General features: G+C 45.1%; 2 protein-coding genes and 1 pseudogene across 2 annotated transcripts; 1 reads left to right on the top strand and 2 right to left on the bottom strand.

The window, feature by feature from the left end:
* Positions 1-21,403: 21,403 nt before the first annotated feature.
* On the bottom strand, positions 21,404-28,104 carry LOC100448423 (PRAME family member 15). Its single transcript, XM_009235545.3, has 4 exons — positions 28,058-28,104; positions 24,958-25,266; positions 23,711-24,292; positions 21,404-21,965 (listed from the first exon to the last, which is right to left on the bottom strand). Exons 2-4 carry the CDS (start codon positions 25,248-25,250, stop codon positions 21,404-21,406), a joined length of 1,437 nt encoding a protein of 478 aa, XP_009233820.3. The 5' UTR covers positions 25,251-25,266; positions 28,058-28,104.
* Positions 28,105-42,217: 14,113 nt separating this feature from the next.
* LOC100459390 (PRAME family member 1-like) lies at positions 42,218-44,972 on the top strand (annotated as a pseudogene).
* A 17,438-nt stretch (positions 44,973-62,410) lies between these two features.
* Positions 62,411-66,256, bottom strand: LOC112129065 (PRAME family member 15). Its single transcript, XM_024232613.1, has 3 exons — positions 65,955-66,256; positions 64,717-65,295; positions 62,411-62,972 (listed from the first exon to the last, which is right to left on the bottom strand). The coding sequence occupies exons 1-3, from the start codon at positions 66,245-66,247 to the stop codon at positions 62,411-62,413; spliced, it is 1,434 nt and encodes a 477-aa protein (XP_024088381.1). The 5' UTR covers positions 66,248-66,256.
* Between the last annotated feature and the right edge of the window lie 4,738 nt (positions 66,257-70,994).

Raw genomic sequence — 70,994 nt, 5'->3', positions numbered from 1 at the left:
ACCCCTTTAAAATAGTTGCAAAACAACAACAAAAACTGACAATAACAAAAACAACCTAGGAATACACTTAACCATTAGGTACAGGATCTCTACAAGGAGAACTACAAGACACTGCTGAAAAAAATCATAGATGACAAAATAGAAGGAAAACATCCCATGCTGATGGATTGACAGACACAATATCGTGAAAATGACCACACTGCCCAAAGCAATCTAAAAATTGCAAACATGAAACATCAATCTAAAGACATCAATCTAAAAATTGCATACACCAAAATACAAACATCATTTCCACAGGATTACTAAAAGAATCCTAAAATTCATATGGAGCCAAAAAAGAGGCTGAAGAGCCAAAGCAATCCTAAGCAAAATGAACAAATATGGAGGCATCACATTACCTGACTTCAATTTATACAATAAGGCAACAGTAAGCAAGACTGCATGGTGCCAGTATGAAGGTCAAGACATAGACCAATGGAACAGAATAGAGAACCCAGAAATAAAGCCACATGCTTACAACCCAGCGGTAGGACTGCTGCTTCTCAGTTTGTGCTGAGTGATGCCCTTTGGGGATATGGGGCCAAAGTTACTGGATTTTTCCCCCAAGAAAAACCAGAGTGAATTGTGATATCCTGTGTGATTTTTAGACTCTGACTATTGCCATAGTGATTAGGTCATCTCCAGGTACCCAGAGACTCAGTCACCAACCAGTGTCCACATTCTTGTCATCGGTGCAAGAAAGAGTTTAGGAAGTAGGCAGAATGAAGCAAAAGGTAAGAAGTGTCTATTGCAAAGCAAAGGTAGATACTCAAGAGAGGGCTTATTCAGAAGAGTGAGTTGTGTACAGGGGAGTTTGGGTTTCTAATTTTGTAGGATCTCTAAGGAGAGGTTCAAATAATCATTAGGATTTAAAGAAAAAATGGTGATGTTTTCTCAGAACTGAGGTGTCACCTATTATTTATTTATTTATTTATTTATTTATTTATGTTTTGAGATGGAGTTTCACTCTTGTTGCCCAGGCTGGAGAGCAATGATCTTGGCTTACTGCAACCTCTGCATCCTGGGTTCAACCAGTTCTCCTGCCTTAGCCTCTGGAGTAACTGGGATTACAGACATGTGCCACCACACTCGGCTAATTTTGTATTTCTAGTAGAGATGAGATTTCTCCATGTTGGTCAGGATGGTCTCAAACTCCCGACCTCAGGTGATCCACCTGCCTTGGGCTCCCAAATTGTTGGGATTACAAGCATGAGCCACTGGGCCTGGCTAGGTGTCACCTATTTTTATACTAAATATGGGCATACTCAGAACTGTCCTGGTGTTGGTGTGTGATTTACTGTCATAATGGGTGTATAATTAGGCCTGGGGTAGGGCAAGGGTCAAACCCAGTGCCATGTGTGACCAGTTCAGTGTCAGCCAGCTTAGCCCCGTCCTGCTTGTTTGGGTTTTATTGTTCCAGGCTTATCCTTATTCTTGTAGCTAATATTACAAGCTCTTTTCTTGCTGCTGTATGAAATCACTGCTTGATATTTTCATGCTTCCCCTGTGACCAGCCAGCTTTCCTACTTTATGGATATTTCTTTTCTTTTCCCTTCCCTTCCCTTCTCTTCCCTTCGCTTCCCCTCCCCTCCTCTCCCCTGTCTTGTATTTTCTTTTCTTCTTTCTTTCCTTTCTTTCTTTCTTTTTCTTTCTTTCTTTCTTTCTTTCTTTCTTTCTTTGTTTCTTTCTCTTTCTTTCTTTTTCTTTCTTTGTTTCTTTCTTTCTTTCCACTTTAAGTTCTGGGATACACGTGCAGAATGTGCAGTTTTGTTACATACGTATACACATGCCATGGTGGTTTGCTGCATCCATCAACCCGTCATCTACATTAGGTATTTCTCCTAATGCTACTCCTCTCCTAGCGCTCCACACCCTGAGAGGCCCTGATGTGTAATGTTCCCCTGCCTGTATCCATGAGTTCTCATTGTTCAACTCCCACTTATGAGTGAGAACATGAGGTGTTTTGTTTCACTGTTCCTGTGTTAGTTTGCTGAGAATGATGGTTTCTAGCTTCATCCATGTCCCTGCAAAGGAAATGAACTTCTTTTCTTATGGCTGCATAGTATTCCATGATGTATATGTGCCACATTTTCTTTATCCAGTCTATCATTGATGGGCATTTGGGTTGGTTCCAAGTCTTTGCTGTTGTGAATAGTGCTGCAATAAACATACATGTGCATATGTCTTTATAGTAGAATGATTTCTAATCCTTTGGATATATACCTAGTAATGGGATTGCTGGATCAAATGGTATTTCTGGTTCTAGATCCTTGAGGAATTGCCACACTGTCTTCCACAATGGTTGAACTAATTTACACCCCCATCAACAGTGTCAAAGCTTTCCTATTTCTCCACATCCTTTCCAGCATATGTTGTTTCCTGACTTTTTAATGATCACCATTCTAACTGGCATGAGATGGTATCTCACTGTGGTTTTGATTTGCATTAGAGAAATGCAAATCAAATGACCAGTGATGATGAGCATTTTTTCATGTTTGTTGGCCGGATAAATGTTTTTTTTTTTTTTTGAGAATTGTCTGTTAGTATCCATCACCCACTTTTTGACGGGGTTGTTTGTTTTTTCCTTGTAAATTTGTTTAAGTTTCTTGTAGATTCTGGATATTAGCCATTTGTCTGATGGATAGATTGCAAAAACTTTTTCCCATTCTATAGGTTGCCTGTTGACTCTGATGATAGTTTCTTTTGCTGTGCAAAAGCTCTTTATTTTAGTTAGATCCCATTTGTCAATTTTGGCTTTTGTTGCCATTGGTTTTGATGTTTCAGCCATGAAGTCTTTGCCCATGCCTATGTCCTGAATGGTATTGCCTACATTTGCTTCTAGGGTTTTTATGGCTTTAGATCTTACATTTAAGTCTTTAATCCATCTTGAGTTAATTTTTGTAGAAGGTGAAAGGAAGGGGTTCAGTTTCAGTTTCCTGCATATGGCTATCCAGTTTTCCCAACACCATTTATTAAATAGGGAATCCTTTCCCCATTGGTTGTTTTTGTCAGGTTTGTCAAAACAGGTTGTAGATGTGTGGCATTATTTCTGAGGCCTCTCTTCTGTTCCATTGGTCTACATATCTGTTTTGATAACTGTACCTTGTTGTTTTGGTTACTGTAGCCTTGTCTTATAGTCTGAAGTCAGGTAGCGTGATGCCTCCAGCTTTGTTCTTTTTGCTTAGGATTGTGTTGTGTATTCGCGTTCTTTTTTGCTTCCATATGAACTTTAAAGTAGTTTTTTCTAATTCTGTGAAGAAACTCAATTACAGCTTGATGGGGATAGCATTGAATCTATAAATAACTTTGGGCAGTATGGCCATTTTCATGATATTGATTCTTCAGACCAATGAGCATGGAATGTTTTTCCATTTGTTTATGTCCTCTCTTATTTCCTTAAGCAGTGGTTTGTAGTTCTCCTTGAAGAGGTCCTTCACATCCCTTGTAAGTTGTATTCCTAGGTATTTTATTTTATTTTATTTTATTTTAGCAATTGTGAATGGGAGTTCACTCATGATTGGCTCTCCGTTTGTCTATTGTTGGTGTATAAGAATGCTTGTGATTTTTGCACATTGATTTTGCATCCTGAGACTTTATTGAAATTGCTTATCAGCTTTAGGAGATTTTGGGCTGAGACGATGGGGTTTTCTAAATATACAATCATGTCATCTGCAAACAGAGACAATTTGACTTCCTCTCTTCCTATTTGAATACTCTTTATTTCTTTCTCTTGCCTGATTGCCCTGGCCAGAACTTCCAATACTATGTTGAATAGGAGAGGTGAAAGAGGGCATCCATGCATTGTGCTGGTTTTCAAAGGGAATGCGTCTAGCTTTTGCCCATTCAGTATGGTATTGGCTGTGGCTTTGTCATAAATGGCTCTTATTATTTTCAGATACATTCCATCAATACCTAGTTTATCTAGTTTTTAGCCAGAAAGGGTGTTGAATTTTATCGAAGGCCTTTTCTGCACATATTGAAATAATCATGTGTTTTCTGTCATTGGTTCTGTTTATGTGATGGATTACATTTATTGATTTGTGTAAGTGGAAACATCCTTGCATGCCAGGGATGAAGCCAAGTTGACCATGGCGGATAAGCTTTTTGAGGTACTGCTGGATTCACTTTGCCAGAATTTTATTGAGGATTTTTGCATTGATGTTCATCTGGGATATTGTCCGGAAATTTCCTTTTTTTTGTTGTGTCTCTGCCAGGTTTTGGCATCAGGATGATGCTGGTCTCATAAAAATGAGTTAGGGTGGAGACCCTCTTTTTCTATTGTTTGGAATAGTTTCAAAGGAATGGGAGAATTCGGCTGTGAATTCTTCTGGCCCTGGACTTTGTTTTGTTGGTAGGCTATTAATTATTGCCTCAATTTCAGAACTTGTTATTGGTCTAGTCAGGTATTTGACTTCTTCCTGTTTTAGTCTTGGGAGGGTCTATGTGTCCAGGAATTTATCCATTTCTTCTAGATTTTCTAACTTATTTGCATAGTGGTGTTTATAGATTCTCAGATGGTAGTTTGTATTTCTCTGGGATCAGTGGTGATATCCTCTTTACCATTTTTTATTGTGTCTATTTGATACACAGCTTTAGTCGTGTCCCAGTGATTCTGCTACATTGTGTGTTTGCTCTCATTATTTTCAAATAACTTATTTATTTCTGCCTTAATTTTGATATTTGCCCAGTTGTCATTCAGAATCAGGTTGTTCAGATTTCCTGTAGTTGTGCAGTTTTGAGTAAGTTTCTTAATCCTGAGTACTAATTTGATTGCACTTTGGTCTGAGATACCGTTTGTTATGGTTTCCATTATTTCACATTTGTTGAGGAGTGTTTTACTTCCAATTATGTGGTCAATTTTAGAATAAGTGTGATGTGGTGCTGAGAAAAATGTATATTCTGTTGATTTGGGGTGGAAAGTTCTGTAGATGTGTGTTAGATCTGTTTGGTCCAGAGCTGCATTCAAGTCCCAAATAACGTTGTTAATTTTCTGTCTCGTCGATCTGTCTAATATTGACAGGGTTGTTTCTTTAATTAGCAGGTAGAAGAGTCATTAGATATTCCAGGAAAGGAGAGTATTTCAGAGACTGGAAATTACCACCCCTTTCTTCCTTCTCTGGGTTTCTTTGGAAGCATCTTGGACAAGTCACTCTGACTGGGACTTTTGCCGCTTTCTGGCTCTTATATTGAGTTTTGTTTTACCTTGTATTCTATTGTGAGTTCTTATTTTATCTTTGTTTGCGGTTTTCCATCTTCCTGAGACCAATCACTGCTATTCCTATGTCATGTCCATAAAGTTTTTTTCTTCTCGTTTATAAACATTTTGTTAATAAAAATTGTATCCATTCATGGGGTACAGTATGATGTTTTGATGTATTCATACCCTACAACGTGGAATAGTGAAATCAAGTTAATTGGCATTGCTACCACTTCACATTTTTACTTTTTTTATGGGAGACGTTTAAAATTTACTGTCTCAGTATTTTCAATTATACAATATATTATTACTAACTAGAGTCACCTTACTGTGCTATAGATATCCAACTTACTCCTCCTTTCTAACTGAAACTCTATTTTTTAAAATATTATGCCAACACATGTCTGGACACATTTGGCTTTTGGGATCCCACCCTCTCCTCTGAGATGGGAGAACAGTGCAGCGTGCCCTGTGGCCAGACCCATAATGATCCTGATGGAATTAGGATAGAAACTGCACCTCTTTTCTCTTCCAGATCTGAGGTTGACCATAGTTGAAGTCTGGGATTTGAAAACTGCTGGGATTGGAATCCTGGCTCTCACCTCACTCTCACCTACAGCAGCAGGATATATAGTCCATGGAAAGCATCTGGGAACAGCTATCACGTGAGTCCTAAGAATGAATAAATTGTATACACCTTTACAATTTTATTGAACAGGGTTATTTCATGAGTGTTATATTGTTCTTGGGTTGTTTTCTCTCAATAACATAAATGCCTTAAATTTAAATGTCCTGCAAAGACCTTGAGTCGTTGCCTTCATGCTGGCTCCTCACTTACTCTTCCCAACTTTGCTCAGTCAAGACCAAGCTCTAGGAGGTGCCGTCAACCCATAGGTTTTCCTCAGGCCTCACACCCACTACTGAAACCATAAGAGCAAGTCACATTGACTCTACCTCCAGGATGTCCCCAGGCTGTCTGCAGCCACTCCAGGTGATGCCAAGACCTCCTGCCTGGGCATTGCAGTGGACACCTTATGGTTGTCCCTGCCTCCTTGTTACCTCTCTCAGGGATCAGAGTCCTCCTGGTCATAATGGGGAACTGGAAAACAGGCCTCAGGTGGCCTCACCACACTAGTCCAAAACTGCCAATGGCTCCTGGGCCACCGCTGCCACTGGCTGCACATCTCCAGCCTCATCTGCCTGTGCCACTTCATGACATGCCACTTTCAACCCTGGTCTTCTCATTCTCTCTGTTCCCCCTAAGTCCATGAGTAAGAAGCTGTGTTCATTTATGTGCATTCTGAGTCAGTTTCCACCCTAGAAAAAAATGCTGGGTGAACGGGGCTGGGTGCGGCTGATGTCTCTAGGCCCCAGGTGAGTAGAAGGGAGGCTTTTATCAACTGGGTTCTGTGAGAGAACCCCTGGCCCAGAGGGCATCTCTGCAATGACTTCATGGTATGTACATATAAGTGTGTGTGGTGTGAAAACTTAGAAAGTCACAACCCTCCAGGATGGAGCTGGCCTCATACAGATTAAGGTCGTTTTGCACTTGGCAGATAAATGTAAAATACCTCATGTCCCTGTCTGGGCAAATCCCCCAGGAGTCCAGCAAGAAGACACAGGACCTGTGGACAGGAGGCCACTGTGTGAAAATTCTCATTTGAGGATCATTTTAAAAGTTACACTTGAGACCGCGAGTGCCTAATGTCCTTCCCACTCACCAAATAACCCAGCTGAGCCAGCCCTGACTCCAGACACAAGAGCCCAGGGAGGAGCTGGGAGAGAGGGACACCCACTGTGACCTCAGGGCATGGAAGGAACTCTGACCATTCTGTTGATGATGCCTTCCCACTCCCAAGTGCGTGAGGCCCTCAAGCTTCCAGGAACTCCTGCGTTCCATCCATGCCCTCCTCTGCTCCCTCCAACCCTGATTCTTCTTAAGTCCCATGCATTTGTCTCCATGTGAGTGCCCCAGTCTCAGGCTCTGGCAGTGGCTAAGAGGCTGGGGGTTCCTGTGCCTGTCTGGAGGCAGCCTCACTCTATGTGGACCCACGTGGGTTCTTGGATTTCTTTCTTCACCGGGTCCCCTGAAAGTGTAGAGTAGCTGCATCATCTCTAGAAGAGCCAGTGGTGATGGGTGAAGACCCAGAACCCTCTCAGGCATGCACATGGAAAGAGAGAGCAGTCCCTGGAAGCACAGGCCTGGGGGTAGTTCCTGGGCACTTCTGTCTCCTCTAATAAAAGAGGCCAGTGACTTTGGCCACAGAATACACACCCACTTCCCATGGGTTCACGTCCAAAGAACAAATTCCTTCAGACTCACTGGTCCATGCACTCAAGATCCCCAGGGTACCTTGAGTTATTATGTCAAAAGAAGTGAGAAACCAGCTAACACTAGCCTTAATACTTATACAAATACCAAGAGGGATGTTTTGTTCTTGCTCTTCCAGGGAATGTGCTGAGTTAGCAACTTTTTTCTTTTTATTGGAGCTGCTGTGGCAGGGAAGACAGTGGTGAGGGGCTTCCTTTGAGTAAAAAGCAGGTAAATTCAGCCCCTGCTTGCTCCACTGTCTGCCCCTCCAGGGCCTCTGTGTCCTGATGTAGAGTCCAGCCTGTTCTTCCCAGGCTCACATTCCTTTTGCAAGAGACCCACCAGAAAAGAAAGTCCCAAAAAACAGGAAGGGACGCCACCAGCAAGAGACCTCACAGTCACGGGCCTCAGAGATATTTGTGGCCTGAGGAGCACAAAGGAGAGTGTGTAGGGAGGGGATCCCCACTTAGAAAGAAGCAGGACAGTGCCCCAAGGCCTGGAAGATGCTGGCTGCCTCCTCTGTGCTGTGCTGTGGGGAAGGCCGTCACAATTTTAAGCACTCTTGGTGAGTTTTTCCAAGGAAATAAAGAGCTTGAATTCTTAGTGTTTTGAATTATGGTGCACTTAATAAATATTAACTTTCTTTGTTTTATTTTGAGATGGAGTCTGACTGTGTCACCCAGGCTGGAGTGCAAAGGCACAATCTCGGCTGACTGCCTCCTCTGGCTCCCTGGTTTAAGCGATTCTTCTACCTCAGCCTCCTGAGTAGCTGGGATTACAGCCACCCGCCACCATGCCAACTTAATTTTTCTACTTTTGCAGAGATGGGGTTTCACTATGTTGGTCAGGTTGGTATGAATTCCTGACATCAGGTGATCTGCCCTCCTTGGCCTCCCAAGTGCTGGGATTATGGGCTGAGCCACCGCACCTGGACAATATTAACTTTTTTCTTTCATTCTCCTCCACATTTCTAATTGGCAGTGGGAGAGTAGTGAATGTTCTGACAAAGAGTGATGAAAGGATTTGGGATAACCATCATTTTCTACATGGATTATGAAGATGGCTTTGCAGGACATGGGGCTCCCACCTGTAATCTCAGCTCTTTGGGAGCCCAAATTGGGAGGATGACTTGAGTACAGGAGTTCAAGACCAGCCTGGGCAACAGTGAGACCTCGTCTCTACAAAAGATAAGCAAAATGAGCCAGGCATGGTGGCACACACCTGTATTTCCAGCAAATTGAGAGGCCGACATGGGAGGATTGCTTCAGCCTGAGAGGCTGAGCCTGCAGTGAGCTGAGATTGCACCACTGCACACCAGTCTTAGAAACAGAGTGAGGCCCTGTCTTTAAAAAGAAGAAGAAACAAGGAAAAAAAAAAAAAGAAAAGAAAAGAAAAGATGGCTCTTCGTGTTGTATCCTGCACAGGCATTTTTCTTCTGATCTGCATGGCAGTTCCAAGCCAGGTATATTCTGCTGAGCTCATTTTCCAGCTGCCTTGCTTCTTGTTTATGTTTCTCAGCAGCACCCAGAATAGCAGTGGCACATCCCAGGCACTCAGTGGAAATTTTATTGTTGTTGTTTCTTGAGGTAGAGTTTCACTCTTGTTGCCCACCCAGCCTGGAGTGAAATGGCACTAGCTCAGCTCCCCACAACTTCTGCTTCCCAGGTTCAAGTGATTATCCTGCCACCACGCCTGACTAATAGGAAGGGGAGGCACTGGGCGTTGAGAGTGTGAAATGTACCAAAATCTTCTCTGTGGGTTTTCCCCAGAGTCTCCCCCTTCAGCGCCACCTGAAAATCCTCAGCCCTGGACAATGTGGGATTTTTTCAACCGAGGATAACTGTGCTTCTTCCGGATACACCAGAAACTGCCAGTTAGCCTGATAGGCCCGGGTTTGACTTACATCTAGGAAGCCCTTCATCTGGTTTGCAGGAGTAGATGGGGGTCACTTGGATGACAGGGACTTCAGTCCAGACCCCATTCTTCCTCATTCCCTCCTGCAAAGTTCAATCCTCAGAGTCCTGTGAGGCTGTGACAAATGCAGAAACAGAACAGCACCATATCCAAAGTGCCTCCCTTCCCCTGGCCTCATGCTAAGGTTTCCTCCCTCTGACCTGTCCCTTTTTTTTGCATCCAGTGTGTATGTTTGCCACTGACCCTCTCTCCCCAGGTCTCCCTGCTAGAGTGACTATCTGCCCCTGGGGTTGGGTGGGGCAGCCAATGGAACCTCATGTAGACCACGGCAAAATCAAAGGGCCTTAGAAAGCCACAGCCCCACATCCAGGCCCCAGTCCTTTCAGGGTCTCAGATCCAAGTCTCCATTTTATCAGGGATGTGGCTCTGTGAAAGCCAGAGAAACCGGTCCCCAACGCTGCTGCCATCTCTCTCCTCCTCATTTACTCTGGCCCCTATCAGCTCCTCTGGGCCCCTCCCCTTCTGGAGTACCCCTGGCTCCATCTCGTGGCAGTGAGTTCCCAGATCTCCCCGACCCCAGGCTGCTACAGGCACCTCCCTCAACATCCACTGTCTGCTCTCAGAGTGACCTTCTCCTCATATCTTTATTGGAGGAAAAAAGAGGGGCAGCCTCTGGTCTTGGAAAGATAGTTATACATGCGATCTGGAATGAAACCCTCTTTAGGACTACAGGAGGCCAGCAGATCCTGACCAGAGATTTTTGACTGTTAGAAATGCACAGAGGGCAAACACCACAGGAAAAGCGCTGACTCAGAAACAGACTCACTGCATTGCAGGTGCAGCCTCGTCAGCTCTAAGGCTGGGCCAGCGGAGCCTGGGAAGGGATGGCCCCCACACTGGACCATCCCAGGCTCTGCCAACAGCCTGGCACTTCTAGGAGAACCAGAGGAATCAGCTCTTCCTGTGCAAGGTAGACAAGGTTCCCCTCCATTGGTCCCGGCTGCCTCTTTAGGTCCAGAGCAGCAGTTGAGGAGCTCCCTGTTTTATGACTTGCTGTGGGCACTGAAATAGCTCAGTACAATTTGGGAAGAATTTATTAATCACTGCTGATTCCAGGGTGACTGTCTCTTAGCATTGTTTGTGGCCATACTCCTGGGTGCAGGAGAGATCAGCTGACATTTCCAGGAAGCAGAGGACTCACCTTCTCTGACAGCTAGGCTGGGGGAGGAAAATGGATGTTCAGAAATATTTTAGAGACCCTGACAAAATGCCTGGAGAAGCTTTGGAATCCCAGGAGAAATTCAGTGAGTGGAATTGAGGTCAGGCCGTCCCTTCAGATGGACTCTGAAGGCTGCTCTGACCTGGATAGCAGAGGAACACCTTCAGAAGCACAGGCAACCAGAACATGGTAGAAAGACCCCCCAAACTGCAGAATTCTCGCTGGGGTCCAGAGGATGATGCAGGATTCCCCCAAGGGGTTCATTTCTCTCCTAAATTCTACGGATACACAGCTTCCACCATTCATGCTTCCCAATTCAAAAGTCTCCCTCTTTAGCTCTGATCATACTCCTCCTCTCTGGGCTGTGCCCCAGCTCACTCACTCAGATTCACTCTTCCCAAGCTGGTATTCTGAGGAAAGACCATCATGTTTGTGAGTAATGATGCTTCACCTTCAAGTAGGAGCCAAGAATGTATCTGCCCTCTCTGCCCTCAAAGACCCTGTGATGCTTTAAGAGTCTGCGTTATCTCTTTTGTAATTATGTTTTTTTAAATTTTTAAACTCAATCTAGAAGGAAGCCTTTCAATCCTTTTGTCTAAATGCCCACAAAATACCTCCCATGTTTTATATAGTCTTGCTTCCCTCCCAGGGTCCCATTAAGACATTCAGTCCTGTCCAGACCAGCCCCCACCTCACTTTGTAATTTAGGCCTGATTTCTTTCAGAGAATCCTTGACCTTAACCTTGAGATAAATTACACCCTCAGTATTTACTGTCTTCCACCCGAATGGGCATATGATCTACCATGTTAGGTAGCACAAAACCCAGGAGACCAGTGGATACACCGAGATTTTTATTGTGTTTTTAAGGGATGACATCACTGTCTTCTTAAAGTTGTTTCAACTCTGAAACATTTTGATGCTTTTGATGTGGCCAAAGGTTCTCTAACAAAGATACCATATATATATATATATATATATATATATATACATTTTTCTAGTGTCAGAAACTAAATAAACCTTTCCCTGTATCACTATGAAAGTCACATAGTGACTTTACCAGTGTTTATGGAATAAGTGAATAAATGAATTTTAGACCTTCACCCCGTTATTAATTCTTTCACTTTTATGAATCTATATCTAATTTAATCACTTAATAAGAAGAAAGTTGAGAACTCAATCAGGGTTAAGTGGATGGAAGTTCAGGATCTAGTTGGATGTCATTTTCAGATTGGAAGTTGGTAATTGAGAAGGGGGTCGTGGTGAGAAAGGTCAATAAAAGCTCCTGAAGATGCACAGAAGAGACCCAAAGCCCTGGGTCCTGGAGCTACTGCTTGATTCCCGCAGAGGTCCCAGCACCCTGCAAAGTGAGTCCAGATCTGGCAAGTCACCACTTATTAGGATTGGGAATGTGCCCGTTCGATCTGATCTTCTATATAGCACATCATACAAAAAAGTCTGGAAGACACTAGCACACACACTGTGAAGAGAAGTCACAGATAAGGGGAAAATTATAGAAGATGTTTGCTCTGTGTTTTTGGAATGTTTTGCATTGAGAATTCTGTCCAGAGAAGGGAAAAAGGATGAAAAACAAACGAAGCTCACCCACATGTACCTCTATGTACCTCTTACCATGCTGGACTTTCTTTTGTTTTGTTTTCTTTTCTCTCTCTTTTTTTTTTTTTTCTGTTAGGGCATCTCACTCTTTTGCCCAGGCTGGAGTGCAGTGGCATGATCTTCAATCACTGCAACCTCCACCACCTGGGTTCAAGCAATTTTCCTCCCTCAGCCTCCCCAGTAGCTGGGACTACAGGTGCATGCCACCATGCCTCGTTAATTTTTTTTTATTGCACTTTAAGTTTTAGGGTACATGTGCACAATGTGCAGGTTAGTTATGTATGTATACATGTGCCATGTTGGTGTGCTGCACCCAGTAACTCGTCATTTAACATTAGGTATATCTCCAAATGCTATCCCTCCCCCATCCCCCCACCGCACAACAGGCCCCTGTGTGTGATGTTCCCTTTACTGTGTCCATGTGTTCTCATTGCTCAATTCCGACCTATGAGTGAGAACATGTGGTGTTCGGTTTTTTGTCCTTGCGATACTTTGCTGAGAATGATGGTTTCCAGCTTCATCCATGTCCCTACAAAGGACATGAACTCATCCTTTTTTATGGCTGCATAGAATTCCATGGTGTATATGTGCCACATTTTCTTAATCCAGTCTATCATTGTTGGACATTTGGGTTGGTTCTAAGTCTTTGCTATCATGAATAGTGCCGCAATAAACATACGTGTGCGTGTGTCTTTATAGTAGCATGATTTATAATCCTTTGGGTGTATACCGAGTAATGGGATGGCTTGGTCAAATGGTATTTCTACTTCTAGATCCCTGAGGAATTGCCACCCTGACTTCCACAATGGTTGAACTAGTTTACAGTCCCACCAATAGTGTAAAAGTGTTCCTATTTCTCCACATCCTCTCCAGCAACTATTCTTTCCTGACTTTTTAATGATCACCATTCTAACTGCTGTGAGGTGGTATCTCATTGTGGTTTTGATTTGCATTTCTCTGATGGCCAGTGATGATGTGCATTTTTTCATGTGATGATGAGCATTTTTTCATGTGTCTTTTGGCTGCATAAATGTCTTCTTTTGAGAAGTGTCTGTTCATATCTTTCACCCACTTTTGCATGGGGTTGTTTGTTGTTTTCTTGTAAATTTGTTGGAGTCGATTATAGTTTCTAGGTATTAGCCTTTTGTCAGATGAGTGGATTGCAAAAATTTTCTCCCATTCTGTAGGTTGCCTGTTCACTCTGATGGTAGTTTCTTTTGCACCCAGTAACTCATCATTTAGCGTTAGGTATATCTCCTAATGCTATCCTATGCAGCCATAAAAAATGATGAGTTCATGTCCTTTGTAGGGACATGGATGAAGCTGGAAACCATCATTCTCAGCAAACTATCACAAGGACAAAAAACCAAACACCACATGTTCTCACTCGTAGGTGGGAATTGAACAATGAGAACACATGGACACAGGAAAGGGAACATCACACACTGAATGAGTTTCTTAATCCTGAGCTCTAGTTTGATTACACTGTGGTCTGAGAGATAGTTTGTTATAATTTCTGTTCTTTTACATTTGCTGAGTGCTTTACTTCCAAGTATGTGGTAATTTTTGGAATAAGTGTGGTGTGGTGCTGAGAAGAATGTATATTCTGTTGATTGTGGATGGAGACTTCTGTAGATATCTATTAGGTACGCTTGGTGCAGAGCTGAGTTCAATTCCTGGATATCCTTGTTAACTTTCTGTCTCATTGATCTGTCTAATGTCAACAGGGGGTGTTGAAGTCTGCCATTATTATTGTGTGGGAGTCTAAGTCTCTTTGCAGGTCTCTCAGGACTTGCTTTATGAATCTGGGTGCTCCTGTAGTGGGTGCATATATATTTAGGATAGTTAGCTCTTCTTGTTGAATTGATCCCTTTACCATTATGTAATGGCCTTCTTTGTCTCTTTTGATCTTTGTTGGTTTAAAGTCTGTTTTATCAGAGACTAGGATTGCAACCCCTGCCTTTTTTTGTTTTCCATTTGCTTGGTAGACCTTCCTCCATCCCTTTATTTTGAGCCTATATGTGTCTGTGCACCTGAGATAGGTTTCCTGAATACAGCACACTGATGGGTCTTGATTCTTTATCCAATTTGCCAGTCTGTGTCTTTTAATTGGAGCATTTAGCCCATTTGCATTTAAGGTTAATATTGTTATGTGTGAATTTGATTCTGTCATTATGACACTAGCTGGTTATTTTGCCCATTAGCTGATGCAGCTTCTTCCTAGCATCAATGGTCTTTACAATTTGGCATGTTTTTGCAGTGGCTGGTACTGGTTTTTCCTTTCCATATTTAGTGATTCCTTCAGGAGCTCTTGAAAGGCAGGCCTAGTGGTGACAAAATCTCTCAGCATTTGCTTGTCTGTAAAGGAATTTATTTCTCTTTCATTTATGAAGCTTAGTTTGGCTGGATATGAAATTCTGGGTTGAAAATTCTTTTCTTTAAGAATGTTGAATAATGGTCCCCACTCTCTTCTGGCTTGTAGAGTTTCTGCCAAGAGATCAGCTGTTAGTCTGATGGGCTTCCCTTTGTGGGTAACCCGACCTTTCTCTCTGGCTGCCCTTAACATTTTTTCCTTCATTTCAACTTTGGTGAATCTGATAATTATGTGTCTTGGAGTTGCTCTTCTCAAGGAGTATCCTTGTGGCATTCTCTGTATTTCCTGAATTTGAACATTGGCCTGCCTTGCTAGATTGGGGAAGTTCTCCTGGATAATATCCTGCAGAGTGTTTTCCAGCTTGGTTCCATTCTCCCCATTACTTTCAGGTACACCAATCAGATGTAGATTTGTTCTTTTCACATAGTCCCATATTTCTTGGAGTCTTTGTTCATTTCTTTTTATTCTTTTTTCTCTAAACTTCTCTTCTCACTTCATTTCATTCATTCGATCTTCCATCACTGATACCCTTTCTTCCAGTTGATCGAATCAGCTACTGAGGCTTGTGCATTTGTCATGTAGTTCTCGTGCCATGGTTTTCAGCTCCATCAGGTCCTTTAAGGACTTCTCTGCATTGGTTATTCTAGTTAGCCATTCGTCTAATTTTTTTCAAGGTTTTTGACTTCTTTGCCATTGGTTCGAACTTCCTCCTTTAGCTCAGAGTAGTTTGACCATCTGAAGCCTTCTTCTGTCAACTCATCAAAGTCATTCTCCATCCAGCTTTGTTCCATTGCTGGTGAGGAGCTGTGTCCTTTTGGAGGAGGAGAGGCACTCTGGTTTTTAGAGTTTCCCATTTTTCTGCTCTGTTTTTTCCCCATCTTTGTGGTTTTATCTACTTTTGGTCTTTGATGATGCTGATGTACAGATGGGGTTTTGGTGTGGATGTCCTTTCTGTTTGTTAGTTTTCCTTCCAACAGTCAGGACCCTCAGCTGCAGGTCTGTTGGAGTTCACTGGAGGTCCACTCCAGAACCTGTTTGCCTGGGTATCAGCAGCAGAGGCTGCAGAGCAGCGGATATTGGTGAACAGCAAATGTTGGTGCCTGATCGTTCCTCTGGAAGTTTTGTCTCAGAGGAGTACCTGGCCATGTGAGGTGTCAGTCTGCCCCTACTAGTGGATGCCTCCCAGTTAGGCTACTTGGGGGTCAGGGACCCACTTGACGAGGCAGTCTGTCCGTTCTCAGGTCTCCAGCTGCATGCTGGGAGAACCACTACTCTCTTCAAAGCTGTCAGACAGGGACATTTAAGTCTGCAGAGGATTCTGCTGCATTTTGTTTGGCAATGCCCTGCCCCCAGAAATGGAGTCTACAAAGGCAGGTAGGCCTCTTCGAGCTGCAGTGGGCTCCACCCAGTTCCAGCTTCCTGGCTGCTTTGTTTACTTATTCAAGCCTCCGCAATGGTGGGCACTCCTCCCCCAAGCCTTGCTGCCGCCTTGCAGCTTGATCTCAGATTGCTGTGCTAGCAATGAGCGAGGCTCCGTGGGCATAGGACACTCTGAGCCAGGCATGGGATATAATCTCCTGGTGCAGCATTTGCTAAGACCATTGGAAAAGTGCAGTGTTAGGGTGGGAGTGACCCAATTTTCCAGGTGCCGTCTGTCACCCATTTCTTTGACTAGGATAGGGAATTCCCTGACCCCTTGCACTTCCCAGGTGAGGCAATGCCTCACCCTGCTTTGGCTCATGCTCGGTGCACTGCACCCACTGTCCTGCACCCACTTTCTGCCACTCCCCAGTGAGATGAACCTGGTACCTCAGTTGGAAATGCAGAAATCACCCATCTTCTGCGCCGCTCATGCTGGGAGCTGTAGACTGGAGCTGTTCCTATTCGGCCATCTTGGCTCAATCCCCTAGTTAATTTTTGTATTTTTAATAGAGACAGGGTTTCATCATGTTGGCCAGACTGGTCTCGAACTTCTGACTGAGGTGATCCACCCACCTCAGTCTCTGAAAGTGCTGGGATTACAGATGTGAGCCACTGTGCCCGGTCAATTGCTGGACTTTCATGATACACATGGAGTATCCACAGTATCACAGGGGCCATTTTTTTTTCATAATCCAATGTATTTCTATTATTGGTAGCGAGCTAATGTTGATGTCCCCAAGGTAGCAATTTAGTGAGTATACCGATGATAAACATTTCCATGCATCATCTGGTCAACAGCATTTGGTATCAAGTGCCACATTCCAGGCTCAGCAGTGGGAACACAGGATGATTGAGACAAAGTTCCTGATCTTTAGCAGCAATATCGAACAAGTGAGATTGTCAGGGAAGAAGAAATCCTTGTAAAACATGCCATAACCCTACAATTCCGTAATCGTGCTCCTGGATATTTAATGAAATGAGTAAACCCACACCTCGATGTTTATAGCAGCTTATTCATAATCGCCAAAACTTGGAATCTAGCAAGTTGCCCTTCACTCAGTGACTGGATAAACAAACTGATCCATCCAGTCAGTGAACTATTATGAAGCCATAAAAAGACATGAAAGATTCCTAAATGCACGTTATTGTACAAGTGAAAGAAGGCAATGTGAAAAGACTCATCCTGTTAGGCATTCCGGAAAAAGCTTTTGCCTTTTTCTATGGAGACAGTAGAAAGCCCAGTGGTTGCGAGGAGTTGGGAGTACAATGGGATGAATGGGAAGAAGACACAGCACTTTTAGGGAAACAAAACTACTCTCCATGATGCTCTAATGGTGGATACATGTCATTATCCCTTTGTTAAAATCCATAGACTGTACAAAAACAGCAATGATCCCTCATGTGAACTATGGACATTGGCAGATAATGATGTGTCCATGTGGCTCATTGATTGTGACAAATTCTCTGTGTTGGTGTGGGTGTTGATCCTGAGGGGGTGCTGTGTATTGAAGGAGGAAGGAAGCAGATGAGAACTCTGGACTTTCTGCTTAGTTTTTCTGTGAATCTAAAACTGCTATAAAGAAAAAAATAGGCTGGGAGTGGTGGCTCACGTCTGTAGTCCTAGCATTTTGGGAAGCTGAGGCAGGTGGCTTGAGGTCAGGGGTTTGAGACCAGCCTGGCTAAAATGACAAAACCGTGTTTCTACTAAAAAACAGTAATACTAATACAAAAATTATCCAGGTGTGGTGGTGCATGCCTGTAATCCCAGCTACTCTGGAGGCTGAGACAGGAGAATTGCTTGAACCCTGGAGGCAGAGGTTGCAGTGAACTGAGATCGTACCACTGCACTCCAGCCTGGGTGACAGAGTGAGACTCCATCTCCAAAGTAAATAAATAAATAAACTCAAGGCTGGGTGGGGTGGCTCATGCCTATAAGGGCTCACTCCCAGCAATTTGGGAGGCTGAGGCAGGTGGATCGCTTGAGCCCAGAAGTTCAAGACAAGTCTGGGCCATATGGTGAAACCTGGTCTTCACTAAAAATACAAAAATAAGCCAGGCATGATGGTGCATGCCTGTTGTTACAGCTACAGGGGGGACTGAGGCAGGGAGATCACCTGAGCCTGGGAGGTTGAGGCTGCAGTGAGCCATGATCCTGCCACTGCACTCCAATCTGGACGATAGAGTGAGACCTTGTCTCAAAATAAAATAAAATAAAATAAAACAAAATAAAATAAATAAAATAAACTCAATATTTTTTAAAACTGTAATGTTTCCTTTCAAAGCTCAAATTGTATTATTCTAAATATATTTTAAAGAAGAAATGATTATTTTTCAGTGTCTTTAAAATTGGTTTTTAAAATCTCATTCGTTTTGACTTTTCAAACCAAGTTAAGTATTCTTTTTCTCACCCTCCTTGACATGGAGTCTTCCTTTTTCACCCAGGCTGGAGTGCAGTGGTGGATTCTCGGCTCACTGCAACCTTTGCCTCCCAGGTTCAAGTGATTCTTTTGCCTCACCCTCCTGACTATCTGAGATTACAGGCACCCATCACCACGCCAGGCTAATTTTTTGTATTTTTAGTAGAGACGGGGTTTCACCATGTTGGCGAGGCTGGTCTCAAAATCCTGAGGCTGCCTTGGCCCCCCAAAGTGCTGGGATTACAAGTGTGAGACGACATGCCCGGCCACAAAAATAAATTTTATTTTATTATTTTTTTTTGAGACGGAGTTTTGCTACTGTTGCCCAGGCTGGAGCACAATGGCTGAGTCTGAGTTCATTGCAACCTCCACCTCCCAGGTTCAAATGATTCTCCTGCCTCAGCCTCCTGAGTAGCTGCAATTACAGACATGTGCCACCACGCCTGCCTAATTTTTTGTATTTTAAGTAGAGAAGGGATTTCTTCATCTTGGTCAGGCTGGTCTCAAACTCCCGACCTCAGTTGATGCACCTGCCTCAGCCTCCCAAAGTGCTGGAATTACAGACATGAGCCACTGCACCTGGCTCATAATAGTAAATTTTTAAAAATGCCATAAAATATAATCCTTGCAACACTCAATTACACCATCTGGTCTGATCTATCAGCAGATGGCACCTGAGACCTATGGATTGGAAATTTTGATCTCATACTCATTATGAATGAATCCAGTCCAGAAATGCCCACCCTTCACCCTGCTGGCTCCTGGGGCTCTGCTCTTTGGGGGAATCATGATGAAATTGTGGCAGAGAGCAGAAGTTGAGCCCCATTGCATGCCCTGAGTTCTTGTTGCCTCTCTATTATCAGGAATAGGAAGTGAGATTGAAAGACGAAAAATGCTGGGACTTCTGCTGAGAAGAGAAAAAACAACAAGATGTATTGATCTTACTGTATGCCAGGCCCCATGCCAAGCCCTAAACATGAACCATCTGATTGGATCCTACCAGGGTCCTATAAGCCGTTGGACATCATCATCCTCATTTTACAGGAACCTGAGGCTCTTGGCTAAGATCCCTGACAGCAACACCAGCCTGTGAGACCTCAGCAGGATCGTTCACTTGGGTGCTCGTTATGCAGGCTTCCTCAGCACAGGGAAGGTCACTCATCACCCACAGGCACTTGATCGTTATCCACCCTTTGATGACGTGAGACTCCAGAACATGCTGCAGTAGTCTCTTCCTTGATAGGGAGAGAGGGGAGGTCCTATGAGAAAATCTCTCATCCATCTGACTTAGCTCCCAAGTAAGATGTAACTTTTTAAATATCAGATGGAAATATTTAAAAAGTGTTACACACCTGCATAGTTTTAGTATTTTAGTTAAAGGGAAAGTGGCTGTCTTTTCTGGCTACAACCAGTTTAATTCAAGAAGGGCTGCTAGTCATCAGTGGAACAAGCAAGGGTTGGTGCTGCCCAGAGACTCCAGCTAATACACAATATGGACATCCCCTTCCAGGGCAGTGGAAAGAGAGTGGCTCCTTGTGCAGTGAAGCTGACATCCACTAACTAAGGCTTCTGGAACCATGTGGAGACTCACAAGGAGTGGGCAGGATCTCAGCATCTGGCTAGCAGAGAAAGACCCTGAGAAGAAGGTGCTTTCCATGTAGATTGGCTCACTGTTCTTGCCCAGTAATGTTCCAGGCCCTTGGTGTCCACGTGGGGTGTATTAACCCATTGAACAGCCACAGAAACTAACAAGGAATTAACAGACATCTAAAGAAGTGAAGAACTGGAGGAGGCCAAGTCAAGTGTGGTGGCTCACACCTATACTCCCTGCATTTTGGGAGGCCAAGACAGGAGAATCACAAGCTCAGGAGTTGCAGATCAGCCTAGGCAAGACAGCGAGGGCTTGTCTCTACTAAAAAAAAGTATCCAGGTGTGGTGGCTCACACAGCTGTAGTCCTAGCTACTCAGGAGGCTGAGATGGGAGGATCGCTTGAACCCAGGGAATAGAGGCTGCAGCGAGCTATGATTGTGCCACTGCACTCCAGCCTGGGTGACAGAAAGAGACCTTTAAAAAACAAATAAATAAAAAGCCTAACACAGTGGCTCGCACCTGTAATTCCAGCACTTTGGTAGGCCTACTTGCGTGAATCACCCAAACTCAGGAGTTTGAGACCAGCCTGACCAACTTAGTGAGGAAACCCAGTCTCTACTAAACATACAAAAATTAGCTGGGCATGGTGGTGCATGCCTGTAATCCCAGTTACTTGGGTGGCTGAGGCAGGAGAATCATTTAAAGCCCAGGTGGTGGTTGCAGTCAGCCGAGATGGCACGATTGCACTCCAAACTCCAGCATGGGCAACAAGAGTGAAACTCTGTCTCAAATAAAAGAATGGGAGGAAACTGATTAAAATAACCAAATTTTATTTCAATGCCTTGATTTTCTTGGGCTGCATCTTATTGATTGGACAACTCAGTGCCTTTTGTTTTTCCATCAATAACTGAAGATTCCTGAGGCTTAAAGTGGAAAACAGGTTACTTAATAATAGAGGGCACCAGACAGTTTCCGCTCAGTTTTCCTTTATTTCTGATTGTTTCTTTACAACCATCCATGCAAGAGTAACTCCCTCATGTATTCTCAAGCCTGAATTCCACTCTAGATATTCACATTCCCATTTCTGACTCTACAGGACACGGGTCCCCAAAGTCCCATCAAATCCATGGCAACAATTCCCCCAAGTCCGGCCCCTGCTTGATCACCTTTCCTTTCCCACTTTCAGAGCCCATGTCTGAAGCGATGGGTTCTGTGCTCCCTTTAGGATGTACCTAAGACCTAGGTTTTAGTTTCCAAGTGTCCAGAAGAAAATGTTTGCCATATCCATCCAAATAGGCAGGCATTCAACAGCAGCACTGATCTGCCTCCAAGTCATAAAATGACCTGTTGCCACAGTCAGGGCAGTAGTCAGTACAGAACAAGATCCTCTTGGGGTGCCTTAAATCCCTCACTCTCCCCATCAGGTCAGACCTAAGTTGGGCAAATCTGCTCCAGCAGAGAGTACCATCAGCATCATAACTCTCCCGTGGGGCAGGATACAGCTCCAAGCATATGTTGTTGAGTCTGATTGTGTGACACAGCAGGTTCTCCAGGGTGGCCGTGGAGATGGGATTTCCACAGAAGCTGAAGGTGGTGAGCTCAAAGCAGCGGCTCAGGGCAGGCAGGATGACGTTGACTTGGGAGTCTATGATACCACAGTCATCTAATTCCAGGTACTCAAGAGTGGCTGCAACTTTTTCTAGCAGAACTTGGAGAGGCACAAGACTGAAATTGGCCAGTCTGACGCCACTCAGGTCCAGGGTCTTTAGTTGACTGATGCTCGGGCACTGGGATAGATGCTTCAAGTCTGATTCCAAAAGCACACAGTTAGTTATTGCGAGGATCTTTAACGAGGTCTTCAGACAGCTGGGGAGAGAGAGCAAGAAGTTAATTCTGGGGAATCATAGGTGTGAGTGGAGGGTGGAGGGGGATGGCTTCCAGGTAGTGGATGGAGACCATTTTGCCCAAGCCCAGGGTCATTCTGATGGCCTGATGATCAACACTTAGGATGATGCGTGATGAAGAGCTTTGCCACTGACGTCATTTCCACTTTAGGCCTGGCGCAGTAACTCACACCTGTAATCCTAGAACTTTGGGAGGCTGACACTGGTGGATTAGTTGAGATCAGCAGTTTGAGACCAGCCTGGCGATCATGGCAAAACCTCCTCTCTACCAAAAATACAAAAATTAGTCAGGTGCAGTGGAGGGCGCCTGCAATTCCAGCTACTTGGGAGGCTAAGGCAGGAGAATCGCTTGAACACAGGAGGTGTAGGTTGCAGTGAGCAGAGATCATGCCACTATACTCCAGCCTGGGTGACAGAGCGAGACTCTGCAATAAAAAAAAGAGAGAGAAAAATAATTCCATTTGAGGCTGAGTCATTTCTCCACCATTTATAGGAATGGATCAAGTTCACAGAATCCTGAAAGCTGCCTTTCCTCATCTGTCAGGCAGAAAACCACATCTCTGGGCCACAGGAGCTCATTGGAGATTCAGAGATAAAGGACAAACCCAGGTAGGATCCTGCAACATGAGCTGGGGTGAGTGGGGTGCAGGCATCCCTGACACACCTGTATCATCAGCAAAACATCTGTCACTTTCACCATTCTTTGTGCCTCCTCCCCAATCCTCTGTTTCAGAATCATGCATTTCCTAGGTAATTAATTTACCTGGAGCTCAAAACAACATTTTACAACAGGGAATTAGAGATGGGATCATTCATGTTCACCAAACTGTGGGGCACAAAGCTTATATTCTGAAACGTGCAGGTTTGCTGACCATTCCCCTCTTCAGTGCCCGCTGCATTTCCCTACTTCACATCATCTTCTTAAAAATTAGCTTGTTGGCTGGGCGTGGTAGTTCTCACCTATAATCCCACACTTTGGAAGTCCAAGGTGGGTGGATCACCTGAAGTCAGGAGTTCGAGAATAACCTGGCCAACATGGTGAAACCCTGTCTCTACTTCAAATATAAAAATTAGCCAGGTGTGGTGGCCCACGCCTGTAATCCCAGGTACTCAGGAGGCTGAGGCAGGAGAATCGCTTGAACCTGGGAGGCAGAGGTTGCAGCGAGCTGAAATGGCAGAACTGCACTCTAGCCTGGACGATCAAAGTGAAAATCCATCTCGGAAAAAAAAATTTAACTTGTTTGTTTTTACTTTTATTTATTCATTTCTGACAGGGGTCTTGGGATGTTACCCAGACTGGTCTTAAACTCGTAGGCTCAAGCTAGCCTCTTGCCTCAGACTCCCAAAGTGCTAGGATTACAGGCATGAGCCACCATCCCTGGCCTAGTTTTCATCATCTTAACTTAGACAGACGTCCTCAGGAAGAATTCAGAAAGGCACCCTCACTAGATCTGAACCGTCCAGTAGCTAGCTTCCTAGCAAGGCAGCCTCTCTATAGCATCTCCCTTAGCTGATCCCTCTGCCTCTATTGGGATGGTTGCATGATACCCATTTCAGGACAGGGCCACCAACAGGACAATGCATGGACATTCTAGTGTCCCCTTCACTATTACATCCTCATAGGCTGGCTCACAGTAGATGCCAACTAGTGTTTACTGTAACAGGCTCTGCTGTGGTCTGCAGAGAAAGCTCAGCACCCTCCCTCACCTGAGCAGCTGGTCCAGGTGGCCTTCAAGGAAAGAAACAGAGTTCATATAAAGCATTTGGAGGTGGTTCAGCTTGAGGAACTGAGTGGTGAACTGCGCAACAATCTCCTTCTTCTGCTCTGGGGAAACGTAGCGAGAGACATCCATGTGGGAGAGAACGAGCTTCTGAAGATTCCTCATCTGGCCCAGGTATGGGGTAAACTGTGTGAGGATGGGAAGTATCCGCTTGCAATTCACTTCCACCTCCTGGATACAGTCTAGGTTCACCATTTTCAGGATGCTTCTGATATTGCGGAAGGGCATTCCCAAAATTTTCAGCTTCTTACAGCACAGGTGTAGTACATCTTTCCTGTTCTTGACCCACAGAAGGATGCAGGTGAGGTATTCATCCAGAGTCCTGTTCTTGAGCCACAGTTCTATGAACACAGTCAAGGGCTGCTGTCCTCTCATCCTTGGACAGTCCTGCACTGGTTTTTTGTTCCTCATGGCATTGAGGAAGCACCCATGGGCCATAGCTTCAGACCAAACCATCCAGAAGTTCTCACAGACATCCTGTAAATCCAGCACTTGAAGTTTCCACCTTCTGCAGGAAAATAGAGGTGAGACTGAGAATTTAAGGACTCATTTCTGAACTTAAACTCCACATACTGGATAGCAGCTCCTCCCCTCTCTGATTCTTGTCCCTCTCTCTGACTTTTCTCCACCCTGTTTTTCCCTTGGATCCTGCCCACTTCTACATTTTTTTTTTTTTTTTTGAGGCCAAGTCTCCCTCTGTTGCCCAGGCTGGAGTGCAGTGATGCAATGTCAGGTCACTGCAACCTCCGCTTCCCTGGTTCAAATGATTCTCCCGCCTCAACCTAGCAAGTAGTTGGGATTACAGGAGCCCACCACCATGCCCAGCTAATTTTAGTATTTTTAGTAGAGTTGGGGTTTACTGTGTTGGACAGGCTGGTCTCAAACTCTCGACCTCAGCCTCCCAATGTGCTGGGATTACATTGTGAGCCACCGTGCCCGGCCCAGTTCTCACTTTTCATGGTGCCTTTCAGTGCCATTAGAGGACAGATTCCTGTTACCTCCATGGACTTGCATGGTGGGCAGTGCTTTCCCTGAGGAGCTGGTGAATGGCCAAGGCCTCTCAGCTTCCTCACCACCACCATCCCCCCTTGGGCCTCCTCACTTCTCATGACCCAGCTGCTCCTTCTGTTGGACGCCTGGGCCCTCCCGACCAGCCCACCTGGGCCACTTCACCTGGGACGAACCCCGTGGGTAAGCAGTGCATCAAGCCCATCGAGCACAGCTTGGAAGGCCTCCAGACAAGGCATCTTCATCAGAGGCCTCAGAGGGAGGCGGCGGAAGGGCCAGGCCTGCACCATCAGCTTCAGGGCCTCACAGCATCTCCTGTTGAAGGCCTCCATGAACAGTGGGGGGAAAAGTTCCATGGGCAGCTCCTCCAGGGTGGAGATGGCCAAGGTTTTGTCCCTCAGAAGGCTCTGCCCCGCAAGCTCCAGGAGTCTGGGTGGAGTCCGGATGCTCATCTTCATGAAACTGCAAGGAAAACTTCCAGAGGACAAACCCAGAGAAAAGGCATCACTCTCAGGCCAAGCCCATGCAATCTCATGTTCTCCCAGAGCCAAAGTCACTGCTCTGGCAATGGTGAAAGAGCCCTCAGTTTACTGCAATTCTACTCTGTACTCATTGGCCACTAAGCCAGCATTCTGCCTCTGCTGCATCAGCACGAGCGTCTCCCCAGCAGTGAGGAGGCAGGGCCACCACTAGCACTTCCTTTCTATCCAGTGCTCCATCCAGTGACTAATGAGTGTGGAGGAACCTGAAAGCTAACCCCTCCCACCTTTGGGGAAATTACTAAGTACTCAGGGTTCTAAAACAATGGGAATGGGAGCGTCACAAGCCTACATGCCTATATTTTCAGTTTCTACAAGCAAGTTTGTTGAGAACATTCATGGGGCATCCCTAGAATAGATTCTATTTGTTTTCTTTTCATTATTTAAGCTTTTTTCTCTTTCTCTCTCTTTCTTCATTCTTTCTTTCCCTCTCTCCCTCCCTTCTTTCTTTCTTTCCCCCTCTCTCCCTTCTTTCTTTCTTGTCTCTCCCTCCCTCCCTTCTCTCATTCTCTCTCTCTCTCTTTCTCTCTCTCCTTATCTCTCTCTCTCTCTGTCTCTGTCTCTGACAGGGTCTTGCTCTGTCACCCAGCCTGGAGTGCAGTGGTGGGATCTTTGCTCAGTTCAGCCTTGACCTCCCAGGCTCAAAGGATTCTTCCTCCTCAGCCTCCCAAGTAGCTGGGACCACAGTAATGCATCACCACACCCAGCTAATCTTTTATTTTTTTACATTTTGTAAATACAGTGGATTTCACTATGTTGTCCAAGCTGGTCTTGAACTCCTAGTCTCAAGCAATACACCCCCCTTGGCCTCCCAGAGTACTGGGATTATAGGTGTGAGCCTCCACCCCAGCCTCATTATTGAAAATTTCAGTGAGAAGCTTTGAAAGCTATGTGACAGTTCGCAAGACAGATGTTTCCAATGCACACCTCTTACGCATATTCAAAATGAACCACTTTGGCTGGGTGCAGCGGCTCACACCTGTAATCTGAGCATTTTGTGAGGCCAAGGCAGGTGGATCATCTGAGATCAGGAGTTCAAGACCAGCCTGGCCAACATGGTAAAACCCTGCCTCTACTAAGACAGCAAAAATTAGCCAGGTGCAGTGGTCTGCACCTGTAGTCCAGGCTACTAGGGAGGCTGAGGCAGCAGGATCGCTTGAACCCAGGAGGCAGATGTTGCAGTGAGCTGACATTATACGACTGCATTCCAGCTGGGAGGTAGGCTAGATTCAAAAGAGAGAGAGAGAGAGAGAGCTACATTTGATTAGACTTCTTAATCTCTACCCAGGTAATCCTGATTGGATTTTTGGCTTTCTTCCAGATTAACTGATCGAATTAGATATTTATCCATCAAAATGAAAAATTTACGGATAGGGTGAAAGTCCAGGACTCATTCACTGATTCCCTCCACAAACATGGAGTTTTACTGATATGTGTCCTTCACAGTCCTGAATGTGAGATAGGGAAGGGTTGAATCTCTTCCTGATATTAGACAGAAAGAAAGAAAACTTGAAAGTATCTTTGTTGAGGGATCCTTGGCCTCATCAAATTTATCAAAATATTTCAGAGTTAAAAGAGTTTTACAAAGACAGAGATGACAGTCCCTAAGAAAACACAATAGAAATCTTCATATATCCAATGACCACCTGGCTTTCATAATTTTTTTTGGTGTTGAGGGAGCTGAGTCTCACTTCGTCGCCCAGGCTGGAGTGCAGTGGTGCCATCTCGGCTTGTGGTTATCTCGGCCTCCAAGATTCAAGCAATTCTCATGCTTCAGTCTTCCATGTAGCTGGGATTACATGCATGCACCCCCACACCCATGTCTCCGTTTGGGTGGAAGAGGATGTGATTGGTTTAAAATTAAGCTCAAAGATCCTTTTTGGTTAAGATTTTGTTTTTGTTTTTTGGATAGGCTCTCTCTCTTTTGCCCAGGCAGGAGTACAGCAGTGGTATGAGCATGGCTCACTGCAGCCTCAATCTTCTGGGTTCAAGTGATTCTCCCACACCAGCCACCCAAATAACTGGGACTACATATGCATGTCACCATGCCCTGCTAAATAAAAAAAAAAAAAGAGGCCGTGCACCAGTGGCTCACAGCTGAAATCCCAGCACTTTGGGAGGCCAAGGCAGGTGGATCACTTGAGGTCAGGTGTTCGAGTCCAACCTGGCCAGCATGGTGAAACCCCATCTCTACTAAAAATACAAAAATTAGCCAGGCATGGTGGCAGATGTCTGTGATACCAGCTTCTGAGAATGGAGACTGAAGCATGAGAATTGTTTGAACCTGGGAGGTAAAGGTTACAGTGAGTTGAGATCGTGCCACTGCACTCCAGTCTGGGTAACACAGTGAGACTCCATCCCTGCCCTCAAAAAAAAAACATTGTGTAGAGGAGGGTTTTTTTCATGGTGCACAGGTTGGTCTCAAACCCCTGGGCTGAAATGATCCTCCCAGTTTGTCTTCCCAAAGTGTTGGGGTTAAAGGCATGAGTCACTGCTCCCTTCAAGTATTTTGAAATGACATCAACCAAAGCACAATCAACTTTTTTGAAATAAAGACAGAACTGCATTTAGAGGAAAAAATTCAAAGCTTCAAATTGCTCATATGAGAAAAAAAAACAAAACAAAACAGGATACAGCTCTGTGCCATCGTAGGCTACAGTGTCAACATCCCAGACCGACTGACTGTAAGTCAGATGGGAGTGTCCTTACAGAAATTAGTGACTTACCAGATATGGATGTAGTTTAGAAGGTGCTCAGACCTCAGGAAGAACCAAGCAGGAACTACAGGCTTGAAGACTTTGGATCTCTCCTGTGGGTCTTTAGAAGATTTTACTGACCTTTCTAGTCACAACTCCCACCCACGCCCCTCCATGTATCCGCTGCTAGCTTCCAATCAAAAAGTGATATCTGATTGCATTTCTGAAGCTCCATCCAGTTAATCTTGATTGGGTTTTTGGCTCTCCCCAGATTAATGGATTGAATCAGATATCCATTCGTATCACATATCTATATTCAGTTAGTGAAGCAAGAAAATGACAGTGTTAGGGATAGGGTAGAAGTCAGGAATACATTCATTCAAGGCCGGGTGAGGTGGCTCACACCTGTAATACCAGCAGTTTGGGAGGCAGAGGCAGGTGGATTATCTGAGGGCAGGAGATTGAGACCAGCCTGGCCAACATGGTAAAACCCTACCTCTACTAAAATTACAAAAATTAGCCAGGTTTGGTGGTCTGTGCCTATAGTCCAAGCTACTAGGGAGGCTGAGGCAGGAGGATTGCTTGAACCCAGGAAGCAGAGATTGCAGTGAGCTGACAATACACCACTGCAGTCCAGCCTGGGAAATAGGATAGATTCCAAAAAAAAGAAAAAAAGAAAGAGAGAGAGTGAGAACTACATTTTATTAGAGTTCTTAAACTCTACCCAGTTAAACCTGATTGGATTTTTGGCTTTCTTCCAGATTTAGTGATTGAATTAGATATTCATCCATCAAAGTGAAAGAATTAGGGATAGGGTGAAAGTCCAGGAGTCATTCACTGATTCACTCCACAAACATAGAATTTTAATAATATGTGTCCTCCAAAGTCCTGAGTGTGAGATAGGTAAGGGTTGAATCTCTTCCTGATATTACACAGAAAGAAAAAACTTGAAAGTATCTTTGTTGAGGGATCCATGGCCACATCAAATTTATCCAAATATTTCAGAGTTAAAACAGTTTTCAAAGACAGAGTTGACAGTCCCCAAGAAAACACAATAGAAATCTTCATGTATCCAATGATCACCTGGGTGGTATAATCTAATATTTTTTGGTGTGGGGGAAGCTGAGTCTCACTTTTTTCCCCAAGGGTGGAGGGCAGCGGCACCATCTCAGCTCACTGTAACATCTGCCTCTGAAATTCAAGCAATTCTCATGCTTCAGCCTTCCATGTAGCTGGTAATACAGGCATGCACACCAACACCCATGTCTCCATTCAGGTGGAAGAATTACAGTGAGAATGTGATTGGTTTAAAATTAAGGTCAAAGATCCTTTTTGGTTAAGATTTTTTTTTTTTTTTTTTTGGACAGGGTCTCTCTCTTTTGCCCAGGCTGGAGTACAGCAGTGGTGTGAGCGTGGCTCACTACAGCCTCAATCTTCTGGGCTCAAGTGATTCTCCCACACCAGCCACCCAAATAGCTGGGACTACAGATGCATGCCACCATGCTCGGCTAATTAAAAAAAAAAAAAGTAGAGTTCGAGCACCAGTGGCTCACAGCTGTAATCCAAGCATTTTGGGAGGCCAAGGCAGGTGGATCACTTGAGGTCAGGTGTTCGAGTCCAACCTGGTCAGCATGGTGAAACCCCACCTCTACTAAAAATACAAAAATTTGGCAGTCATGGTGGCAGATGGCTGTGATACCAGCTTCTGAGGAAGGAGATTGAGGCATGAGAATTGCTCGAACCTGGGAGGTAAAGGTTGCAGTGAGTTGAGACCATGCCACTGCACTCCAGTCTGGGCAACACAGCGAGACTCCATCCTCGTCCTCAAAAAAAAAAACATTGTGTAGAGGAGGGTTTTTGTCATGTTGCCCAGGTTGGTCTCAAACCCCTGGGCTGAAATGATCCTCCCACTTTGGCCTCCCAAAGTGTTGGGGTTAAAGGCCTGAGTCACTGCTCCCTTCAAGTATTTTGAAATGACATCAAACAAAGCACAATCAACTTTTTTGAAATAAAGACAGAACTGCATTTAGAGGAAAAATTCAAAGCTTCAAATTGTTCACATATAAAAAAAAAAGAAAAGACATGATATAGCTCTGTGCCATCGTAGGCTGCAGTGTCAACATCCCAGACCAGTTGACTGTAAGTCAGATGGGAGTGTCCTTACAGAAATTAGTGACTTACCAGATATGGATGTAGTTTAGAAGGTGCTCAGACCTCAGGAAGAACCAAGCAGGAACTCCAGGCTTGAAGACTTTGGGTCTCTCCTGTGGGTCTTTAGAAGATTTTATTGACCTTTGTAATCACAACTCCCACCCACGCCCCTCCACGTATCCGCTGCTAGCTTCCAATCAAAAAGAGATATCTCATTGCATTTCTGAAGCTCCACCCAGTTAATCCTGATTGGGTTTTTGGCTCTCCCCAGATTAATGGATTGAATCAGATATCCTTTCATATCACTTATCTATATTCAGTTCGTGAAGCAAGAAATTGACAGTGTTAGGGATAGGGTAGAAGTCAAGAATACATTCATTCAAGGCCGGTCGATGTGGCTCATACCTGTAATCCCAGCACTTTGGAAGGGCAAGGTGAGTAGATCACCTGATGTCAGGCGTTCAAGAGCAGCCAGATCAAAAAGGTGAAACCTCGTCTCTACAAAAATACAAAATTACAAAAATTATCCGGGCATGATAGCAGGTGCCTGAAACCCAGCTACTCGGGAGGCTGAGGCAGGAGAATTGCTTGAACCCAGGAGGCAATGGTTGCAGTGAGCCAGAATTATGCCACTGCACTCCAGTCTGGGTGACAGAGAGAGGAGATTCTGTCAAAAAATTTAAAAAATCCATTCATTCATGAACTCCAGAAACACTGATGGAATTTTACTAATATGTGAACTTCATAGTCTTGAGTATGAGGCAGGGAAGGACATTAGACATCTGTTTACGACATTAGACAGAAAAATAAAGTCTGAAAGTAGTGTTGTTAGGAGATCTTTGGCCACATCAAAATATAAAAATGCTTTACACTTAAAAAAGCTTTATAAAAACAGAGGAGTCGTCCCTACAAAATCAGAATAAAAATCTCAATGTGTCGAATGGTCTTGGGGATATTGTGTAACCTAAGGTAGCAGATTATATTCTCGTTCTGGTGCAGGACATGTGCCACTGAGGGCGTGAGTGATCTCAGGACTTAGGTTAAGGCTTCTTTGGAAGAAATTGAAACCACATCCATAAACTTTATAAATGTAACCAATGAAGAAAGGAGGGAGAGAAACAAAAATAAACCAAGCTTGCAACACATTCAGCATTCATCAGGAGGTCAGCTTGCTCTCTGACCTGGTTCCTCATGGTTGCTGGCAGCCTACTGTTCCAAAATCATATAGACCTTAGATTACAGTTCCCCTTAACTTCCCTGCAGACAACAATTTAAGCAGTGTAAAACATTAACTTTTTTCATCTGAGATATTCTTTCAGGTTCTGCATGTCAGTGAAACTACTGATGCCAGCTGATCTGAAGGGCCCTGCAACGCACTAACGCACCAAAGAATGCAGTTTCTACATCCTGTTGACTTCTTCCCTCTTACTGCTACCCCAACTTTCCAGCCCCTTGCTTTCCAGGATCCACTGGAAATGCTCAGTACTCCTTGGGGAGATGAACTTGAGGATCTCCTACTAGCTTCTCATTCAGCCACCCTGTGATCATTAAACTCTCTGCCACAAACCCTGCTGTCTCAGAATATTGGTCGGCTACTGTGCAGCAGGCATAGGAACCTGATGGTCCTGTAAGAAATTTATGTGAAAATTACAAAGGGAAGTGAAAGTGGAGGCTGGTCAGGATTGACCTGGGTGTTTTAATGGAATCCTGGGAGTGGACAAAGACTTGGTAAACATGTTGTAGGTTATTGAGGGGGTGGAGAAGGAATCTTTCCAACATTGCACTGAAGGTCATCTTTTTTTCATACTTATGACCAAGAATAACTCTTTCAAAGAATTTATGTAATTCTCCTCATTTTTCCTTTCAAAGCCTTTGTCTTCCTTTACCTCCCCAATTAATCTCACATCTATTCCTATTGCTTTGCTCATTTCATAATAAAAATCCTTTTTTTTTTCCTGTGGAGTCTCTTTCTCTTTTAAGTAGACCATATATTTTGTTGCCACACAAGATAAGTAATCTGGTTTTATGGAGAGAAAGGGACAAAAGAATCCCAATCCTCAACAGCTAGGGGTGATATGAAGGTCAGGATTATTCTTTGTCATATCTGCACCTGCATATTAGCAGTGAAAACGTGCAGGTCACATTAGGTAGACCCAAATTAATCATCCGTGGAAGGTCTTCTGATTGCCTTACATCCTGTTGCTGAGTAAACAATCTGATCTTGGGTCCATGAGTGCCTGAGACTCTTCAAGTACTGTTGAAGGCTTCACCCAGTGACAGTGAGAAGGACACTTATTTGATTCTGATCATGAAGTTTTGCTGGTTGTCTTGCAAGGAAAATGTTTTCGCCTGTGATGTTGTCATCTAAAGTAAATGATTGTAACCTCTGTATTGTCCCTTCCAATGGAAAAAACAAAAACAAGAAACTCAACTGTATTTGAGTCTTGCTAGGATAAAACAAAAGAAAATTAAAAAAAACAAAAACAAAAACTGATAGGAGGAGTCCCATTCCCTTCTTTCAACCTTTCTTACCAAAGCATTCCAACTTGTAACAGACTTTTGAAAACACTCATTTTGTCAGTGTGTGTCTTCCAGGTCGATCCTCACATTTAGCTTCCAATGAAGCTTTATTTAATTATTTCTGCCTCAACTGCCTTAATGTCTATTGACAACAAGTTGCATGGTAATGGTTGGAATTGGGGTGGGAAGGAAAAATATTTCTGTATGTTTTATAAAGTAATCCTTGCATGCCATCATCTCCATTGAAGAATGAATAGGTTTCTCTCCAAATGTGTCCTGAGTATTGATGCATCCAATAAATAAAACTATTATTTCATATAGTAGAGCTATAGATGCATTCTATTTGCCTCTAGAGTTTCCAATGATCCAATGTCTAGTTTCAGTAAGTTCTCTGATTATATGGCAGAGGGTAACATGGTCATGTTCTGTTTCTATGTCTATGTCGATATCTATAGCATTCCCATCTACATAATGTGTGTCAAGCCAAAGAGTTTGATTCTAGTGGGGGTCTGGAACACTATCTAGATTGGATCCAGTTACACTAATGTTTTCTAGGCAAAGAGATAAATTACCAGTAATGAAATCAATAATAGTCACAGGCCACCCACTTGCACTTATAGCTTCTTCTCAGTGCCAAGTCATTTAATTATAAATATTAACGAACTTTCCAAAGGAAGGATAACAAACTTTATCATGAAGTTAGCATCCTCAATTGCTACCCAACTGTGTATGAGAGCAGGTTCTACTATTAGTTGTGATCCTTCGCTTTCGTGTAAATGACTCCATAGCCAGCAATTGCTTTGGTTAGTGAGAGCGGCTACATTTTGAACAGGAGACCTTAGAAAGTGTTTGGTTAGAGTGGTGAAAGTACCTAACAATATAAAATACATGTCTGAGAATTTTGTGTTAATACAAAACAAGACCAAGACTCAGTCAATGGAGGAAGATCAAATGGAGTCTTGTTCCATTGTCTTGGAAAAGCTGCCCACTATGTGATGATGTCTGCTTCTATGAAAGGCTTTTCCTTGGATATCTTTAATTTTAAGTCACCTGGTACGGTCCCATCTAATGCTGCTCATGGGCAGATTTCCCTTGGTGTCATTTCTAAAGGAAGCAATCTCCAAATGCTAGGGCATGAAGGTCTAAGCATCACTGAAATCCTCCTTCACCTTCTGGAAATAGTCTTTCAAATACTGCATCAAGGTCTTGCAATATTGAGTCATATTGTTAGTGAACAATGGGCTCACTCTGAGAAGTGTATAGAAGCTGATACTATGCCACCATCTTTTGAGAAAGGAAAAAAAGATTCATCCAGGTGTGGTGGCTCATGCCTATAATCCCAGCACTTTAGGAGGCCGAGACAGGCAGATCCCGATGTCCTGGGTTCGAGAACAACCTGGCCAACATGGTGAAACCCGGTTTCTGCCAAAAATACAAAAATTAGCTGGGTGTGGTGGCATGTGCCTGTAATCCCAGCTACTCAGGTGGCTGAGGCAGGAGAACCCCTTGAACCTGGAAGGCAGAGGTTGCAGTGAGCCAAGGTAGTACCTCTGTACTCCAGCCTGGGCAACAGAGACTCTGTCTCAAAAATAAATAATAAGAATCCAGTTTTCTTTGTCAGTTTATCTAATATTAGTTTCAAGATACCATTTGTTCACTCAATTTTTGTAGAATACCAAGGATAATGAAGTTAATGGTAGTGCCATTAGATCTGTAAAGTCTTATCTGTGTGATAACGAGCCCAGTAAACTGAGTTCTCCTACCATTGGCCATTTCTCCAGAGGTGCGCCAGAAAAGAAACACATTTTATAATCATTTATTCCCTATGACTATGGCATCAGCCTTTCTAAAAAGGTAAGCTACAACCCATCCTGAAAACGGACACACAATCACAAAACTTGTAGCCTTTTTACATGGCTCACTGTCATCATTGGTCCATAACATTCCCTTTTCTTGCAGCTATAATGTGTGTATGCCTACATATCCATATCTATATCTACACCTTTTTTATTACCATGATTCACTTCCACTCCCCTTTCCATAGACAGCCACTCTACTGTTTGACCTAGCCTTGAATTTGCATGTGACCTCTAGGAATATAAGTATACAGAAAGTATATAGAATATATACTTGAATTTTGTATGTGTATTTCTATTAATCCACATATATGCTATAGTGTATGGTGCTACAGAAGAGGGCCTGACAATTAATTGTCCAGTCCTAGACACTTTGGAGAGTGAATGGACATGTTGTTATAATTATTTTTTTTTTGGAGTTGGAGTCTCACTCTGTCGCCAGGCTGGAGAGCAGTAGTTCAATCTTGGCTCACTGCAAACTCTGCCTCCTGGATTCAAGTGATTCTCCTGCCTCAGCCTACCGAGTACCTGGGATTATAGGTGCCCACCACCATGCCTAGCTATTTTTTGTATTTTTAGTAGAGAGATAGTTTCGCCATGTTGGTGAGACTGGTCTCGAATTCATGACCTCAGGTGATCCGCCCACCTCGGCCTCCCAAAGTGCTGGGATTACAGACGTGAGCCACGCCACCCAGCCTTGTTATAATTAAGACTTTCAGAACAACAGGGGTGTATGAAGGCTTATAATCACCTTTACCATAGACCTTGGTCTCTTACCTAAGTTTGTAACTAATATATTTTTCAAATATAATAACAATAAAAATATCCTTGCTTGCCCTATGTCAAATCCAGCTCACAGTACTTAAATCGATTAACTTATAGCACACTGTGAAGTCAATATTGCTATTTTCCCATTTTATATGTGAATGAGCTAAGGCACAGAGAGGTTAATAAGTTGTGTAAGACCACACAGCCATCGGCCAATGAACCAGTTTTTTTTATTTTTATTTTTTTCTGAGACAGAGTCTCGTGCTGTCGCCCAGGCTGGAGTGCAGTGGCGCGATCTCGGCTCACTGCAAGCTCCGCCTCCCGGGATCACTCCATTCTCCTGCCTCAGCCTCCCAAGTAGCTGGGGCTACAGGCACCTGCCACCATGCCCAGCTAATTTTTGTGTTTTTAGTAGAGACAGGGATTCACCGTGTTAGCCAGGATGGTACTGAGACAGTTTTGAACCTAAATTAAGCAGTCCGGATCTGCTGGATCTGGAGTCTTTACTACTATCCAAAATACCTACGTGCCTCGAAATCCTAAGTTGCTGAGGGTCTTACCTTGTTTCATATCTCAGTAGGAAGGGAGCCAATGTTTATCCATTACATCTGATGTTTAATGCAAGTTTTCAACATACAACATTTCATTTTCCAAAATATGTTATGATAAATTTAATTTGATTTTTCCGCAATTCTTTTCTGCATTTTGTAGGAACCTTGCTTTTCCCCCTTTAGTTTGTCAGTATGCTGAATTACAGTTAGATTTTTCTGTGATTGTCTGGCATTCCTGGAATGGCCATTATATATTACTATATTGCTTTCTCTTTTTTTCTTTTTTTTTTTCCTTTTGAGATGGAGTTGCACTCTTGTTGCCCAAGCTGAAGTGCAATGGCATGATCTCGACTCATTGCAACCTCCACCTTCTTAGTTCAAGCAAATCTCTGGCCTCAGCCTCCTGAGTTGCTGGGATTACAGGCATGTGCCAGCACACCTGGCTAATTTTGTATTTTTAGTAGAGATGGGGTTTCTCCATGTTGGTCAGGCTGGTCTCGAACTCCAAACCTGAGGTAATCCACCTGCCTTGTCCTCTCAAAGTGCTGGGATTGCAGGCGTGAGCCACGGAGCCTGGCCTATCTATCACTTTCTAATGCAGTGTTGCATTTAGTTAACTGATAATTTATTAAGTACTTTTTCCTGGCTGACCGCGGTGGCTCATGCCTGTAATCCTAGCACTTTGGGAGGCCGAGGCAAGTGGATCACCTGAGGTCAGGAGTTCGAGCCAACACAGAGAAATTTTATCTCTACTAAAATGACATAAATTAGCTGGATGTGGTGGAGTGTGGCTCTAATCCCAGCTATTAGACAGGCCGAGGCAGGAGAATTGCTCGAATCTGGGAGTCAGAGGTTGCAGTGAGGTGAGACTGTGCCACTGCACTCCAGCCTGCAGGACAGAGTGAGTCTCGGTCTCAAAAAAAAAAAAAAAAAAGAAAAAAGAAAAAAACTCTTTTGCCAAATAAGTTTAAATTTACTTTCCTTCTAATATCCTTAGTCATTTTTAAAATAAAGGTTACTGCTTTCTTATGAAATGAATTAGACAGCTTTCCATATTTGCCTTTCTTTCTGGAACATCTTGTACAAAACAGAAAATACTGGCCAGGCGCAGTGGCTCATGCCTGTAATCCTAGCACTTTGGGAGACCAAGGCAGGCAGATCACTAGCTTACAATAAAAAAATGATATCTGATTGCATTTCTGAAGCTCCACCCAGTTAATCCTGATTGGGTTTTTGGCTCCCCCAAGATTAATGGATTGAATCAGATATCCATTCATATCAGATATCCATATTAATTGCATGAATCAGGAAATTGACAGTGTTAGGGGTAGGGTGGGAAATCAAGAATTCATTCATTCAAGGCCAGGTGAGGCAGCTCACACCTGTAATCCTTCCAGAAGGACTTCCTGTACCGGGTTAGCCTTTGCACACCCTGTCTTTCATTTGGGTCCCACTGGGGGTCTGTTCCTGGTAGTTGGATCCTCACATACCCTTGGGGATTTTGTAATCACCTGGAACATGTTCTTCCAGCCACTTAGTTGCTACTTGGAGCACTCTCCTCCTTTCATCTGTATTAAAGAGGTACATGAGCACCTGGTGGCTATCAGACCAGGTGGGGTTGTGGGTCTGGATAACAGTTTGGAGCTAATCAATTATAGCTTGAGGCTTTTCAGTATAGGATGGGGTATTGTTTTCCAATGGAGGAGATGGGCAGAGGTGAAGGGTTACTACACAAAGGCATGCCTTTCCACCATATGCCCATCCTCGTCTACTCCAGTATACCGTTGCTCTCTCGGGGACATTTGTATCCCAGTTCTAGGCCTCAAACGGGCAGCCAAGGGAGGGTCTTTCATCTTAGGGTCTTACATCCTGAGGTCTTGCATCCTTTCTTCTCTACTCTGGGTAGCCTAGGGGTATGTACACCTCGTGGAAGCTCGGGCACAGTGGGCTCAGGAGTGGGAGGCCTTCCTTCTTGGTGAAAGGGGGGGCACTGGCCAAGTTTCTTGCCAGTGTTCCTTTGCTTAATTTCTTTTTTCAACTGTTGTTTGTGATTTTTCATCTTCCTGAGACCAACCACAATTTGCTGGACCTTCTGAATTGGGGAAGAAAGGAAAGTCTGTCAGTCAGTTTTTTCCAACATTTAGGTTGTTGAACCTCTTAGGGGATCCTCTGAGCCTCTCACCTGAGGGGTCTGCCAATCATTTGTTGCCTGAACATGGGCAGATTCCTCTTGCTAGCCAAGTCTTGGGGTCAGCAACATGCTTTAGATTATTTGTGAGGAGAGCTGAGACCTTGGATGAATGATACCAGCCCCTGCTGTGCCTCGTGGATGCTCAGTCACCAGAGACACTCACAACCACCCTTGGTGCTGAGCTCAACCTCAGCCTCAGCCTCACAAAGTGAGGGCCAGTGAAGTAGAAGCCCCACTGAACACATTGCAGTTTAACTCGATTGCACACATAGCAGGGCATTGACAGTGAGGTCAGAAATGTGGAGAAAGAACATTTACAGAAACATTTCAAGATAGAAAACATCCTTCAAAGTACTCCAGTTTTGGAGGCCAGTGGCATCTCAGAGCTGTTTGGTTTTCATATGGAATGGGAGAGAAAGGCCTGGAGGACTTTCTGGAGGCGGGGGAGGTTCTTACTACTTTGTGCCCTAAAACATCAGAAGAATCACTGTGTGATCCTCCTTAGGATGGGAGCCATCCCTGAACTTAGCAGATCTTTCAACATGAAATAGAGCTTCCAGCTTTTGTGGGGGAATGTATTGTAGGTGTGCACCCAATTTAACAGTATATATGCACTGTTCTTAAAGACAAGAAGGCTGTTTCTTTCTTTCTGTCTTTCTTTCTTTCTTTCTTCCTTTCTTTCTTTCTTTCTTTCCTCCCTCCCTCCTTTCTTTTTTTCTTTCTTTCTTTCTTTCTTTCTTTCTTTCTTTCTTTCTTTTTCTTTCTTTCCACCTTTCTTTCTGTTTCCTTCTTTCACTTCTGTCTCCCCTCCCTCCCTTACTTCCTTCCTTCATTCCTTCATTCTTTTTGAGGCAAGGTTTCATTCTGTTGACCAGGCTGGAGTGCAGTGGCACGACGATGGCTCACTGGAGTCTCAATCTCCTGGCCTCAGGTGATCTTCGCATCTTCACTTCTTGGGCAGCTGGGACTACAGGTGCACACCACCTTGCCTGGCTAATTTTTTGTATATATTTTTTACAGACAGAATTTTTCATGTTGCCCAGGCAGGTCTGAAACTCCTGCACTCAAGTAATCTATCTACCTTGGCCACCCAAAGTGCTGAAATTACAGATATGAGCCACCACACATGGCCTGAGCTTTCTTTGTATGCCTAATGGTATCGCTTTAATCAGAATCTCTCTGTTCAATATTAGGGACAAAGGAGGACTTTAAGGATGGCAGAACATTAATTATCAAAATATACTGGGGAATGGGACGATCGGATTGATGAGGATGAAGGGCCCTGGGAAACACCTGTGGGTGAGGGTTGCTGGGAAATGTCCCACTGTGGGGAGATCCCTGAGTCTAAAAGAAAGGTTTCCAGACCATAGCGCTATGACAGAGACATGGACCCTTGTTCACTTTCTCCCACCTCCTGTAAAACCCACAGCTTCCACCCTCGATGGCTTCCAGGTTGGGAAAGTCTCCCTTCCCAGGTCTGGCCACACTGCTTCTCTCTGGCATCTGTCCCAGCTCAGATTCTCAGATTCCATCTTCCCAGGCTGATTTTCTGAGGGAAGCCCATCATTTTTGGGAGTAAACACGCTTTGCCTTCTAGTAGAGGCCAAGACTGTATCTGTCTCCTCTTCCCTCAAAGACAATGTTGTGTTTGAAGAGTCTGCACTGTCTCTTCTGTAATTATTCCCTTTTTAATTTTTGAACACAATCCAGACAGAGTCTTTCAATCCTTCTGTGGAGACACCCACAAAATACCCACCATGTTTTATGCTGTCTTGGTTCCTTCCCAGGGTTCTACTAGAACACCCAGTACCATCCTGCCCAGCCTCCACCTTACTTTGTCACTCTTTCCTGATTTCCCTCAGAGAAGCCTCGACCTTAGTCTTGTGATCAATCACACCCTCAGTGGTTGCCCTCTTCAACCTGAACCCACATATGACCTGCCCTGTTAGGAAGCATAAAACCCAGGTGACCATTGGATAACAGAGCTTTTTATTCTGTTTTCTTAGGGTTGACATCACCGTCTTTTTAAAGCTGTCTTAGCTCTGAAACGTTTTGATAATTTCAATGTGGCCAAATATTCTCCCATAAAGATATCATTAGGTTTTTTTTTTTCCTTCTAATACCAGGAACAGATTAAACCTTCCATGTCACTATGAAGGCACATGTTAGTCAAACTTCATCAGTGTTTGGGGAATGAATGAATTAATGAGTTTTGGACTTTCATCCTATGATTTATTCTTTCACTTTCATAAATCCACATCTAATGTAATCAGTTAATCAGAAGAAAGTGTGAAACTCAATCAGGATTAACTGGGTGGAACTTCAGGATCTAATCCAGTATCACTTTCTGATTGGAAGCTGGTGACTGAGAAGGGGAGGGTGTGGTTAGAAACATCAATAAAAGCTCCTGAGTTTGCACAGGAGAGACCCAAAGCCCTGGTGCCTGGAGCTACTGCTTGGTTCTCTGAGAGGTCCCAGCACCCTGTAAACTGAGTCCAGATCTGGTAAGTCACCACCTTCTTAGGAACATGCCCATCTGATCTGCAGCCAGCCAGTCAGGGATGGTGACATGCAGCCCAAAATGGCACAGAGAATTTCCTGTCTGTTTTTTCAGATTAAACAGATGTAAGTTTTGATTTTTCCTCCAAATATAGTTTTGACTTCATCCCTCAAATTTTGATTTGTGCTTCATTTTTCTCGTTTCAAAATTCTTATTGAAGCAGCTTTTTAAAGAAAATATTAAAAATTTATGGTTGGATGGATGTTTATGTCTTGACATGAAGTTGTTGGTTTCTGTGCCTGTCACCTATAGTTCACACACTTGGTGGTATTGTGATTTTATTAGTCAGGCTTTCATTTTACAGAAATCTTAGATCTCCCGTACACCATTCTCAAGAGTCCTGTTCTGGACCTGGGATTTATCTCTTCCCTTAGACTCTGTCCCTAAGTGTGTGATTGTGTGTGTGGAAGGGATGTGTATTGGATCCTTCTCCTCAGACTTAGCGTTTCCATCCCTACTTTTTAAGTGTTGTAGACTGCTGCAACCCTGCTTTTATAATTTCTCTTACAATTTTTCAAAATAAAAACACACACCTTGGATTCCCAAAGTGCTGGGATTACAGGAGTGAGCCACTGTGCCTCATCTAGAGCTAGTATTTCTATCCCTACCTTCCAAATGCTCTAGAATACCATCATATTGTTTTAGTTTCTGGTTAATTCTTTTCTCTTGTTCTGAGATGGAGTCTCACTCTGTCACCAAGGCTGGAGTGCAGAGCGTTGAGTTTGGATCACTGAAAACTCTGCCTCTGGGATTCAAGTGATTCTTCTTCCTCTGCCTCCAGAGTAGCTAGGATTATAGGACTGCACCACCGCACCTGGCTAACATTTTAATTAAATAATTATTATTATTATTATTTTTTGAGACAGAGTCTAACCCTTTTGTCCAGACTGGAGTGCAGTGGTGGGATCATGGCTCACTGCAACCTCTGCCTTTTGGAGTCAAATGATTCTTAATTTTTTTATATTTAGTAGAGACAGGGTTTCATTATTTAGGCCAGGCTGTTCTCGAACTCCTAACCTCAAATGATCTGCCTGCCTTGGCCTCCCACAGTGCTGGGATTAGACATGAGCCACAGCACCCTGTCAGTTTGTGGTTGAAATTTTTCAAAATAAAAAATAATGGCATTGATTTTAGGGAGTCCCTTTAGTGTTCCGCCAGCATGCTCACGGCGTAAACTGAGAATGTAGGCTGTCTGGGGCCACTGGAAACTCTCATTGTCATTGCTTTAGGGCGTTAAGTGACAAGAAAATTTTCCTCAAAGAGGTAGAGCTTGGCTTTCAGGATCCTCAGTGACAGTTTCTGGTGGTTCTGGGATTCAGTGGAGCCATGGATGAAAATTAATGGGCCAGTGGTCTCTTTGAACCCTCCCTCCTTGGTGTTTGGAAGACATTCTTCCTGGTACCAGTAGAAGCAGAAATATAGATTTGTGGCCACCAAGTGCAGAGTGGAATTGGGGTAAAGTGGTAATTTTTCTACCTCTACCAGAGCAATGCTATTGGCCCTAGGAGAAGATGAGGTGGTTGTGTTTGGCCTGAAAGTGATGCTTTTTCTCCGGATTTGTCTTCTAGAGTTTTTCCTTACAGATTCATCAGGATGAGCATCCAGGACCCACCCAGACTCCTGGAGCTGGCGGGGCAGAGTCTGCTGAGAGACCAGGCCTTGACCATCTCTGCCATGGAGGAGCTGCCCAGGGAGCTCTACCTCCCACTCTTCCTGGAGGCCTTCAGCAGGAGACACTTCCAGACTCTGACGGTGATGGTGCAGGCCTGGCCCTTCACCCGCCTCCCTCTGGGATCGCTGATGAAGACGCTTCATCTGGAGACCTTAAAAGCATTGCTGGAAGGGCTTCATATGCTGCTTACACAGAAGATTCGCCCCAGGTGAGGTGACCCAGGAGGGCTGGTAGATAGGACTCAGGTGTCCAGGGAAAGAACAGCAGGGTCAGTCAAAGAAAGAGCCCAAGGATGGCCCAGTGTCTTCTGGTGGTGCTGGTGAGGAAGCTCAGGGAGGCCTTGGCCATTGCCCAGATCCTCAGGGAAAGGACTGCTCACCATATAGGATCCACTGTGGGAACAGAAACTTGCCTATTCCCAGTGGAAGGTAAATGGAATACAAGTGGGGATGAGTCAGAATTGAAAGAGAAAAGGGACCAAGAAATCTCAGAGAGAACAGGGAGCACTGAGGACAGGAGCAGCTGATCTATTGGATGAGAATGAAAGCAAAGGTCAGGGATTTGTCCTTCTGAATTCTGAGCCTCTGCCTTACTTTACCCACAGGAGATGGAAACTTCAAGTGCTGGATTTGCGGGATGTTGATGAGAATTTCTGGGCCGGATGGCCTGGAGCCTGGGCCCTGTCCTCCTCCCCAGAGACCATAAGTAAGAGGCAGACAGCTGAGGACTGTCCAAGGACAGGAGAGCACCAGCCCTTGAAGGTGTTCATAGACATCTGCCTCAAGGAAATACCCCAGGATGAATGCCTGAGATACCTCTTCCGGTGGGTTTACCAAAGGAGAGGTTTAGTACATCTGTGCTGTAGTAAGTTGGTGAATTATCTAACGTCGATTGAATATCTCAGAAGATCATTGAAAATAATCCACCTGAATAGTATTCAGGAGCTGGAAATTTGCTATGTGTCCTGGCCACATCTGATAAGAAACCTTCATTGTTACCTGAAGGAGATGAAGAATCTTCGCAAACTCATTTTTCTCCAGGTGCACGTCAATTACCGTGAGGAATGCTCAGTCGCCAAAATCAGCTCTATGTTCCTCAGGCTGAAACATCTCCAGTTGCTTAAAATGAATATGGTCACCTTCCGTAGAGGGCACCTGGGACAGCTGATCAGGTGAGAAAGGATCGTGCGCTCTCTCTGCAGACCACAGCACAGCCTTTTTTTTGTTACAGCAAACACTAGAAGACGTGTACTGTGTGCCAGCCAGTGGCAACGGCACAGTGCAAGGGACACCAGAATGTCAACACATTGTCTCGTTTAGTGCTCCATGTCCTGGAGTGGATATCACAGGATCACTTCAATAAAGGCAGTGGGGTCACCTAGGATAGAGGCTAGAGAGGGACATCTTGTACAAGGTACTTAGTGGGCGTTTCGGCTCTACTGAGGGTGCACGTGTGAATTTCCTGTTACAAAGTGTGTTTCAAGTTGATATGATGTAAAAGAGGTAACAGAGGAGGGTATGAATGGAGGGACAGTGCGTCAAACTTGTGCATTTCACAGTAGAAGCTCTGTCCTCACCAGCTTAGTGATCACAAATGATCCTGTCTCTGATTCCCTGTCTGTAGAAGGTTGTTTTGAACTCCAGGAAAGTCAATTGACACAGAACATGCGTGCTTCTGGGATGGAGGGTGAAGGGTAGGAGTGAGAGTGGTAAAAAGTGATAGGTGGTTTGCAGATGCAGGCATGCCAGGGAGCCCCTGCCGGCAGGTAGCCCTAGCTGATGTCCGGAGACCTTGCTGAGTTGAGTTCTTTGTACACATCACCCACCGGGTACCTGTGGCCGAGAGATGAAGTTTTCTGCTAAAAGATGAAGATAAAAGGCTTTAGAGATTTTGTGGCCTTGACCCAATCACACAAGTAATGGTGAAAAGGCTGAGGCTAAAATGGGACTGCCCCTGAATGATCAGAGTCCTCATCATGCAGCAACCTTCATGCCGACCATCATCAGATGGTGGGAATAAAGTTGTGTTTGTTTGAAGCCGGCATTTTTCTTGAGGTTATTCCCCACTACCTTCATCTAACTTGTACCATTGTCCAGAATTAACTTCTTGATCTCCACAGGTGCCTTTAGAACCCCTTGGAGAACTTGGAATTAACTTGTGGCTACCTATTGGAAGAGGACTTGAGGTGTCTCTACCAGTACCCAAGACTCGCTTACCCAAAGCATCTGAATCTCAGCTACATGCTGCAGTTCTGTATCAGTCTTTAACCCCTCGGAGCTCTGCTGGAGAAAGTTTGCCACTCTTGAGACCCTCATCTTGGAGGGCTGTCAGATCCACTACTCGCAACTCAGTGCCATCCTGCCTGGCCTGAGCCACTGCTCCCAGCTCACCACCTTCTACTTTGGCAGAAATTGCATGTCTATGGACGCCCTGAAGGACCTGCTGCGCCACACCAGTGGGCTGAGCAAGCTAAGCCTGGAGACGGATCCTGCTCCTGAGGAGAGTTTGAATTCCTTGGTTGGTGTCGATTGGGAGGTCTTCACTCCACTTCGGGCTGAGCTGATGTGTACACTGAGGGAAGTCAGGCAGCCCAAGAGGATCTTCATTGGTCCCACCCCCTGCCCTTCCTGTGGCTCATCACCCTCTGAGGAACTGGAGCTCCATCTTTGCTGCTAGGGAAGGCGTGCCTAGCGGGGTAGAGAAATCCAAAGTTCTCTTCCAGGCCCTTGGACTCTAAAATCTAGTATGTAGGTGCAAGTTATTTTTCTCTTTTCTTATTTCCTTTTTTAATAATTCCAAAATTTTTATTACAAAAAAATTGAGACAGTGTTTCACTATGTTGCCCCAGCTGGCCTCAAACTGCTGGGCACATGGGATTCTCCTGTCTGGGCCTCCTAAAGTGCTGGGATTACAGGCATGAGTGACTGTGCCCAGGCCACATGTGCATCTCAAAGGAAGCACAGAGCTCTGTTTCAGACAGGTGCTTAGTGGGAGGGAAAAATCCTAGCAGAAGGGGGCAAGACTTGAGGAAAATATTGAGGTGGAGTCAATGAGACCTACAGAGTCAGAAAGAGAAGCTAAAGTTCTTCAGTGATGAGAATGTTATCCCTGCAAGGATGGTCACCAAGAAATATCAGAAATAGAGAACCTCAATGAAAACTTTCTGGTGTCCTCTGTAATTGATTTACTTGTTTTAGGGATTTATACATCAGAAATCTCTAGTTATTGAGTTACTGATGGAAAAATAACGAAGCACTAATTTGTCTGTGATTGAGGTTCAGCTGTGGAATATCATAGCAACAAAATAAAATTAGACCATTTTGAGTAATTCCCACCCATTCTTGTTCTTTTAGTTCATTATTTATTTTTTATTTTTGGAGACAAAAATATTGCTTTGTCATTCAGGCTGGAGTGTAGTGGTGCAATCTGGGATCACTGGAATCCTTTCCTGTGGGGCTCAAGTGATTCTCGTGCCTCAACCACTCAAGTAGCTGGGGGTACAGGCACATGCCACCAAGCCTGCTGATTTTTGTATTTTTAGTAGAGACAGGGTTTTCCCCTGTTCACTAGGCTGGTCTTGAGTTCCTGGCTTTGAGTGATCCGCCAACCTTGGCCTCCCAAAGTGCTGGGATTACAGGTGTGCGAATGGTCTGCACTCATCCTTTACTTCTCTTTGGTCATCTGTTTATTCATACTTTTTCAACTTTGGGGAGCAGCACGGTCAGGCACAAAGGCACAGGCAGAAAGGGGCCATGAGGAGAAGATGGGCTTGGGGTGGTGCCGTGCTTGCACATGAAGTGTGGTTGTCAGGTTCAGAAGGCAGAGCTGGGGCCATGCTACAGGCGCCCGAGTTGGGAAGCAGAAATGGCACCAAGTTCAAAGACCTGGCCAGCTATGCATCCACTGTGCACCCACCCTGCTGATAGTATCAAGTTCCTAAGTCTAAAAAGGGGTTCTGTGTGAATCTTCCTGAGGCTGCATTTCCAAGATCTGCCCCCAAGAGTGGTGATCACAGAGCCTGATGCTTCTGATTGCTGGGCTTGTGGACCATGATCCACTCCTAAAGGCACCACCCTTTGGCAGGGTTGTGAGCCAGGCCTGTGCCCCATGTCCCCGAGGCAGCCAACTTTGCCACCCATACCCTGTCATGGCTAAACGGGACTTGCTCCTAGGTCCGCAGTCTTCACCACAGCCTCGACCTCACTCCCCACTTTGTGCTGTTAGCCTGCAAGCTCCTGGATCAGAGCGCAGTTGGGGCTCATTAAACCAGACCCAGGAGCTTCAGATTTGTTTCTGTGGGGTTGGCCAGAGCTGCTGTGAACCTGCATCTCACCTGTCACCTCTGCGGGGAAACACAGAGAGAGGGCAAAGCCGAGGCTGCGCACACTTTGGAGCTGATGGGAGCCTGGGACAAGAGGGAGTCCTGGTCCTCCCAAGTTGGCAGGGCAGTAGCTCCAAAGGCACAACTGAAGCTGCCCAGGTTGCGGTTACCAAACAAGGTCCCCCAGTGCTCCCGAGGGCCCAGGAGTTCACCCCATCCCCGTGTTCCATTGCGCAATAAAGGTCCTCTTTATCTTGCTCACTCTCCACTTGTCTGCATATTTCGTTCTTCCTGGTTGCAGGACAAGACCCGCCTGATGGTGGGGCTACAAGCAGTAACACAAACAAAGCTGAAACAAGCCCCTTGCTCACCAAGTTGTATGAAGAGAAAAAGAGAAGAGCTACTACTCTTTTCAGGAGCCCAGGCGTGAGAGCTTCCTGAGCTAGGGCTGTGATTCCCTTTTGGTGGTTCTGAATTTCCCAGCACTTCCAAGAAGGCCCATAATGGCGGATAATGCTAGAAAGGGGAGGTAGAGGCACCTGTGGAAGGAAAAAAAAATGGTGGGGCTGAGATGGAGGGCCTGGGTCCACCCATCGATGAAAGTACCTTCCTAGCAGACCCTGCACTGGGCCCCGGGGATCCTGGCATCCCTGGTTCACACCCACGATGTGTATCGCACCTATGCGGGGCACCACAAGGCTTCAAGCAAGCCCAGAAAGGAAGACAAGATTTGAAAGGGGAGGTAGAGGCACCTGTGGAGGAAAAAAATGGGCACAGTAGAGGAGGGTTGCCTGGGTCCCCCCACAGAAGAATGTGCCTTCCCAGCAGCCTCTACGGAGTCCCCGGGATTTCTGGCATCCCTGGATCACACCCACGTTGCCTGTCATGGTGGTGGGGGCACCCGGAAGGGGCAAGAAAGCCTAGAAGGGAAGATAAGGTTTGAAAGGGGAGGTAGAGGCATCTGTGGAAGGAAAAAAATGGCGCAGTAGAGAAGGGGGGCCTGGGTCAACCCACGGATGAAAGTGCCTTCCTAGCAGACCCTGTGCAGGGCCTGGGGGATCCTGGCATCCCTGGTTCACACCCACGGTGCGTGTCGCACCTTCGGGAGGCACCCCAAAGCATCAAGAAGGCCCAGAATGGAAGACAAGGCTTGAAGCTTAAGGTAGAAGCACCTGTGGAAGGAATAAAAAATGGCACTGCAGAGGAGGTGGGCATGGGTCTCCCCATGGATGAAAGTGACTTTCCAGCAGCTCCTGAGCTTGGCCCTGGGGATACTGGTGTCCCTGGTTTACTCCGACGATGCCTGTCGCTCCCACTGGGGGGAACCCCAAAGCAGCAGCAGGCGCCAGTGGAAGGAAAAAAATATGTGCGGCAGAGGAGGGGGCCTGTGTCCCCACATGGACTAAAGTGCCTTCCCAGCAGCACTTGCACAGGGCTCCGGGGTTAGTTCCATCTCTGATTCACACCCAAGGTGCATGTCACACCCATGGGGGGCACCCCAAGTGGTAAGAAGGCCCAGGATGGAAGATAAGGCTTGAAAGGGGAGGTAGAGACACCTGTGGAAGGAAAAAAGTGGTGAGGCAGAGGAGGGGTGCCTGGGTCCCCCCACAGATGAAAGTGCCCTCCCAGCAGGTGCTGCACAGGGCCCTGGTGATCCTGGCATCCCTGGTGCCCACCCACGGTGCATGTCACACTCGCGGTTTTACCGCAATGTGGCAAGAAGTCCCAGAAGGGATGTTAAGGCTTGAAAGGGGTGGTAGAGACACTTTTGGAAGGAAAAAAAAAGGGAACAGCTGAGGTTCAGGCCAGGGTACCTCCTTGGACAAAAGTGCCTTCCCAGCAGCCCCTGGGTGGGGCCCCGTGGATCCTGACATCCCTGGTTCACACCTTTGGTAAGTGTCAATGACCTCATGGTATGTATGTGTATATATATATGTGTGTGTGTGTGTGTGGTGTGAGCACATAGAAAGTGACAACTCTCCAGGACAGAGCTGGCCTCACATAGGTTAACATGGTTTTTCACGTGGCAGGGAAAAGTAAAATACCTCGTGTCCCTGGCTGGGCAACACCCTCAGGAGTCGAGCCAGAAGACATGGGATCTGTGGACAGGAGGCTACTGGGCGAAACCTCTCATTTGAGGATTATGTTAAAAGTTGCACTTGAGACCTTGAGCACCCTATGTCCTTCCCACTCACCAAAGAACCCCAGCTGAGCCAGCCCTGACTCCCAGACACAAGAGCCCACGGAGGAGCTGGGAGAGAGGGAGACCTGCTGTGACCTCAGGGCATGGAAGGAGCCCTGACCTTTTTCTCCATGATGCCTACCCCTCTCCCAAGTGCCTCTAGCCCTGAAGCTTCCAGGGACCTCTGCATTCCATCCATGCCCTCCTCTGCTCCCTCCAACGCAGCCTCTTCTAAAGCCCCATGCATTTGTCTCCATTAGAGTGCCCTAGTCTCAGGTGCTCATAGTGCCTCAGAAGCTCGGGGTCCCTGTGCCTGCCTGGAGGCAGCCGCACTCTATGTGGCCCCACGTGGGTTCTTGGATTTCTTTCTACACAAGGTCACCTGTAGGTATAGAGTAGACACATCACCTGTAGAAGAGCCAATGGGGATGGGTGAGGACCAGGAACCCTCTCAGGCACACACATGGAAAGAGAGAGAAGTGTTCCTGGAAGCACAGGCCTGAAGGTGGGTGCTAGCCCCCTCTGTCTCCTCTAATCAAAGAGGTCAGTGAGTTTGGCCACAGAATACCCACCCACTTCCCATGGGTTCATATCCAAAGAACAAACGCCTTCAGACTCCCTGGTCCATGCACTCGAGATCCCCAGGGTGTCTTGAGTTTTTATCCCAGAAGGAGAGAGAAACAAACTTTCATCAGCTAAACAATACCACTACTAATACTAATGCAGGTATTGACACTAATACTAGTACTACTACTAATACAAGAACTAATACTACCAAAAGTACTGTACTAATATGAATATCAACAGGGATTTTTTTTCTAACTGCTCCAGGAAATGTGTGGAGTCATCACCTATTTTCTTTTTATTGGAGCCACTGTGTCAGTGGCGACAGTGGTTAGGAGCCTCCTTTGGGTAAAAACGAGGTAAATTTAGCCCCTGCTTGCTCCACTGTCTGCCTCTCCAGGGCCTCTGTGTCCTGCTGCAGAGTCCAGCCTGTTCTTCACAGGCTCACATTCCTTATTGCACAGAGACACACCAATAAAAAAGGTCCTGAGAGAAAGGAAAGAACAGCACCTGCAAGAGACCTCACACTCACGGACCTCAGAGATATTCGTGGCCTGAGGAACACAGAGGAGAATGTGTGGGGAGCAGATCCCCACTTAGAAAGAAGCAGGACGGCTGGGCGCAGTGGCTCACACCTGTAATCCCAGGACTTTGGGAGGCTGAGGTATGTGGATCATGAGGTTAGGAATTTGAGACCAGCCTGGCCAATATGGTGAAATCTCGTCTCTAGTAAATATTCAAAAATTAGCTGGGTGTGGTGTCGTGCCTGTAGTCCCAGCTACTTGGGAGGCTGAGGCAGGAGAATTGCTTGAACTGAGGAGGCAGAGGTTTCAGTGAACAATAGGAAAACAGTATTACAAGGAAAACTACTAGACCTAAGATTTCTGACAATGTTTATTTGCTTGATGAGTCCTCAAGTTTCGCAGTGTGTAGACTAGTCCGCTTCCAGTGTGTGACTAGAGCAGGGCTTGTTGTCTCCTCAACCTTCAGCTGTGTGTAGACTGGTCAGCCTCTGGAGTGACGAGAGTAGGGCAGTCATCTTTAGCAGCAGCTTGGTCTCATCTCAGGATCAGCTGTGTCTCATGTCAGGATCAGTTGGATGATCTGGGTCCTGCTGGCTGGTCCACTTGTCCTGAGCTTCGGTTTCAGCCAACTGTGGTGGATCCAAGGCACAACACCTGCAACTTTAACAGCAGAGGGAGTGCACGAGATTACAGTATAGGGCTGGGTGTGTTGGCTCACACCTGTAATCCCAGCACTTTGGGAGGCCAGTCGGGTGGATCACGAGGTCTGGAGATGGAGACCATTCTGGCTAACACAGTGAAACCCCATCTCTATTTAAAAAAAATACAAAAATTAGCCAGGCATGGTGGTGGGTGCCTGTAGTCCCAGCTACCTGGGAGGCTGAGGCAGGAGAATGGTGCGACCCCAGGAGGTGGAGCTTGCAGTGAGCTGAGATCGCACCACTGGACTCCAGCCTAGGGGACAGAGCGAGACTCTGCATCAACAGTAAAAAAAAAAAAAGGTTACAGTACAGTGCCCATCCCATATGGGTCCTAGAGAATTGAATTTAACTTTTTAACCCAGAGTCACTAGGTTTAAAGGGGTGTATCTGGTCTGTCAGGCTTATAGGCATTCTTTCCTGTACCCAACCATGGACACTTTGCAAGTCTGTCCCTAATGCCTGCATTTGCTTTCTTAAGGTTAATTCTCTTAGTTCACAGAGATCACCTTTAATTTGACTTATGATTGGGGAGGCTGACTGAACAAAATCTCATAGGGCAAATACCCAATTTGTTTGGTGACGGTGCACCTGACTCAGAGGAGGACCACAGGCAAGACCTCATCCCATCTCAGATAGGTTTCCTGGAAATATAACTTCAGTAGCTGCTTGAATGTCTGGTTCATGCATTCCACTTTTTCTGAACTTTGCGGCTGATAGGCTGTGTGTAACTTCCATTTTATTTTTAACAGTCTTGTTAAATCTTGCACTATTTCAGCTACAAATGCCGTCCAATTAATGGACCCTAAAGTTAGAGGCAGTCCAAGCATGGGGATAATGTCTCTTAGCAGTACTTTAGTCACCTCTCATGCTTTTTCTGTTCTGATGGGGAAAGCTTCAATCCATCCTGAAAAGGTGTAAATAAGCACTAGCACATACTGATAGCCTCAGGCATGGGGTAGTTTGGTAAAGTCTATAAGAAAGTTTTCACAAGGCATTGTTCCTACTTCCTGAATTCTTGGGGGTTGAGTGGGCCCGTGTCACCGGTTGTGCTGAGCACAGGTTAAGCATTGTTTACAAACAGCTCAAATGATGGCAGAGAGCCACGGCACATAGAAACGGCATGGCATTTCAGTAATGTTTCCAGTGCTGTTTTCTCCCATATGAGTTCCTAGATAAATTTGCTTCAGAAACGTAGGAGGTAACATTTCTGGAATGGCTAATCTCCCATTGAAAAATTTCCACCACCCTCCTTTAATATATTTTCCCGCTTCTTGAGCAAACCAGTCTCTTTCATTTGGAGTATAACTTGGGTCTTCTTGGAGAGAAGGTTCTGGGAAGAGAGGCATAGCTAAGGCTTCCTCTTTAAAATGTGGTGCAGTCATTGCTCCCCTCTTTGCCTCTCTGTCTGCCTTTCTGTTTCCTTTGGCTTTTGGTGTCCAAGCCTTTTGGTGCCATCTGCAGTGCAACAGGGCTACTTTTCCTAGAGCCCATACAGCCTCTAAGAGCTGTAGAATCTCTTCTTTGTACTTGATTTCTTTGCCTCCAGCTGTAAAAAGTCCTGTCTCTTTGTCTATAACTTCACGTACATGCAATGTAGTAAAAGCATACTTAGAATCAGTGTAAATATTGACCTTCTTCTCTTTTGCTAGAAACAGTGCTTCTGTCAGGGCTATTCATTCTGCCTTTTGAGCTGATGTTCCAGTAGGAAGAGGCAGAGCATCTACTACTAAGTCCAATGTTATTAGTGCATACCTGGCATCTTGAACCCCTTCTAGCACAAAACTAGTTCCATCTGTGAAATATTCAACATCTGGGTCTCTGAGGTCTGTCTGCAAGATCTTTCCAACTGGAGAATACCTCATCTACTGTTGCAACACAGTCATGGAGGGGAGCCCCCGGTTAGACTGGGAGCAGAGTAGGCAGGTGTAAGGTGTTCACTGTTTCTAAAATAATGTAAGATTTCTCACATGGAAGATCTGAGTCATTTTTGGTTTGATAATCTATGATGCCCTCTTTGATCCATCAAAGTTATAACTGAGTGTGGCACCCGGACAGTTAGCTGCTGTCCCAGAGTTAATTTGCTGGCTTCTTGAGTTAACAAGATGGTGGCAACTAATGCCTTAAGACAAGAAGGCCATCCTAGCAGCACGGAGTCCAGTTGTTAGGATAAATATGCCACTGAGCAAAGCCATGATACTATAATTGGAGTCAGAACCCCTACAGCCATTTTTTTTTCATTCACGAATATATAGAAAGAAAGGCTTAATTATATCTGGTAGTCCTAAGCCTGGGCCTGACTTAAAGCTTCCTTGAGCTCTTTGAATGCTATTTCCTGATTCGTTTCCCAAAGGAGCGGCTCTTTTTCTCTGATTTTGTGGCTTCTTATAATGTCTTAGTCATCACTGAAAAATTTGGAATCCAGATGTGGCAGAATCCTGCTGCCCTAAAGGAAGGTGGCCAGCCCCTCCACACTTGTGGGTATATCTCATCAGGTGGGACGAGAAACTGAGAAAAGAAATAAGACACAGAGACAAAGTGTAGAGAGAGAACAGCGGGCTTCCAGCCAGCAGAGATTTGCCTGTGTTACTCTCCAACATGCCTCAGTGTTAAACAGTGGGAGAAAAAGCTGCCTGCAGTCTGGCCAGGTTGGACTGTGTGTCAGAAAGATGGACTGCATCAGATCTATAAGAGCTTGGGGCTTTGCCATATAGGAGGGAGTGTGGTGTTTCCAGTTCAAGAGATCAGTGGTGGGAAAGGGATGATAGATGAAAGTCCATTCCCCCCACCTGACTTGGCCTTGCTCATCATAATAAATGAGTCCTCCCATCTCCCTGAGATGCATTTGCATAACTCAAGCACGGCCAGATCTGAGATGGCCTGCTTAACCATCTTGACTTCCTTCTCTGGCCTTTCAAGCCTCTGATCCTTCCTTTGGGGTGAGACTTGGGGTGTGCTAGCTCTTGAATCTGGTTCCTGGGGGGACATTGGCCTCTGTAAAGGAGGGTGAGCTGGGACATATGGAGTAGGAATCTCTATTCCCTCTGGTGGTTCCTGCAAAACTGACTTTTTTGCTCCCTCTGGGACTTTGCCTTTAACTCTGTGTCAGCCAGTGAAGCTGCTCTTACTTTCATTTTTGGCTCGGCTCAGGCCACAAGTGTTTTGCACTAACTGGCTAAAGAGAGCTGGACCATGCTGTTCTTGTCTGTGCTATATTTAACCATGAGTCAATATAAGGAAATTGATCTGGGTGCCCAGGCTCTCCTCCAACCCCTCTCATCACCTTAAATGCATGGTCAATTATTTCCCTATCTATAGTTCCTTTGGTTGGCCATCCAACACCAAAAGAAGGCATTTGAATTCACAGAGAGTTCTCAACCTCTAGGAGTTCAGCATAACTCCATAATCTCCTGCAAAACCTTTATTAAAGTTCTGTAACATGCACCCCAATGGAGTGTGTTTTGATGACTTTCCTCGTATTTCCTCCCCTTACGATGCAGCACAGCCACTCTTCCTTTTGCCTCAGTTCAACCAGATCATGTCCTATTACGGGAGTTTTCAGACTCCACTTGGCTTTAGAGAGGTTTTTATTCCCACCATAACTCTGAGCTATGGGGCAGCTCCTATTAGCTCTATGCGGTTTTCCACTAGTGTAGGTTGGCCCCACACTTTGCTTGGAGCACACAGACCATGCTAAGAGATCTGTGACTCTCTATGCCACTCCCACATTGGTTCCTCCCTGAACTGTATCTTTCACACACTTTCACACACCTCCCCACTCCCAGTTCGTGTGTTCCTAATTGGGGTTGTGAACCACTCTCACCACCTCCAGTTTTCTTTTCCTAACTGACTTGGGGAGCAACCCTTGTGTTGTGTGCCGGGTAGGGTGTGAGTTTCATCTGAATTGGTGAGCCTCTCTCTCACCACCTCCAGCCTTTCTGGGTCGGATTACTATTTACACCCTTGGAGGTGATCATGCTCCCCTTCTGTCCTTATGGGATGGATCCTGTCTTTGGTCCCAAAATTTTACTGCAGTCCTGAAGGAATCACATTGCTCCTGGAATCATCCTGTAGCCCTTCAGGTTCTGTTGTGCTGCTGGGTGGGGGCACCGGGTCACAGGAGAGCCGATGTCCCCTCTGGGCTGAAGTTCTCCAGGCAACGCCTGGGGTCACAGTTTTCCCTTGACCCCAGGCTCCAGCCCCACAGGAAAAGGAGAAAGTAAGCCTGTCATCTCCACTCCTCCAGTCTGGCTCACCAAAAAGATGTGAGAAACTGAGGACCAGAGCAACTGATATGGGAAAACAGGAGGATTTTTTTTTTTTTAAGGTACACACTGGCTCAGTGGATTTATATCCAAAAAGCTGAGCATTGAACAAAGACTGAGCACGATTTTTACAAGCAGGCTTACAGAAGCAAAACAATGGCAGTTAATCATACAATGACAGGTAATGTAATCTATAGCATAACTTGCGGCCTTGCATAGCTGGTGGCCTTGTAGCTGCATCAAAAGAAAAAAGAAGAACTGGCTAAATACAGACATTTGCCCTTTTTCTTTTTTTTTTTTTTATCACCCTTGCTCTGGAGCAGTGGGTGTCTGGAGTCTATTCCTTTCATTTCGACTTCTCCAACAGCATTATCTTGTAACTGTCCTTGAAATGAGCTTGCTAGGCAGAGGAAAACTTGTTGTTTGTTTGTTTGTTTGTTTTTACCTTTGCCTTGCCACATTCTGGTCCTTGGCTTTTACTTCTCAGGCTTGGTCACTATGACCTTCATATAGCCTTGTCTGTAACTTTTCTTGGAGTAAATGAATGTAGTATTTATAGTTATTATTGTTCTCAAATTTCTGCCTCAAGACCAGACTAGGTAGTAAAGCAAGACCCCATCACTATTAAAAAAATTAATAGAAAATAGCATATATGATGGGGCATGGTGGTTCATGCCTATAATCCCAGCACTTTTGGAGGACAAGGCAGGTGGATCATCTGAGGTTAGGAGTTCATGACCAGTGAGGCCAGTATGGTGAAACCCCACCTCTACTAAAAATACAAAAATTAGCTGGGTGAGTTGGCTCACACCTGTAATCTCAGCTACGCAGGAGGCTGAGGCAGGAGAATCACTTGGATTTGGGAGGTGGAGGTTGCAGTGAGCTGAGATCATGCCATTGCACCCCAGCCTGAGTGACTGAGTGATACTTCATTTCAAAATTTTAAAAAAAAGGAAAGAAAATAACATATGGAATATCACTATGGATTCTTAAAAACAAAGCAAAGCCTGTCTTTTCAAATCACAATAACTTTGCTCTGCATGGTGGTTCACTTGAGTCCTGGAATTCTGAGACTAGCCTGGGAAATGTGGCAAAATCTTTTCTTTGCATAAAATACAAAAAAGTTAGCCAGTATGCCACCACGTGCTGGAAGTTCCAGCTACTCAGAAGGCTGAAAGCGGATGACTGCTTGAGCCTGGGAGGCAGAGGTTGCAGTGAGTCAAGATTGCAACACTGCACACCACCCTGGGTGACACCCAATCTAAAAAAATAAAAAAGTCTTTCAATCCTTTTCTCCAGATGCCCACAAAATAACTGCCATGTTTTATGTTGTCTTGGTTCCCTCCTAGGGTCGCACTAGAAGACTTAGTCCCGTCCAGCCCAGCACCCACCTCACTTTGTAATTTAGGCCTGATTTCTTTCAGTGAAACCTTGACCTTAACCTTGAGAAAAATTACACCCTCAGTAGTTCCTATCTTCCACCTGAATGGGCATATGATCTATCATGTTAGGTAGCACAAAACCCAGGTGTCCAGTGGATACACAGAGATTTTTATTGTGTTTTTTAGGGATGACATCCCTGTCTTCTTAAAAGTGTTTTAATGCTGAAACGTTTTGATACTTTTGATGTGGCCTAAGAGTCTCCATTAAAGTTTATATATATATATATACATGTTCTAATGTCAGAAACAGATTAAATCCTTCCCTGTATCACTATGAAGGTCACAGATTAGTCAGACTTTACCAGTGTTTGTGGAATAAGTGAATAAATGAGTTTTAGACCTTCATCCTATTAGTACTTATTTCACTTTCATAAATGCCTATCTAATTTAATCACTTAATGAGAAGAACATTGAAAACTCAATCAGGGTTAACTGTGTGGAAGTTCATGATCCAGTCAGATGTCATTTCTGGATTGGAAGTTGGTAATCAAGAAGCGGGGTTGTAGTGAGAAAGCTCAGTAAAAGCTCCTGAAGATGCACAGAAGAGACCAAAAGCCCTGGCTCCTGGAGCTACTGCTTGATTCTCACAGAGGTCCTGGCATCCTGCAAAGTGAGTCCAGATCTGGCAAGTCAGTTTTTAGGGACATGCCCGTTTGATCTGATCTTCTGTATAGCAAGTCATACAAAAGTCTGGAAGACACTAGCACATACACTGTGAAGAGCGGTCTGGGATAAGGGGAAGATTAGAAGACACGTTTGCTCTGTGTTTTTGGAATGTTTTGCATTCAGAATGCTGTCCAGAGAAGGGAAAAAGGATGAAAAACAAATGAAGCTCTCCCTCGTGTGCCTCTATTTACCTCCTACCATGCTGGACTTTCTTGTTTTGTTTCATTTTGTTTTCCCTTTCTGTTTCTTTTTCTTTCTTTCTTTCTTTCTTTCTTTCTTTCTTTCTTTCTTTCTTTCCTTCTTTCTTTCTTTCTTTCTCTTTCTTTCTTTTTCTTTTTTTCATATGGTGTCTCACTCTGCTACCCAGGCTGGGGTGCAGTGGCATGATCTTCGATCACTGCAATGTCCACTTCCTGCATTCAAGGAATTCTCCTCCCGCAGTCTCCCCAGTTGCGGTAACTACAGGTACGCACCACCACGCCCAGTTAATTTTTGTTTTTTTAATAGAGACAGGATTTCAACCATGTTGGCCACGCTTGTCTCGAACTCCCGACCTAAAGTTATCTGCCCGCTTCAGCCTCCCAAAGTGCTGGGATTACAGATGTGAGCCACTGCGCCTGGCCAATTGCTGGACTTTCATGATACACATGGAGTATCCACAGTATCACAAGGGCTATCTGTTCCATAATCCAACTTATTTGTTATTATTGGTGGCGAGCTACTGTTGACGTCTCTAGGTGAGCAATTTAGTGGCTATAGTGATAAACATTTCCGTGCATCACGTGGTCAACAGCATTTGCTACCAAGTGCCACATTCCATGCTCAGCAGTGGGAACACAGGATGATTGAGACAAAGTTCCTGACCTTCAGGAGCAATATCGAGAATGTGAGATTGTGAAGAAAGAAAAAATCCTTGTAAAACATGCCATACCCCTACAATTCAGTCATCATGCTCTCAGGTATTTAACAAAATGAGTAAACCCACACCTGGATGTTTATAGCAGCTGTATTCATAAGCGCCAAAACTTGGAAGCAAGAAAGATGCCCTTCAGTCGGTGACTGGAGAAACAAACTGTGATCCATCTGGTCAGTGAACTATTATGAAGCCATAAAAACACGTGAAAGATTCCTAAATGCACGTTATTGTATAAGTGAAGGAAGGCAGTGTGAAAAGACTCATCCTGTTAGACATTCCGGAAAAGGCTTTTGCCTTTTTCTATGGAGATGGTAGAAAACCCAGTGGTTGCCAGGGGTTGGAGTACAATGGGATGAATGGAAAGATGACAGAGGACTTTTAAGGAAACAAAACTACTCTGCGTGATGCTCTAATGGTGGATACATGTCATTATCCCTTTGTTAAAATCCATAGAATATACAAAACCAGTAATGATCCCTCATGTAAACTGTGGACATTGGGTGATAATGATGTGTCCCTGTGGATCATTGATTGTGACGAATGCTCTGTGCTGGTGTAGGTGCTGATCCTGTAGGGGTGCTGTGTGTTGAAGGAGGAAGTGGGTAGATGGGAACTCTGGATTTTCTGCTTAGTTTTTCTGTGAATCTAAAACTGCTATAAAGAAAAAAAATAGGCCAGGCCTGGTGGCTCACACCCGTAGTCCTAGCACTTTGGGAGGCCGAGGCAGGCGGATCACCTGAGGTCAGGGTTTGGAGACCAGCCTGGCTTACATGGCAAAACCCTGTCTCTACTAAAAAAAAATAATAATAATGATAGAAAAAAATAGCCACGTGTGGTGGTGCATGCCTGTCATCCCAGCTACTTGGGAGGCTGAGATAGCAGAATTGCTTGAACCCTGGAGGTGGAGGTTGCAGTGAGCTGAGATCTTACCACTGCACTCCAGCCTGGGTGACAGAGGGAGACTCCATCTCCAAAATAAATAAATAAATAAACTCAACGCTGGGTGCGGTGGCTCACGCTTATAGGTGTGGTTTCAGTGAGGTGAGCTCATGCCACTGTGCTCCAGCCTGGGCGACAGTGTGAGACTTCATCTCAAAAATAAATAAATAAATAAATAAATAAATAAACTCAAGGCTGGATGTGGCAGATCACACCTGTAACCCCAATATTTTGGGAGGCCGAGGCAGGTGGATCGCTTGAGCCCAGAAGCTCAAGACCAGTCTGGACAACATGGTGAAACCTTGTCTCCACTAAAAATACAAAAAAAAGCCAGACATGATGGTGCATGCCTGTTGTTCCAGCTGCTAGGGGGACTGAGGAAGGAAGATCACCTGAGCCTGGGAGATCGAGCCTGCAGTGAGCCGTGATAATGCCACTGCACTCCAACCTGGATGACAGAGTGAGATCTTGTCTTAAAATAAAATAAAATAAACTCAATATTTTTAAAAACTGTCATGTTTCCTTTCAAAGCTAAGATTGTATTATTCTAAATATATTTTAAAGTAGAAACGATTATTGTTCAGTGTCTTTAAAATTAGTTTGTAAAATCTCATTTGTTTTGAGATTCCAAACCAAGTTAAATATTCTTTACCCTGCCACCTTGAGACGGAGTCTTGCTCTTTCACCCAGGCTGGAGTGCAGCAGCACGATCTCGGCTCACTGCCACCTTCGCCTCCTGGGTTCAAGCGATTGATCTGCCTCAGCCTCCTGAATAGCTGGGATTACAGGCAAGCGCCACCATGCCCAGCTAAATTTTTGTATTTTTAGTAGAGACAGGGTTTCACCATGTTAGCCAGGCTGGTCTCAAACTCCTGATCTGAAGTGATCTTCCCACCTTGGCCTCCCAAATTGCTGGGACCATAGATGTGAGATCCACAGCTGGCCATAATAAATTTTATTTTATTTTATTTTATTACTATTTTTTGAAATGGAGTTTTGCTACTGTTGCCAAGGCTGGAGTGAAATGGTGCAATCTGAGCTCATCGCAACCTCCACTTCCCAGGTTCAAGCAAATCTCTGGCCTCAGCCTCCTGAGTAGCTGGAATTACAGGCATGCACCACCACACCTGGCTAATTTTTTGTATTTTAAGTAAAGAAGGGGTTTCTCCATGTTGGTCAGGCTGGTCTCAAACTCTCAACCTCAGGTGATCCACCTGCCTCGGCCTCCCAAAGTGCTGGGATTACAGGCATGAGCCACCACACCTGGCTCATAATAGTAAATTTCTAAAAATACAATAAAATATAATCCTTACAACACTAAATTACACCATCTGATCTGATCTACCAGCAGATGGCACCTGATACCTATGGATTGGAAATTTTGATCTTAAAATAATTAGGTATAAATCCAGCCCTGAACTGCCCACTGTGCCCCCTGCTGGCTGCTGCAGCTCTGTTGTTTGGGGGAATCATGATGAAATCTGTGGTGACTTGAAGAATCTGAGTCCCATTGCATGCCCTGGGTTCTTGTTGCCTCCCTGTTATCAGGAATAGGAGGTGAGATTGAAAGATGAAAAATGCTGGGACTTCTGCTGAGAAGAGAAAAAAGAACAAGATGTACTGATCTTACTCTATGCCAGGCCCCATGCCAAGCCCAAAACATGAACCATCTTATTGGATTCTACTAGTGTCCCACAAGCTGGTGGACACCATCATCCTCATTTTACAGGGAACCTGAGACTCTTGGCTAAGATCGCTGACAACAACACAAACCCCTGAATACTCAGCAGGATCCTTCACTTGGGTTCCCGTTATGCAGGCTTCCTCAGCACAGGGAAGGTCACTCATCACCCACAGGCATTTGACCGTTCTCTACCCTTTGATGTGAGATTCCAAATCATGCTGCACTAGTCTCTTCTTGAGGGGGCGGGGGGCTTTATGAGAAAATCTCTCATCAACCTGACCTAGCTCCCCAAAAAGATGTAATGTTTTAAATGTGAGATTGAAATATTTACGCGGTGTTACATGCCTGTATAGTTTTAGTGTTTTACTTAAAGTGAAAGTGGCTGTCTTTACTGGCTACAACCAGTTTAATTCAAGAAGGGCTGCTGGTCATCAGGGGAACAAGCAAGGGTTGGTGTCACCCAGAGGCTCCAGCTAATATACAATATGGACATCCCCTTCCGGGGCAGTGAGAAGGGAGTGGTTCCTTGTGCAGTGAAGCTGACGTCCACCAACTAAGGCTTCCGGAACCATGTGGAGACTCACAAGGAGTGGCCGGGTCTCAGCATCTGGCTAGCAGTGAAAGACCCTGAGAAGGTGCTTTCCATGTGGATTGGCTCACTGTTCTAGCCCACTAATATTCCAGGCCCTGGCTGTCCACCTAATGTGTATTAACACACTGAACAGCCACAGAAACTAACAAGGAGGTAACAGATGTCTAAAGAGAAGTCAAAAACTGGAGGAGGCTGAGCGTGGTGGCTCAAAGCTATACTCCCTGCACTTTGGGAGGCCAGGCCAGGAGAATCACTCGAGCTCAGGAGTTCCAGATCATCCTGGGCAACAAAGCCAGACCTTGTCTCTACTTAAAAAAGTACCCAGGCCTGATGATTCTCATGCCTGTAGTCCTAGCTACTCAGGAGGCTGAGGTGGGATGATCCCTTGAATCCAGGAAATTGAGGCTGCAGTGAGCTATGATTGTGCCACTGCACTGTAGCCTGGGGGACAGAGTGAGAACTTTAAAAAAAAAAAAGAGCAACACCTTTAAAAAACAAACAAACAAACAAAGAGCCAGACGCAGTGGCTCACAGCTGTAATCGCAGCACTTTGGGAAGCCGAGTTGGGTGGATTACCTGAGGTCAGGAGTTTCAGACCAGCCTGACCAACATAGTGCTGAAACCCTGTCTCAACTAAAAATACTATAATTAGCTGGACATGGTGGCACATGCCTGTAATCCCAGTTACTTGGGAGGCTGAGGCAGGAGAATCTCTTAAACCTTGGAAATGGAGGTTGCAGTGAGCAGAGATCTCACCAATGCACTCCACATTACAGCCTGGGCAACAAGAGTGAAACTCTGTCTCAAAAAAAAGAATGGGAGGAAATTGATTAAAATAACCAAATTTCATTTAAATGCCTTATTTTTCTGGGGCTGCATCTTACTGATTGGACAACTCAGTGCCTTTTTTTTTTTATTCAATAACTGAAGATTCCTGAGGCTTAAACTGGAAAACAGGTTACTTGATAATAGAGGGCACCAGACAGTTTCCATTCAGTTTCCCTATATTTCTGACTGCTTCTTTACAACCATCCTTGCAAGGGGAACTCCCTCATGTATTCTCAAGCCTGAATTCCACTCTAAACATTCACATTCCCATGTTCAACTCTACGGGACACAGGTCCCCAAAGTACCATTGAATCCATGTAAACATTTCCCCCAAGTCTGGCCCCTGCTTGATCACCTTTCCTTTCCCACTTTCAGAGATGGTGTCTGAAATGGTGGTTTCTGTGTTCCCTTTAGGATGTACCTAAGACCGAGGTTTTAGTTTCCATGTGTCCAGAAGGAAGCATTTGATATATCCGCCTAAATAGGCAGGTATTCAACAGCAGCATTGATCTAACTCCAGGCCATAAAATGACCTGTTGCCACAGTCAGGGCAGTAGTCAGTACAGAACAAGATCCTCTTGGGATGCCTTAAGTCCCTCACTCTCCCCATCAGCTCAGCCCTAATTTGGGAAAATCTGCTCCGGCTGACAATACCATCAGCACCATAACTCTCCCGTGGGGCAGGATACAGCTCCAGGCATAAGTTGTTGAGTCTGATTGTGTGGCACAGCAGGTTCTCCAGGGTGGCCATGGAGATGGGATTTCCACAGAAGCTGAAGGTGGTTAGCTCAAAGCAGCGGCTCAGGGCAGGCAGGATGACGTTGACTTGGGAGTCTATGATGCCACAGTCATCTAAATCCAGGTACTCAAGGGTGGCTGCAACTTTTTCTAGCAGAACTTGGAGAGGCACAAGACTGAAATTGGCCAGCCTGCTGCCCCTCAGGTCCAGGGTCTTTAGTTGACTGATGCTCGGGCACTGGGACAGATGTCTCAAGTCTGATTCCAAAAGCACACAGTTAGTTATTGCGAGGATTTTTAACGGGGTCTTCAGACAGCTGGGGAGAGAGAGCAGGAAGTTAGTTCTGGGGAATCGTAGGGGTGAGTGGACGGTGGTGGGAAATGACTTCAACGTGATGGGTGAAGACCATTTTGCCCAAGCCCAGGGTCATTCTGATTGTCTGATGGTCAACACTTAGGATGCTGCGTGATGAAGAGCTTTGCCACTGAGGTCAATTCCATTTTAGGCCTGGCGCAGTAACTCACATCTGTAATCCCAGAACTTTGGGAAGCTGAGACGGGCAGATCACTGGAGGTCAGGAGTTTGAGACCAGCCTGGCCAACATGGCAAAACCCTGTCTACTAAAAATGCAAAAATTAGCCAGGAGTGGTGGCAGGTGCCTACAATTCCAGCTACTTGGGAGGCTGAGGCAGGAGAATCGCTTGAACCCAGGAGGTGGAGGTTGCAGTGAGCAGAGATCATGCCACTGCACTCTAGCCTGGGTGACAGAGGGAAACTCTGTATCAAAAAAAAAATATATATATATGTATATATCCATTTGAGCCTGTCTTTTCACCATCATTTATAGGAATTGATCAAGTTCACAGAATCCCTAAAGCTCCCTTTCCTCATCTGTCAGGCAGAAAACCACATCTCTGGGCCACACAAGCCCATTGGAGATGCAAGCAGAAGAGACAAACCCAGGCAGGATCCTGCAACATCAGCTGGGGTGAGCGGGCTGCAGGAGTCTCTGACATGCCTGTATCATCAGCAAACCATCTATCACTTTCACCATTCTTTGTGCCTGCTCCCTGACCCTGTTTCAGAATCACGTATTTCCTATGTAATTAATTTACCTGGAGCTCAAAACAACCCATTATGACAGGGAAGAAGAGATGGGATCATTTGTGTTCACCAAGCTGAGGTGCAGAAAGCTGGTATTCTGAAATGTGCAGGTTTCCTGAGCATTCCCCCCTTCAGTGCCCACTTAACTTCCCTACTTCCCATCATCTTCTGAAAAATTAGCTTGTTGGCTGGCCATGGTGGCTCACGCCTATAATCCCAGCACTTTGGGAGGTCAAGGCAGTTTGATCACCTGAGGTCAGGAGTTGGAGAATAGCCTGGCCAACATGTTGAAACCCTGTCTCTACTTAAAATATAAAAATTAGACAGGTGTGATGACCCACACTTGTAATCCCAGGTACTTGGGAGGCTGAGGCAGGAGAATCACTTGAACCCAGGAGGCGGAAGTTGTAGTGAGCTGAGATGGAGCAACTGCACTCTAGCCTGGACAATAAAAGTGAAACTACTTTTCCAAGAAAAAAAATTATCTTGTTTGTTTTTATTTTTTACTTATTCATTTCTGAAAGGGGTCTTGCTATGTTACCAGACTGGTCTTAAACTGCTGGGCTCAAGTTATCCTCTTGCCTCAGACTCCCAAAGTGCTAGGATTACAGGCATGAGCCACCATCCCTGACCTAGTTTTCATCATCTTAACTTAGACATAGATCCTCAGGAAGAATTCCCAAAGGCACTCTCACTAGATCTGAACCCTCCAGTAGCTAGCTTCCTAGCATGGCAGCCTCTCTATAGCATCTACCCCAGCTGATCCATCTGCCTCTATTGGGATAGTTGCATGATACCCATTTCAGGACAGAGCTGCCAACAGGACAAGGCATGGACATTCTAGTGTCCTCTTCACTGTTACATCCTCATAGTCTGGCTCACAGTAGATGCCCACTAGCATTTACTGTAACAGGCTCTGCTGTGGTCTGCAGAAAAAGCTCACCACACTTCCTCACCTCAGCAGCTGGTCCAGGTGGCCTTCGAGGAAAGAAACAGAGTTCATATAAATCTTTTGGAGGCAGCGCAGCTTGAGGAACTGAATGGTGAACTGTGTAACAAACTCTTTCTGTTTTGTTGAAACGTAGCGAGAGACATCCATGTGGGAGAGAACGAGCTTCTGAAGATTCCTCATCTGGCCCAGGTATGGGGTAAACTGTGTCAGAATGGGCAGTATCCAATTGCAATTCACTTCCACCTCCTGGATACAGTCTAGGTTCACCATTTTCAGGATGTTTCTGATATTGCAGAAGGGCATTCCCAAAATTTTCAGCTTCTTACAGCACAGGTGTAGTAAATCTTTCCTCGGCTTGACCCACAGAAGGAGGCAGGTGAGGTATTCATCCAGAGTCCCGTTCTTGAGCCAAAGGTCTATGAAGACAGTCAAGGGCTGCTGTTCTCTCATCCTTGGACAGTCTAGCACAGGTTTTCTGTTCCTCATGGCATTTGGGGAGCACCCATGGGCCATGGCTTCAGACCAAACCATCCAGAAGTTCTCAGTGACATCTTGTAAATCCAGCACTTGAAGTTTCCACCTCCTGTGGGAAAATAGAGGCGAGGCTGAGAATTCAAGGACTCACTTCTGAACTTAAACTCCACATCATGGACAGCAGCTGCTCCCCTCGCTGCTTCTTCTCCCTCTCTCTGAATATTCTCCATCCTGTTTTCCCCTTGGATCCTGCCCAGTTCCACTTTTTTATTTGAGATGAAGTTTCCCGCTGTCTCCCCAGCTGGAGTGCAGTGATGTGATCTCGGCTCACTGCAACCTCCACCTCCCGGGTTCAAATGATTCTCCTGCCTGAACTTCACAAGTGTCTGGGATTACAGGAGCTCACGACCATGCCCATCTAATTTTTGTATTTTTAGTGGAGTCGGGGTTTACCATGTTGGACAGGCTGGTCTGAAACTCTTGACCTTGGCCTTCCAAAGGGCTGAGATTACGTTGTGAGCCACTGTGCCCGGCCCAGTTCTCACTTTTCGTGGTGCCTTTCAGTGCCAATAGAGGGGAGGTTTCTGTTACCTCCATGGACCCTGGGTGGTGAGCAGTCCTTTCCCTGAGGAGCTGGGGAATGGCCAAGGCCTTTCTGAGCTTTCTCACCAGCGTCATCCCCTCTTGGGCCTCCCTACCCCTCATGACCCAGCTGTTCATTCTCTGCACACCTGGGCCCTCCCCACCAGCCCTTCTGGCCCACCTCACCTGAGACGAACCCCATGGGTAAGCAGTGCATCAAGCCCATCGAGCACAGCTTGGAAGGTCTCCAGACAAGCCATCTTCATCAGAGGCCTCAGAGGGAGGCGGCGGAAGGGCCAGGCCTGCACCATCAGCTTCAGGGCCTCACAGTGTCTCCTGCTGAAGGCCTCCATGAACAGTGGGGGGAAAAGTTCCATGGGCAGCTCCTCCAGGGTAGAGATGGTCAAGGCCTGGTCCCTCAGCAGGCTCTGCCCCGCCAGCTCCAGAAGTCTGGATGGAGTCCGGATGCTCATCTTCATGAATCTGCAAGGAAAATTTCCACAGGACAAATCCAGAGAAAAGGCATCACTCTCAGGCCAAGCCCATGCAATTTCATCTTCTCCTATGGCCAAAGTCACTGCTCTGGCAGTGGGGAAAGAGTCCTTAATTTACTCCAATTCTACTCTGTACTCAGTGGCCACAAAGCCAGGCTTCTGCCTCTGCTGCATCAGCATAAGGATCTACCAAGCAGTGAGAAGGCAGGACCACCACTAGCCCTTCCTTTCTATCCAGTGCTCCATCTAGTGAGTAGTGAATATGGAGGAATCTGAAAGCTAAACCCTCCCAACTTTGGGGAAATTTCTAATTACTCAAGGCTCTTAAACAATGGGAATGGAAGTGTCACGAGCCTACATGCCTACATTTTCAGTTCCTACAAATAAGCTGGCTGGGAACACTCATGGGGCCTCCCTAGAATGGATTCTATTTGTCTTCTTTTCATTATTTAAGCTTTCTTTCTCTTTCTCTTTGTCTCTTTCTTCTTTCCTTCTTTCCCTCTCTCCTTCCCTTCTTTCCTTTTTCCCTCTCTTCTTCCTTTCTTTCTTTGTTTCTTTCTTTCCTTCCTTCCTTCCTTTTTTCCTTCTCTTTCTTTCATTCATTCTTTCTTTCCTTCTTTCTTTCTTTCTTTCCTTCCTTCCTTCCTTCCCTCTCTCCGTCCCTCCCTTCCTTCCTTCTTTCTTTCTTTCTTCCTCTCTCTCTCTCTCTTTCTGACAGCATCTTGCTCTGTCACCCAGGCTGGAGTGCAGTGCTGTGATCTCTGCTCAGTGCAGCTTTGACCTCCCAGGCTCAAAGGATTCTTCCACCTCAGCCTCCCGAGTAGCTGGGACCACGGGCAGACATCACCATGCCCAACTAATCTTTTATTTTCTGACTTTTTGTAAAGACAGTGGGTTTCACTATGTTGTCCAGGCTGGTCTTGAACTCCTAGACTGAAACAGTCCACCTGCCTTGGCCTCCCAAAGTGCTGGGATTCCACGCAGGAGCTTCCACCTCGGTCTCATTATTGAAAATTTCAGTGAGAAGCTTTGAAAGCTATGTAACAGTGTTATGCATCATACACAAGACAGATGTTTCCAATACACACCTTTTACACATATTGAAAATGAACCATTTTGGCTGCGCGCAGTGACTCACGCCTGTAATCCCAGCACTTTGGGAGGCCAAGGAAGGTGGATCATCTGAGGACAGGAGTTCAAGACCAGCCTGGCGAACATGGTAAAACCCTATCTCTACTAAAATTACAAAGATTAGCCTGGTGCAGTGATGTGTGCCTTTAGTCCAAGCTACTAGGGAGGCTGAGGCCGGAGGATCACTTGAACCCAGGAGGCAGAAGTTGCAGTGAGCTGACATTATGCCACTGCACTCTAGCCTGGGAAATAGGCTAGATTCAAAAAAAAAAAAAAAAAAAGAGAGAGAGAACTACATTTGATTAGACCTCTTAAGCCCCACCCAGTTAATCCTGAGGTTAACTGATTGAATTAGATATTCATCCATCAAAGTGAAAGATTTAGGGATAGGGTGAAAGTCCAGGACTCATTCACTGATTCACTCCACAAACGTGGAGCTTTACTAATATGTGCCTTTCATAGTCCTGAGTGTGAGATAGGGAAGGGTTGAATCTCTTCCTGACATTAGACAGAAAGAAAAAACTTGAAAGTATCTTTGTTGAGGGATCCTTGGCCACATCAAATTTATCAAAATATTTCAGAGTTAAAACAGTTTTACAAAGACAGACATGACAGTCCTTAAGAAAACACAGTCGAAATCTTCATGTATCCAGTGATCACCTGGGTGGTATAATTTAATTGTTTTTGGAGTAGGGGGAGCTGATGCCCAGGCTGGAGTGCAGTGGCACCATCTGGGATCACTGTAACCTCCACTTCCCAGGTTCAAGTGATTCTCATGCTTCAGCCTTCCACGTAGCTGGGATTACAGACATGCACCCCCATACCCATGTCTCCATTCAGGTGGAAGATTTACAGTGAGGATGTGATTCGTTTAAAATTAAGGTCAAAGATTCTCTTTGGTTAAGAATTTTTTTTTTTTATCACGGTCTTACTCTGTTGCCCAGGCTGGAGTACAGCAGTGATGTGAGCATGGCTCACTGCAGCCTCAATCTTCCAGGCTCAAGTAATTCTCCCACTTCAGCCACCCAAATAACTGGGAATTCAGATGCATGCCACCATGCCCGGCTAATTTAAAAAAAAACTTTTATGGAGAAGCCGACCACCATTGGCTCACAGCTGTAATTCTAGCACTTTGGGAGGCCAAGGCAGGTGGATCACTTGAGGACAGAAATTGAAGACTAAACTGGCCAGCATGGCGAAACCCCACCTCTACTAAAAATACAAAAATTAGCCAGGCACGGTGGCAGATGGATGTAATACCAGCTACTCAGGGGGCTGAGGCATGAGAATTGCTTGAGCCTGGGAGGAAGAGGTTGCAATAAGTTGAGATCATGCCTCTGTACTCCAGCCTTGGCAACAGAGCAAGACTCCATCCCCCTTAAAAATCAAGAATATTTGGTAGAGATGCATTTTTGCCATGTTGCCCAGGTTGGTCTCAAACCCCTGGGCTGAAATGATCCTCCCACCTTGGCCTCCCAAAGTGTTGGGGTTATAGGCATGAGTCACTGCTCCCATCAAGAATTATGAAATAACAAAAACCAAAGCACAATCCAATTTTTGAAATAAAGACAAAACTGCATTTAGAGGAAAAATTTCAAAACTTCAAATTGTTCATATGAGAAAAAAAAACAAAACACAGGATAGAACTCTATGTCATCTTAGGCTACACTGTCCCCATCCCAATCCGGCTGACTGTAGGTCACATGGGAGTGTCCTTACAGAAATTAGTGACTTACCAGATCTGGACTCAGATTGCAGGGTGCTCAGACCACAGGAAGAACAAAGCAGGAACTCCAGGCTTGAGGACTTTGGGTCTCTTCTGTGGGTCTTTAGAAGATTTTATTTACCTTTCTAATCACAACTCCCACCCACACCCCTCCAAGTATCCACTGCTAGCTTCCAATCAACAAGCGATATCTGATTGGATTTCTGAAGCTCCACCCAGTTAATCCTGATTGGGTTTTGGGCTCTCTGCAGATGAATGGATTGTGTCAGATATCCATTCATATGAGATATCCATACTAAATTCATGAATCAGGAAATTGACAGTGTTAGGGAAAGGGTGGAAGTCAAGAATTCATTCATTCAAGTCTTGGTGAGGTAGCTCATGCCTGTAATACCAGCAATTTGGGAGGCCAAGTTGGGTGAATCACCTGAGGTCAGGTGTTCGAGACCAGCCAGGCCAACATGGCGAAATCCTGTCTCTTCAAAAATGCAAAAATTAGCTGGGGATGATGGCAGGTGCCTGTAATCCAGCTACTCAGGTGACTGAGGTAAGAGAATTGCTTGAACCCAGGAGGCAATGGTTGCAGTGAGCCAAGATTGCACCATTGCACTCCAGTCTGGGAGACAGAGGGAGACTCTGTGGAAAAAAATTCATTCATTCATGAACTCCCCAAACACTGATGGAATTTTACTAATCTCTGACCTGCATTTCCTGAGTTTGAGGCAGGGAAGTGTTTGATCTGTTCTGGACATTAGACAGAAAAAATACAATCTGAAAGTCGTGTTGTTGGGAGATCTTTGGGCCACATCAAAATTATAAAAATGTTTTATAGTTAAAATAGCTTTATAAAAGCAGAGGTGTCATCCCTACAAAATCAGAAAAAAAAACTCCATGTATCGCATGGCCTTGTGGTTTTTATATCACCTAATGTAGCAATTTATTTGCTCATGCTGGTGGAAGGGAGGTGCCACTGAGGGAGTGAATGGTCTCAGGGCTTAGGTTAAGGCTTCTCTGGAAGAAATTGAAACCATACATCTAAACTTCATAAATTTAATCAATGAAGAAGGGAGGAGGAGAAACAAACAAACAAACAAAAAAACAAAACCAAGTTTGCAGCACATTCAGCATTCATCATGAGGTCAGCTTGCTCTCTGAACTGTTCCTCATGGTTGCTGGCAGCCTACTGTCCCAAAATCATGTAGACATTAGATTACAATTCTCCATAACTGCCCTGCAGACAGCAATTTAAGCATTGTAAAACATTAATTTTTCATTTGAGATATTCTTTCAGGTTCTGCATATCAGTGAAACTACTGATTCCAGCTGATCTGAAGGGACCTGCAAGGTGCCAACTCACCAAATAATGCAGTTTTGACATCCTGATAACTTCATATCTCTTACCACCACCAAAATACACCAACTTTCCAGCCCCTTACTATCCATGATGCCTTGAAAACCCTGAGTACTCCTTGGGGAGATGAATTTGAGGATCTCCTCCCAGCTTCTCATTCAGCCACCATGTGATCATTAAACTCTCTGTTGCATACCCTGCTGTCTCAGAGTATTGGTAAGCTACTGTGCAGCAGGCATAGGAACCTGATAGTCCTGTAATAAAGTCATGTCAAAATTACAAAGGGAAGTGAGGGTTGGGGCTGGGCAGGGTTGAGCTTGGTGTTTTAATGGGATCCTGGGAGAGAAGCAAGACTTGGTAAACATGTTGGGGGTTATTGAGCGGGTGGAGGAGGAATCTTTCCAACATTGCACTGGTGCTCCCTTGGTTTCTATCCTTATGATCAAGTATGAGTCTTTCAAAATAATTTATGTAATTCTCCTTATTTTTGCTTTCAACACTTTTGTCTTTCTTTACCTCCCTGG

Source organism: Pongo abelii, chromosome 1, assembly GCF_028885655.2.
Source record: "Pongo abelii isolate AG06213 chromosome 1, NHGRI_mPonAbe1-v2.0_pri, whole genome shotgun sequence".
Lineage (NCBI taxonomy): Eukaryota > Metazoa > Chordata > Mammalia > Primates > Hominidae > Pongo > Pongo abelii.
This window is presented reverse-complemented; position numbering and strand designations above follow the sequence as displayed.

What these genes read in the sequence shown, in the direction of transcription:
- LOC100448423 (XM_009235545.3), bottom strand. Translation starts at nt 25,250, where the DNA reads ATGAAGATGAGCATCCGGACTCCACCCAGACTCCTGGAGCTTGCGGGG. An exon ending in ACCCACGGGGTTCGTCCCAG is followed by an intron (nt 24,293 to 24,957) that starts GTGAAGTGGCCC and finishes ATTTTCCTGCAG; the next exon opens with AAGGTGGAAACTTCAAGTGC. An exon ending in CACCTGGACCAGCTGCTCAG is followed by an intron (nt 21,966 to 23,710) that starts GTGAGGGAGGGT and finishes CTCTCTCCCCAG; the next exon opens with CTGTCTGAAGACCTCGTTAA.
- LOC112129065 (XM_024232613.1), bottom strand. Translation starts at nt 66,247, where the DNA reads ATGAAGATGAGCATCCGGACTCCATCCAGACTTCTGGAGCTGGCGGGG. An exon ending in ACCCATGGGGTTCGTCTCAG is followed by an intron (nt 65,296 to 65,954) that starts GTGAGGTGGGCC and finishes ATTTTCCCACAG; the next exon opens with GAGGTGGAAACTTCAAGTGC. An exon ending in CACCTGGACCAGCTGCTGAG is followed by an intron (nt 62,973 to 64,716) that starts GTGAGGAAGTGT and finishes CTCTCTCCCCAG; the next exon opens with CTGTCTGAAGACCCCGTTAA.